General features: G+C 39.1%; 1 long non-coding RNA gene across 1 annotated transcript; it reads right to left on the bottom strand.

Moving 5' to 3' along the window:
- Positions 1 to 15,932: 15,932 nt before the first annotated feature.
- Positions 15,933 to 30,665, bottom strand: LOC118501004. Its single transcript, XR_004903577.1, has 3 exons — positions 30,653 to 30,665; positions 16,373 to 16,378; positions 15,933 to 16,170 (listed from the first exon to the last, which is right to left on the bottom strand). It is a non-coding gene; the product is annotated as an uncharacterized LOC118501004 (long non-coding RNA).
- Positions 30,666 to 72,089: the final 41,424 nt, after the last annotated feature.

Here is a 72,089-nt window from a genome sequence, read left to right as displayed (position 1 = left end):
TGGGCAATGGCTGTTGTCTTCTGGCTAATCTCTGTATTTCTTTGCATGATAAAGACTGCCACTCAAGTGGGTGGCCTGTCAGATAGGATTAGACATTGTGGGATGCAGTTAAAAGATTGTCATTCTGCAGGATATTTTTCAGAACCTCATTTATATAATTCTCTTTTATTAAAAAATAATAAAATGATTTGTCACAGCAGATTCTGCCCCAACTGATCTGATTCAACCTTTATGTATTTTGTTGAGAATTTTTGCCTTTAGGTCCATCAGTAATATTGGCCTGTTAGCTCTCGTTTTTGTGTGTCTTTGGTTTTGGCTTCAGAATAATGCTGGCTTCATTGAATGAGTTTGGAAGTTTTTCTTCCTCTGCAATTTTTTGGACCAGTTTGAGAAAGATAGGTATTTGTTTTTAACTATTAGGTAGAATTCACCTGTGAAGCCAACTGGTCCCGAGCTTCTGTTTGTTGGGGGTTTTTTGATGATTGCTTCAATTTTATTGCTAGTAACTAGTCTATTTAGATTTTCTGATTCTCTCTGGTTTAGTCTTGGAAAGTTGCATGTTTCTAGAAATGTATCCATTTTTTCTAGATTGTCCAATTTGTTGGGATATAATTGTTCAGACTATTCTTTTATGATCCTTTGTATTTCTGTGGTGTTGGTTGTCTTTCCTCTTTCACTTCTGATTTTACTTGGGTTCTCTCTTTTTTTCTTGATGAATCTGGCATAAGAGTTCCATTCTTCATATTTGCATTTTTTGACATTGAAGATTGGAGATTGAGTATTGTGTTTGAGTCAAATAAAAAAATGTAATACTCAAGGCAATAAAACTAAAATGGGGAATTTGGTATCAATTCTTTTACAGAACATTTAGAGTCATCATGGAAGAATTAACTCAACTTGATTACTACATCCATCATGATTATTTCTGGATAGAGCTTTAGCTATATTAGGGATAATTTTAATGGAAAATTGGTACTTTCAGAATGGTGACATCTATGGAAACTAACTGTGCCATAATGTGCAAAGTACTTATAACCGTGTAGCATATTTTCTGATCATTTGACTTCCAAAATTTTACATTCTATTATTTAATTAATAGCCTTTATTACTTTCCACCTTCTTTACAAAGCATAGTGACTAGTATAATCAGATGTTCTATGAAATGTTATGTATTAAAAGTGAAATTCTATCATGGAGCAATTTTAATGTCATCCTTTAAACTTAGCAAACTTCTATAATGAAACCAATCAACTGCTCTTTTCTGCTATAAAATGAGATCCTCAAAATGAAACCTTTCAGTTTTGTGTAGCTAGTTCCTTTCAGCCTTTTTAATTTTAGTTATTTGGCTCAAAGTACCTAGAATTAATTTAAAATAATTTGTCAAAAACCTGTGAACCATTAAAGAATGAGATCAAGCAAACCTGTTTGAAGTTTCAGAAGTAAAATACACTTATACACAAACCAGAATGCAATCTGTTGTATTTCAAAAAGGAACATTTATATATCTTCTCTTCTTCTATAATACACATATTATAATAGGGAATAAAAACTTTGTACTACTCTGACTTACCGTGGAACAGAATTAAAATAAGATGTACCACCAAACTGATAAAAAGAACTCACATACTGACAGTTTCTTTGTAAGCATATTGCAAGTGCCAGCAGTTCCAGTTCCTGTTTGTACAAGAAATGGCCATGACCATGACTTTGGGCGATACAAATACCCAACTGCAGGAATCTGACAGGCACTGACCAGCTCCAGGATGCTGATGTTAAAGATCCTTATCAGGACTAGCAAGGACACTGCCTGCACATCCACAGCCTCTCCCCTATCTCTGTGTACTTTTTGTCCCTTCCCTCCCTATAAAAACCCCTGTCTGTACTAAAATGTTGAGATAGTCTTTGAGATGAAGACCTTCATCTTCCAGGTTCCCAGCACCTGAATAAAACCACTTTCCTTTACATTGGCACCTGCCTCTTGAATATTTGGCTTTCAAAGTGGAGGGTAGCCGGACCTGCGTTCAGTTACAGTATTATCTCTATTATTTGGTTTTCAGAGAGAGGGAAAGTGATCATTTATTGAGTACCTACATTATGACAGAGAACATTTCTTAAAGCACACCAGAAAAACTCTTTGAGGTAAGATTATCACACACACTTTACATATTAGGTAATAACATCTAAATGAGATTAAGTAAAAGCTAGGTTGGATCTGGGACAACTCCACATAATGAGATTAACAGGCTCTTTCTATAATTTGTAGTACTACCCGTGTTTAAACTGATTTAGAAAATACAAAGAGAGGATAAAAAACATGAAAAAAGGAGAAAGTAGTATTTAAAAAGGTCATATTTGAAAAAAAAACCCAGTAGAAATTCTAATATATATAGTCATTTAAATTAAAATGTGATGAGACACTACTGAAAAAAAAAAGATTGAATAGACCACAAGGAACTGATGCAAGTGCAGAATAGTAATGTAAATACATGGAAAATATAAAATGATTGTTAAAGAATATAGAAAATGGAGATTAAGAAGATAATGTACATTGAAGAGCAATTCCAGGAGAAGAAAATAGAATGGGAGAGAAAAAACATGGAAGGAGAGCTGTTAAAATTTTCTAGAATTATGAATCTTCAGCTTCATGAATTAAAATGATTCACAAACAGAAGAATCTCAAAAGCAATCAGAGTAAAAGCCTCAGGTTACCTGGAAAATGACAACTAGATTGTCATAGAAAGTCTCAATCAAAGAGATAACAAAAGCAGATAGAACACAATAGAATTATATTCTTAGTGTTCTAAGAGAACTCTGGCAACATTTGACTTTATAACCAGCTAAACTATTATTTAAGAATAAAGGTAGAAAAGATATTTTCAGGTTTTACTGAACCAATAGACATTGCTAGAGAAACCTTAAAAAGAAGGAAACTGACCCCAAAAGGAAGGTTTGAGATAAAAGAATGGTCATTGAATAAAACACAGTGGTCCTTTGAACAATATGGATTTGAACTGCAGATTTTTTTTCAATGAATACACAGTTGGTCCTTTGACTCTCCAGATTTTGTATCTTCAGATTCAACCAACTGTGGTTCAAAAACAGTATTTCAGATCTATAGTTGGGAACCCACATATGTGGAGGGCCCACTACGTGTATTGTTCCATGCTGTTTTATATAAGGGAATTGGGTACATGTGAATTTTGGTATTTGTAGAGGATCCTGGAATAAATACCCTGCATGTGGACACCCAAAGATGACATATTAAGTTTTGAGGTAGTCAAAGTTTTATGTGGATTATCAACTCTGGGGTCTTGGTAGGTACACGTAACCCCCACATTGTTCAAGCATCAACTATAGGTACAGATATAAAATAATCTATGTCTGTGTATATTATTTTATGATAATATATATGTACACAGAAAAGGTAAACAACTCAGGTGCATCTAAACTAACAATGATTTTATAAAACATTTTTGGGCAAAAAAGTCAAAATGAAATGAAAAGGCTAGACAATAGCATATCTTTGTATTGTTTGAGATGAAAACAGAACTATAGAAGTATTTGTTTCTACCTGTTTATTTGTTCACTGATTAATTCATTCAACAATTATAGATGTCTCACCAATTATGTTCCAGATATTCTTCAGGCACTTTTCACAGCACAAAACAGAAAAAGAAATCAGTCAGAATTTTCATGTGATTACAGAGCATATTTTAGTGAGTAGAGTCAAAAAATAAATTTAATTAAAAAGTAGCATATATAGAATATTTATTAGTGATAAGTCCTCCAGGAGAGAAAAAGAATGTGGTTGTAAGTACAAGAAGTTCACTATTAAAACAATTTTAATAGTGTGACCGGGCTAGGTGTCAATGAAGAGGTGACATCTGAGCAAATACTGAAGGAAGCAGAGAGTAAGGCATGCAGATATTTAGGAGAGCTGTCATCTGCCCTGTGTCTTAAAGGGATTGTGCTACTGCAGGAGGGCAAAGCTGAAGTGAGGGAAATAACCTAACTACTGTAGTAATGCAAAACAGTGCTGATGATGACTTGGATGTAGCAATGCAGCTGATAAGAACTGTCTTGATTCTGGCTATATTTTGAAGATAGATTTGAAGATAGAGGCAATAGGATTTCCAGATAGAGAGATAGAGTTGAGTCAATAACTGCACGTTCCTTAGCCTGAGCAATGAAAAGAATGGAATTACCAGTGTCCGAGAGAGGAACACAGGGAAGCAGATTTGTATGTGTGTGAAGGGAAAGTGTGGACTGGGAAGGGGAGGATTAGGACCTCGGTTTGATTGATTCCATGCTGCATGTTCTCAAAGAGAAAAATTTTAATGAATCAAATGAAACTGATTTAAAAAATTGATATAGTATTCTAAATATTTCAGGTTGGGATTACTTTTTCCAAGCTATATTATTGAATACAATAAATATGACAAGAAAGAAAGGGTGGGAGGAAAAAAGGAAGAGGTTAGAGGGAAAGAGAAGAGAATCTCTTGTTCCACAAGCTTCTTCCCTGAGCTCCTGAGGTGGTGACAGGGCTGGGTGGGGTCCCTGCCCATAAGTCTGAGCCTGAGATTTGTGAGGATTGTCGTTGGAAAAATTGGATTCTGATCACCCCACATCCTCCATTTTTTCCCTAATCCATGGCAGTGGTAGCTGTTTTCTACAATTATTTTTGCATTGTTCCATTTTAATTCTTCCAAAATCCATGTAAGCAGTACCCTGTACTAATATCAATTTTTAAAAAATTAGCTAGAATGATTTCTATTTTTGTAATTGGGCTTTAACTGATACACTCCAAATGTGTGATACAAAATGATCACACTTTTATAAAACAACCATACTTCTTTTCATAGTTCTTAAAATTACTCTTTAATTTTCCTTCATTTGCCATTCATCAATGAACAGTTTACATAAAAGCCATATTGCTTTCTATCCCAATTGTATAATAGTTGTTGGAATATTTGGGTCATGACAGAGCAATTATTTTGGGACATAGGTAAAAATTTAAATTGAGCTTTTACTTTTTTTTTTTGTGCAAATTTTGGCATATGAACTGTTTTAACCGAGGACGTGGCTCACATTTTCCTAAGGATGCTTTCCTTTGTATTTTTGAACAGTTCTCAGGAGTTGAAATGATATGTAGATTTTTTGTGGGGGAAGGCATCTCTCCCTGCTGTGAAGCTGAGTGACTGTTTTATGTCTTTGAAGATAATTAAAAGTCCCTTTATTTAACCAAGTTTGACTTTCTTTTGTATGCAAGCTTGAGAAGAAGAGTTCTTAAAGTTTCTGTGAACCTACATTCTCCCTTAATATGCCCCATTAAATCCTGACAATGAGGGAATTGTTTATATTGAAAAAGTGAATTTCTGTTGGTAGTAGATAAGTAAGTTAATTATATAAATTACATTTTTGGGATCTTGTGCAAAGATGGCACCAAACAAACAAAATCTTACAGTCTTATGGGAAAATAGCTAGGCCCAAAAATAATTTTTAAAAAAGACAGAAAGAAAGGAAAGAAGAAAAAAAATGGCTGGACCTGAACAAGAGACAAAAATTATAGTAGATTTCCAAGTTAATTATAGACAGGATGTCATTTAAAACTAATGGTAGTGCTCTTACCTGATTATAACATCCTTTTATTATTCAGGATAATCCTCTATTTAACATCATAAAAATTGGGCAAGACTAAAAGAATTAATCTAATAAATTCTATATTTTCTCTTTATGCCAACAAATTTATTTTTTGTGGCTTTCAGTGGAATTAACCCAACTAATTAAAATATATCATCATATAGATTCAGAAAAAAAATTCCTAGATTTTACTAGAGTTTTAATTTCATACATTTTGTACCATTTGGGAGGAGGAATTATGATTCTATTTTCAATAAAACTCTATGGCCTTAATCATCTTAACTATAGGAAAGATGGTCTCATTTTCACAGTCCTTATCCCTTGTTCACAAAGATAGATCCTCAAGAACCCTAGGCATGGAAAACTACTTGGTGATAAGGATTCAATCCAGGCACATTAGTTATAGCAGGCATCATATCCATCAATCATTCACACCATTTTTCCTTGCAAACCAAACCTGATTTTTATATGTTTCAGCCAGTAAAATTGTACAATGAAAAAAGGTATTTGGGCCAAAACTTACAAGGATGTGAGCCCTAGAGACAAGGCAGTAATTTGTGAGCATGAATAGGGTAAACCTGAGGGAAGAAATCAAACATGTGGAGATTCATGGATGGAAGCATAATATGCTGGAGGAACCCTGGGCTTTGATGGTGTTGCACAGCCATTTCACCAACCCTGCAATTTCTCTACCTCCAGAGCTCTGAATGTATGAGATAACTAATGGCTAGTATTTAAATTGCTTTTCATTGGATCTTCTGTGTTTTAACCTACTTTTATAGATTTTGTAATTGATGATTTAGTGTCCATTGATTACAGGACCTAAATTAGGTTTCTGGGCCTGATTCTAATATGTGTGTGTGTGTGTAGGCTCTTTACACCAACAAGCAATTCTCAGAATACCTGTTGGTGTCCTATAATTCACCTCAATTCTGAAACTATCTACCTGGGCATAGCATCAGATTCTACTGGTTAATTGTTCAGGTCTACAAGACTGCTATTGTTCCCTGCTGTTGTTACAGGGTGCAGCCAAGAGGGGGGCTCCAAATAGGCATTTGAAATGGGGTCCAGAACTTAAGGTGTCCAGGAGATTTTAAGATGTCTCCATCCCCCACCCCAGGGTGTGGGTTGGGGGAAGGGACAAATGGAGCAGGGCCATTGAGAGCTGTTTTGCATAGCAACAGCCTTGCAGCTAACCTCTGGGTTGGTCATTTAACATATCTATAGCCTTTGGCTGGTTGCATAGATAGGTTAAGTAGCTGTGATCAGCTCTAAGCCAGGGGAATGGAAGTAACTTCCCCACCCAAATGTAACTGGGGAGGGGGGCAGGTCCCCTGAATTACAGCGCCTGCGTGGGAGCTCAGAGAGGATTGGCTCCAGGACCTGGGGCCACGCCTGCCCAGACTCATGATGGCAGCCCAGTAAAGCTGGAAGGATACGAGTTCTGGCATGTGAAGCCGAGTGTGGGAGGAGTTGAAAATGGGGCTGCAGAGGAAGATTGGCTGCGGGGATTTAAAACCCAGATTTGGCGGCCATTGAGAAGGAGAACCATGCACAGCCCTAAGGAGGAGAACCATGCACAGCCCTGGGAGGAGGAGAAACCACGCGGACTTGACGGAGTGGAGACCCCTGCAGCCCTGAGAGAGGGAGAACCACGCGGCAGCCCTGGAGGAGAGAACCACGTGGCCTGGCAGAGTGGGGACCCCCATAGCTTTAGAAGGGAGAACCACCACCTCGTTTTAGCAGAGATCCTGGCGACTCAGCCGAGGGTGCAGGGAATCCAGGGAGGTCTCCCAGTCGAGATCGAGTACTAACTGGGAAGAACCAGAGGACTACCTAAGCCATGGACTTCTATTTCCTTTCTTGAGATACAGTACTCTGGACTGGGCAAAGGGGGAAGGAAGGAAGGACTGTGTGTTTGTGGGTGTTTTAAGGGACTTTGGGATTTTGGTAAAGACATTAGGTCACTACTTTAAGTTAGTATACCATTAAATAAACGTTTCCTTTCCTTTTCATGAATCTCTGGCATTGAGAGACGTCTTTCCTCTGGCGGAGGACATAACAGACCCGGGGCCTTCTTTCAATAATAGTATATCATCCCAGGCCCCCCTTGTTGTGTGTTCTGTAACACTGTCATTTGACATGTCTGTTGCAAGTCTAGTTTGTCACCTGTACTTCTGACCCACTGGTTATAGATTAGTTTCCTACAACACCTTCTTGGGGACCCATTGATTTGCTAGACAGCTCACAAAACTCAGAGACACATGTTACTCATAACTCAGGAACAACTAGATGGAAAAAGAGAGTCAGTGCAAGGCATGGTGAAAGGAACCGAGCTGCCATGCCCTCCCCAGGCGCACCATGGTCCCAGCACCTCCATGTGTTCACCACCCAAGAAACTCTTCAACACCACTGTTTTTTTTTTTTTTTTATGGAGGCTTCATTACCTAGGCATGATTACTAAATCATTGACCATTGGTGATTGATTCAATCCCCAGCCCCTCTCACTTATCCAGAGGTCAGGGGGTGGGACTGACATTTCCAACCCTCATATCACTTTGTTGGTTGGCTCCCTTGACAACCAGCCCCTATCCTTAAGAGTTTTCCCCAAAAGTCACTTCATTAACACAACCGACACCTTGAGCACTCTCAGCACCCAGCAAATTCCCAAGGGTTTTGGTAGCTGTGAGCCAGGAACTTGCTTTCCTGGATGTGGACTTCAGCCCCTCTCAGGCCAATTGGGACACACTAGAAAGTGACACTTTACAGCAGAGGTCATTCAGGACCACCAGGAGTTTATAGTTTGTTTTTTTTTATCCTAAGAAAATACAGGGAGAAATATGTCCAGTTGCCATACACTGCATAGAAAAGATTTAAAGCCAGCAGTGCTATTGTACATGGTGCCTTAAAAAGGTGACAATGACCAAATACACAAATGAAGTAAGGATAAGAGCTATGCATCTATGTAGGAAGAGCATTCCAGGTAGAGGAATTAGCAATATGCAAAGACCTGAGCACGTTGGTTTGGCTGGAGTCGTGCAATGAGGGGGCAGGTGAGAGAAAATGAGATTTAAGAGTATGGCTGACTGGTGTAAGGATGAAATGATACAGTATGCATTCAGCATGTGACTTGTGGGTAGCAAACAGTATTTCTCCATTCCTTTTTATTGCAATTCAGACCACACAATCTAGGTACATTTTCTGCACAGAGTGACTATGTCCTAGATACTCACTTGTCTTAGATGCAACCTTTTATGACATTTTTCTCCTGTCACTCATATGATAATTACCACAGCCACAGTTAATAGCTGGACTTTGAATCACACCAATGACATTTATGAAACTTAACATATTTTGCCATGTGTAATGTGCACTTTTTTGCTCAAATTTTTGAAGGAAAAATAATGATGCGCATTATATGTGGTTATAATTATCGCATACCATGTGTATAATAATCCCGTAAATAATGCACTCAAAAACATGGGTGCACATTATATATGGCAAAATACGGTATTGTGAAAAATGAAAAGCCCTTATGAAGGCTGTCAAATTTTCTAATGACTTCTCTTGTTTATTGATTACAGAGGTGTATGTATGTTGATATCCCTAAACCAATACCATATTATATCTAAAATTATTGGCTACAACAAATGTGAAATATGGAAAGACATGCAAGACATGTTAAGTGAAAAGAACAGGTTGCAGAACCATATGTAGAATGCCCATTATTTTGAAAACAGTGTGTGTTTATGCATGCATGAAAGGATGCTAAAATGGGCTTGGAGTTTTAGCGGAGTTCTCCTAGATGAGAGGAATAGGTGTTGATTGTTAAATACCACTGTTGAAGTGCTTGACCATCAGTGTGGAATATCCAATGGAGTGGCAAAAAATAATAATCCCTTTTAGGATTAGCTTATTTCCCATATCAATTCCAGTCTATGTAATATACTCTTAGAAAGCTAAGAGGTCTTTATAGCAGCCAGAATGTGACTATTTTGGGAGAGTCTTGTAAGTGTACTTAGTGATTTCTGTGTCCTATTGGGAAGGAGTGAGGGATAGGCCATTTTGATCCTGAAGTCAGCTAAAGAGCTCTTTAAGAGAATCATTTAGAGAACCTGGCTTGTGTCCCCTGGGATTTCGATACTAGGGCGGGCATGCAACTCCTGCCTGAAGTGATCTGTGGCAGCAGAGAAAGAGGGAGACCTGTACCTATGCAGCTTGGTGGGAAATGGATGTTTGCATAAATGGACCCCCAGAAGGAAGCAGGAGGAGTGGCGTCTCCAAAGGCACACCACCCACCAGCAACACTTGAAGGGACAGGAGGCCCCACAGAAAGGTGGATCATTTGAAAATTAAAGAGAAAATGTCATCTCCATTGAGGAAGCTGCAGTAAGAGGATCTCTGAACAACTCTAAAATGCCTAGACATAAAACAAGCTTCCAGCTGACCAATTCTGAGGGCCTCAATACAGATGTATCCATGTCAATCAAGTAGGGCTTTTCCTGACCCTAACTTCTCCCTTGCCTACTCCCCTTTTGGAGAAGCCCAAGGAGTCCTACTGGAAAAGGGGAGGAATAGAGGAAGAAGATGGGAAAATACTGAAGAGGCCACTAGGCCCCTTAGCTTATGCCTTATTGTATGTTTCTCAACCAGCAGCAGTAAGGAAAGAGAAAGTTTAATGGTGAGAAAGACTATTAATAGAGATTGGGTTTAACAGTATCCTGTTAAAGGATGCCTTTAAAAAGGTAAAATCAAGACTCTCACACAAATGTAAAATGAAACTGTGTCCAAAATTACATTGAATTTATAAATAATGAGGAAAATAGAAATGTAACTGATGCAAGTTTTAAGAGTATATATGGGGTCCATCCAGAAAAAATTCGGCCATTGTTAATATAATGAGAACAGTTTGCAGTACATTGATGTAACCTGGCAGCCAGGGAGGGTGGACTGGAATCCTCATGCATGAACAATGACAACTTCACTATAATAGTCAGTGGTAGCGATAGTTGCCATTGAGTGAGCATATACACTATGTGGCCATCACATTCAAAATGACTGAGCAAACAGAGCAAATAATCTGCAACCAATTTTGCATTAAGCTTGAATGTTCCTCTATTCAGATGGTCACAGGAAACTATTCAGATGAGTCAGAAGGCCATAGCTATGGGCAACTGGTGAGTAGCAGCTTCAGCACAATATTACCAGCTCATACATCACATCTTATGCAGAGTGTTTTGGCAAAATATCAAATCACCCAGGTAACTCAGCACCCTCTACAGCCCAGATTTGGCACTCTACAACTTCAGGCTTTTCCTAAGACTAATATCACCTTTGAAAGGGAAGAGATTTTAGACTGTCAGTGTTGTATCAGAAAAATACAACAGGGCATCTGATGGCAACTGGGAGGACCCAAGGTGCCTACCCCTGAAGGGGACTGCAATGTCATTGTCCTATACACAGTGTTTCTTGTATCTTGTATCTTCTTCAGTAAATGTCTCTATTTCATATTTCATGGCTGGATACCTTCTGGACAGGCCTTGTATAACGAAAGCTTCAGTCTAAAGCATCAGTCTTCATCAGGGGTAAATGAATACAATGAGGGTCAGATGAGTGCAAAGGACAATGAGTATAGTAAAAATTCAAGGGAAGGAGCCCTGGCTGGTGTGGCTCAGTGGATTGAGCACTGGACTGCAAAGCAAAGGGTTTCTGGTTCGAATTCCAGTCAGGGCACACGCCTTGGTTGTAGGCCAGGTCCCCAGTAGGGGGTGTGTGAGAGGCAAACACACATTGATGTTTCTCCCCCTCTCTTTCTCCCACCTTTCCCCTCTGTCTAAAAATAAATAAACAAAATCTTTTTAAAAAGTCAGGGGAAGGAAACAGTACTTGCAGGAAGACTGATCTGGTCAGACTCTGGAGTACAGAAACATATTAGGAATAAAGAATGAACTCAAGATAAGCAGAGGGAAGACAAGGAGTGGTTCTTAGGCAACAGAATCAGTAAAAATAGAGACTTGATAACCACATTTCCTGAGACTAAAGAGTCATTGAACTGAGTTGGGCTGTAGATTTTTGGAGTAATGTGAGATAATATTAAAAATATTATCGAGAAATATGACACCTGCTTTGCTCAGCACTTTATTCCTAGTCCTTGGCTAGAATGCCTGACATTTAGTATGTGATTAATATTTTTTGCATGAATGATTGTTTACATTATTCTGAAGTGAAAAGGTCATGAAGCTTTGGATCAGCAAAAAAAAAAAAAAAAAAAAAAAAAAAAACCAACAAAAACCCCAGAATAATATTTTAGAAATATTAGTAGAGAAGTGGTAGAGGCGTTGGAGGAAGAAATATCAGGTATCAAATACTAAGAGCTTGAAATGAGGCTGGGGGTTAGAAATGTAAACAAAGCAGTGAGTGTGAACTCTTGTACAAAGGTAGGATCTGTGGGCAGGATGTGTATACATGGTGAGGGCCAAGGGAATGGAGGGAGGAAAAAATATTAAAGGGTAACTCCGTATTTTCAGGTTATAACAAGGAATCTATAGATGTAGAGAGCAATATTCCCATTAAGTTTTCTAGTGTTTGGACAGGGAAGACCTTTTTTTTTTGTAGGCACACAAATAAAATTTGTAAAATCATTGAAGGCAAACTGAAAATTTTTATAGTTTTCCTTCCTTTTTGTACACTAGTGCCAATTTTATTTTGACCCCTTTCCCTCTATTTGAATAGGGCCTTCTGTTCTCTTAAGGAGCTTCTCTCTATAATCTGGAAAAAGACTGTGTCCTAGTCTAGGTTCTTCCAAAATGCAGAGCCGGAAACAAAAACTTTCATGATGGTTCTTTATTTTAGGAAGTGACCCTGAAGAACAGGGGTAGAGGAAGAGTGAAATAGCATGGAAGTCCCATGTAAAAAGATGTGTTACCACCTGGTCCCTGCTGCAGACAACAGAAGCTTGATCTTGCTAGGGACTTTTTGAGTTATCTAGAGCAGGGGTCCCCAACCCCCAGTACTGGTCTGTGGCCTGTTAAGGAACTGGACCACCCAGCAGGAGGTGAGTGGCAGGCAAGCAAATAAAGCTTCTTCTGTATTTACAGCCTCTCCCCATTGCTTGCATTATGTCTGAGCTCCGCCTCCTGTCAGATAAGCAGCGGCTGAGAATTGAATGCCTGTTGACCTGAGTTGGAGCTGAGGTGGTGTTGCTAGCCCTGGGGAGTGGCTGCAAATAGAGACTATCATTAGCAGAGAGGTTTGACTGTACAGAGGCCATAATAAATCAGTTGCTGGTGGACTCATATCAAAAATCTATCAGTGAGTGGCAAGTGACAAGCTGATCTGGTGGCAGGCTTGATATTGGCAAGTGAGTTGATGTACTTCAATTGTACAGCTGCATCTGGTGGCAGGCTTTAAGTCAGAATCCGACACTTATTTTAGTCCACGCATGCCCCACCCATTATTTTATTTACCCCTTCTGTCTGCACCTCCTTCCTGCACTGCACACTTGTCTTAGTCACAGTTTTGATAAACCCATGTGCTAACCCTAATCAAAAATGAGTAAAAATCAAACATCGCTGGAGAGCTTCTTTAAAAAGGGGAAAGACCCAGTGATGAGATAGCAGAAGACTCTAAGGCTGCCAACAAAAAGAAAGGTGCATTTAATAGAAAATACCAAGAGTCTTACTTAAATTATGGGTTCATTGCAACAGACAAAGTAGCTGCATTCAAAGCCAAACTGGAATTATGGGGGCGGCCAGTGAGCATTGGGATTTTTGACATGTTTCAAACATTAGCAGATTTTCAAAGAGACTGAGCCAGGGCCTTCTTTCTCCCAGCTGGTGCATGATCACCTATCTCAGCTTTCAGGAGAGTTTGCAGATTATTTCCCAACCACAAAAGATCCCCAAACTGGAAAGGAATGTATCTGTGGCCCATTGGTGAATGAGCCAGATGAATCAACTTTGTCCATGCTAAAAGAGGATCATCAGCTTGAAATCACAAATGGTGGCCTTAAAAGTATGTTTGAGGCAACTTCAAAGCTCCATAGTCCTGGACTAAAGACAAAGCAGAATATCTTGAGATTGCCACAAAAGCACTGAAAAACCTGCTTCCATTTCCAACATCCTATCTTTGTGAAGGAGGATTTTCTGCAGCAATAACAACCAAAATGAGATTACAGAGTGGACTGGACGTAAGCAACACTCCAGGTGTCACTGTGTCTCCTTGCCCCCAGGTGAGACAGTCTAGTTGCAGGAAAACAAGCTCAGGGTGCTCACTGATTCTGTATCATGGTGAGTTATGTAATTATTTCATTATATATTACAATGTAATAATAATGGAAATAAAGTACACAATAAATGTAATGCACTTGAATTATCCTGAAACCTTCTGCTCCACACTGCACTGGTACGTGGAAAAATTGTCTTCCATAAAACTGGTTCTTGGCGCCAACAAGGTTGGGGATTGATGGTCTAGAGCACACTTTTGAATGCCTGCCTGAGAGACAGAAGAAGAAAGTATTTACCCATGGGTTCTTTTTCCCCACCATCAGGGGTTGTCCCATAGTGTGTTAACTTCTCACTGAGGTTTGCGTATCAGAATAGCTGAGAGGCATCCTGCAAGTAGTAGAAGTGATAGATTTAAAGAAGCTCTGGGACAAAAAGCATGAATTATAATTATGTGACACAGTTGAGGTAATCAGATGACATCTACCTACAGCTGAGTGCTAAGTGCCATAGCAACAACGTCTGGAGTGAAAAGGGAGGTCAAACGAATGTGAGCTAGGCAAAAGACATGTCTGTTACAGTTCACACCTTGAATGCATGCCCCAATTCAACAGGTTACCCTAGTTAAGTCTACCTCATCATACAGCCTTCAAAGTGAGGGGTGGTGACAACATCTAGATAAGGCTTTTAATGCAAAAATTAGAATAACCTGTAGATATCAGTCAGATTATCCTTAGGCATCCCAAGAACTCGCTTGGTGGGTCCATGAGCAGAGAATCCACGTTACAGGGGTGAAAGCAATGCATGAGTTAACCATTATGGGCACCCTTTTTATCAAGGCTGATCTAGCTACAGCGCCTCCTCAGAGGCCAGCTGTCAGCCTCAGATATCAGTGCTGATTGATTTGTACTATTTCTCAGGAAGACTAACCAGCCCTGAGGTGGCAGGTTTATTATGTCAGACCTTTTCCACTTGGGAGGAAACAACAATTTATTGCTACCAGAATTGGTGCTTAGTCTGGATATAATGTCTTCTTCCTTGCCTATAGATTTGCCAACATGGCCACACTATATGGGCTTATAAAATTCCATAATATTTGGCACATATTTGGTAGTAGCTCAGTTTTTGGTGATTCTGCCTAGGCTGTGAAACTGCTTCTGATTTATTATTTTGGCAGGTGGGTGGGGTACGATTTAAGGGACTTCCTCATGGCACTTGCTACCATAGTGTTTCTTATTTTTATTTCAGGGAATCAATGTGAAACTTCTATTAGCTGCTAAGTACACTCATTCTAATTTTGCATCCAGGGACTGGGGAAGTGACTACTGGTGGCTTCGTGAACCATGATCCACTGTGAGATGGACATGGGCCATTTGGCCTCCATAGTCACCTGATAGAACCAAAGGGCATGATTGCAGTTCTGGTCCCAGATCTCAGTAATAACTCAGACCCTGCTGTTCATCAGCCTTAAAATGGCCTGTGTATTGCACCTCCTCAGGATATAGTTACTCTGGTAAGTATCTGCAAGTCCCTTTGGGGCAGAAATGGGGGGATGTTTATTGTACATACTTGATTTGGCTCCAGACTCGCTCCTCCTTTAAACAATGGGCTCTGGATGAGAATTGATTAGATATAGGATGTAAGTGAGAGGTCTTGACTCTTTACTGTAGTGGCTGACCTCAGCCTTGTTTTTATCTGATTATACAAATGCACTCTAGTCAGCTTCCCATCTTTTTTATACTAGGAACACCATGGTGTGTCATTGCTACCATGGCACCTCTGTTTACGGACTATTGGAGATGAGTTAATAGTCACTTCCATAAATTGCTTTTCACTCATGACTAACTCTGATGTTCATTCATTCAGCTGACAATATTGATGGAGCATGGAGCAGGTGCCAGTCACTATTCTAGACACTGGGGGTGGAGTCAGGAGTCGAAGAACAAAATCCCATCCTTGTGGAGTCTACATTCTGGTGCTCTTTCATATCGCCCAACAATCACTACATGCCTAGAATGTGTTAGTGTGACTAACTTGGTGATAAAAATAACTATATTAAATGTTTTTTATAGTATAAAATTTTTTATATTTGGAATTAGCCAGCTGGACTCAGCTTAGATAATCCCAATTTTGTTGGCAGCATCCAAAGCACCCCAGTCGGGGGCCAGTGGAACATATGCCTTCCTCTCTCCATCAGGTCTGCTCAAGGTGTTGACCTTGGCCAAGTCAATGTCATAGAGCTTTTTCACAACCTGTTTGATCTGGTGCTTGTTGGCCTTGACTTCCACAATGAACACAAATGTATTGTCTTCCATTTTCTCCATGGTTGACTCAATAGTCAGGGGAACCTGATGATGGCATAGCGTTCAAGCTTATTTCTTCTGGGGGTGCTCTTAGGATATTTGGCTACCTTTGGAGCTACAGTGTCTTGGGCCATTGGAGGGTGGGTGACATGTGGATCTTCTTTGGGGGACCTTCTTTTTTGTGTGGCTGTGGATGCCTTTCAGCACTGTTTTCTCCATCTCCAAAGTCATTGTTTTGGCTTTGGCTTTGGGAGGGGCAGGGGTTTTTTTCTTCACTTTGGGTACCATCTTTGTGGAAAACATTTTAAATGCTTTTTAAATATCAAACAGAGTGACTATGAACACAATTTAAAAATAATAAAGAATTGCTGTTATGCTACAAAGTTGTAAGTTGTATTTAACTTACCTTCTTCAGATTTTTCATTTTTCTTTTCTTTCAGACATTGGAACCATAAGTTTATGGTACCTAAAATGCACAGATGTTGGAAAGCCTAGATCAGATCAATAGTATTTTGTAGTATATGTGGTATTATGTTGTTAAAGCAAAAAGATATTTTTAATCGGAGCTCTGGGGGTTGAGCGGTGGCAGCAGGATCTATGTTGAAGAATCTATAAACCACAGCTTCAGGGTCTTGCTTGAAAGAGCATGTTCGTTTGACCAAGATATTTTAGGTCAGAAAATTTGCATCTATAACATGTTAAATGAAATTAATGTGTCATGAGCACAGTTATAGATTTAATGTTATCAAAAATAAGTTACATATATGCCACACCACAGCAATGGTGCTTAACCTGGAGAATGAACAGAATTAACTAAGACTTCAACAAACAAACACTAAAAAGCCAGAATCTGGGTTTCAACTCAGAGTCTCTGATGTTCTATAGATCTGAGGTGGGGGTCACGACATCTGTATTTGTTAATGTCCTATGGGTGACTCTGATGCACAACTAGCATTTACAAACAGTGTGCACAATGTACAGGAAGGCAGATTCTGTTTCTGTGAAAAGGGAGCATTGCTAACAACTATTACAGTTATCAAGCAGCAGCATGAGTAGGATATCAAATTCAAACAGAGTTAGTGTTAATAGTCAGATGTATGTTTTTGTAAATACTTCTGTGAGTCAAAGTAAAGTGTACTAAATAGTTCTTTTTCATTTTCATATATTGCCAACTCATGTGATACTGTTTTCATATATTGCCAACTGACATGATACGGTTTATAATATATCAGTATAAGTCTAAAATTTCCTCATGTTTTCTTATAAATTACTTAGTATCCAAGCTCTGTAGCAAAAGACAATATAATGGAGTGAGTTAAGATGCCTTGTAATTCCCCTCTTTACCACTTGCTGTATATTCTCGTTACTTTTTTTATTTGTGTGTCTCCACTTTTAAGACCAAGACATTCATTCTTCCCCTGCAAAGATGTTGACTGTGCACAGGTCACTTGTGAGTCACACTGAACAGCAGCCTGTAATTGAAGGGAGTGAACTTGCCCAAGTGTGTCACTTCCCAGGGTCAGCCTGCATCCAATGACTAGTCAGCATAGGAGTACAGAGGCCTGGCCTCTCACTCAATGCAAGACAACCCTGCAAGAGCTGCTCTGCTCAGGAGCTCACTGTGGCATCTGAAGAGGCCTCCGTTGTAATTACATTGCTGTTCAATTTCTCCCCTTGCCCAGTCCTGCTGCCCCCCAACCCCCACAAGTGCTGATTCCTAAGAAACTCCCCAGTAAACCTTCTGCAGGTAAATCTCTATCTCAAAGTCTCTAGGGGACCAGACATAGTAAGAGAAACAACTTCTCTGATTGGGGATGTGCAAGAAGGAAGGAGGTCTGCATGCACCTCTTAGCCATCTGAGAGCTTTTCTCATAGGTCTTGTCTTCAGAGAGTGTGTGCTTGGGCCAGCTCATTGCCTGGTCGCTGAAGGCACTCAGCCCTCCAGGGGACCAGCATTGTGTAGTGCTTGCTACCCGAGACAGGGCTGCTTGTTCCAGATTTCAAGTCATGTTCTTTGATCAGATTGATGTATATTAGTGATATTTTGAGCTCCATTGAATTGTTTCATCTATAATATCATTCTGAACTTAAGCATGATAAAACACTCATGTTACTTAATTGGGCTCCAGATAACATCTGCCTCATAGTGTTATCATAATAATTAAATGAGATGCATTTAAGTTGCTTAGCATAGCACCTGGTGCTTAATAATGCTTATAAAATGTTAATTCTACTTCAAAGAACATGATTTAATGCTGCATTTATTTTAAAATACATTCAATTTATTCAAATCCAGATCACTCTGAATAGTCTTTTGGAAGCATTAGGCTGGTATGAAAAATGAAGATCAAGAGGAAATTATGGATTAAATCTTGTTTTTTGATCAACAGCCACCAAACTAACCTATATCTACCACCTCAAAATCTAGTTGTTTGCCTATGATCTTCAAAGCTTGCAGAAAAAAAATTTTCTTTTTTCTCTATTTGTACATATGTTTATAAGCCTTTCTAGGCTCCAGAAGAATCATCCAAAAAAAAAAACAAAAAACCAGCTCTCCAAGTAATTGAATGAATGAATGAGATTCAAAGACTCAAAGATTCAAAGACATTTATTGAGTAGTAAAGCTCACACTATTTAATCCTTCCAGGAAGAGAACTCCTGTGCTATAATCATTTCCTAATAGCATCACTACATTTCCTTTTTCTAGAGGACTTTATTAGGACAATGCATATCTTGACACAATTTAAAAACAATTGTGTGCAAGGTAGAGTAATGAGTTACATTCATTTCCAGTGAGCATCCTTCTGCCTGAAATTAAATAATAGGAATGATGCCAAGACTGAACTGTGAGGAGGACTGTTTTTAAGACTCATCCATGTGGAGAAATATGGGTCAGTACAAGACCATGAAGTGATTTGGGCTTTGGAATCATGCAGGCCTTAGGTGAAATCAAACACTGTCTGTATGATTGTTATTAGTTTTTTCAGTCCTTGAAGATTATTGTATAAATTAAATAAAATAATAAAAATATTTAGTACAGTGAATTGCTTGGCACCGAGTACTCTCCCAATGAAAGATGACAATTGTAGTAATAGTAACATGAGCAATGGTGGCACGAATGATAGCTGTAAGTTTATCTGCAAAATAAAACTCGATTGTGGCAGATCCCATTCAATTCCTGGAACCTTTGTTTTCCTTAACAGAACCATCACTTGTGTTTACATTCAGTATCACTTTATATTAGTTTCAGGTGTACAACATAGTAGTTAGACATTTATGTAATTTATGAAGTGATCCCCCCAATAAGTTTAGTACCCACCTGGCACCATGCATAGTTATTACAATATAATTGACTCTATTCCCTGTGCTGTACTTCATAGCCCCCCTCATTTGGTACCAGTAGTAGACACCTCTAGATCTCAGAGAAGCTAGCCTTCCCACCCTACTAGCTCAACATAATCAATTATAACTGGTTTAAATAAAACATTGACAGGGTTTGGATACTGGGTGAAAGAAGGCAAAGGGATTAAGCAAAAAAAAAATCTATCTATCTATCTATCTGTCATCTATCTATCACCTATGACACATAGACACAGACAACAGTATGGTGACAGCCAGAGGGAAAGAAGGGTGGGGAGAGGTGGAAGTGGACATAGGGGCTATAAATGGGGATGGAAAGAGATTTGAGTGGTGAACACATGATAGAATATGCAGATGATGTTTTATTGAGCTGTGCACTTGAAACCTGTATGGTTTTATTAACCAATGTCACCCCCCAAAAATTAAATAAAAAAGTAGACATTAAAATCTCATTCCTCTTGACCTCTTTTGCCTGTTGACTCTGTTTCAGACTCTCTTGCATGGGATGAAGTTATGACAGGAGGTTTCCTGAGGAGCTTTTGGGAAATGCTTTTCATTTCTGATAGAAGATTAGGTACATATCTCTTGTCACTATGGCTTCAGCCCCTTCCTTCCTTCCTTCCTTCCTTCCTTCCTTCCTTCCTCCCTTCCTCCCTTCCTCCCTTTCTTCCCTCCTCCTTCCCTCTCTCCCTCCCTCCCTTCCTTCTTTCTTTCCATCTGGCTGTGCGATGCTCAAAATTATAGAAGCCATGGTGTGGCTTTGAGGTGGGAGCCATAGGAAGAGAGGCCAGCTTGCAGAGGATGCCAGAGCAGAAAAACAGAAAAAGCAGGGCCTCCCGAGGGTATGTGAAGTAACCATCTTTAATTGCCTAAGCCATTGCTGGTTGAATATTCTACTATTTGAAGTCATGGTTGATACAAAGCTGACATTAGCATGGTACTTGGTTGACACATTTCATCATCTGTTGGCCAAAATGACTATGATATGTAGAAAAATTAGATCAAGACAATTTTCATAGGAAGTTGTAATCACCATTGGTGAATGGTCCTCTTTGTTATGGTGATGTTTGAATAATTATTTCTGCCAGCTCAGTCTTGAGCTAGAAAAGTAGGAGCTCAGCTGTGTACTGGAGTTTTCCAGAAGTACTCTGTGCCTTTGGAGATCATGTGTACTCTACTAAATAGCTTTGACTCTGCAGGTTATGTCTGCCTGGATTGAGAGAGGGCTCTGTGGAGAGCTGATCCTCATTTACGCTGGCCATAGGAATAGAAGGTGCTGGAGTTCAATGCATCATCTCCCTTCCTTGCTTCTGCTCTTTGGTTTAATATCCACTGAGACTGGCTGGACGAGTGACGAGTGCTCCTGCACTACTGGGGCTGTCTTACAGGAGGTGGTCTGGAACCCAAGCATTGCTGTCACAGGAGTTTACCTACTTGTCCTTAGAGGGCAGGGCCAGCCAGCTGCAATAGGAGCTCTCTCTCAATGAGCCCTGTCTTTCCTCCATCCCTGTTTCTTCAGCTTAATCTCCTGGGGAAGCAGCGAGCAGTGGGCTAAGGTTCACAGAGCATTGATGAAATAATGGTGAGTTTACAGCACTCCCCTGCTTATGAAGACTGCAAGTCATTGCATTGCTACCAGCTAATTGGGGAAACTGTTAGAAGAGTTGATGTGGTTCACCACAGTAAATTATGGCCCAGGCAGGGGCATTACTTAGCTAGTGAAAGTTGTGCCAGACAAAAGCATATCAGAAGTTTATAAAAATCAACACATGATTTGGAAATAATTGGTAGATTCATGAACACTGTTGTTCACTTAGAAAATAGCTTACTTTCAGCTTAAAAGGAAATATATGTTTAAATTTTTGAGTTACACATTTATTTGTATGTTTGCTATATTTCCATCATGGTTGGTACTTATTTAAAATATCACTTGTGCTTGAAACCAAGTATTTCTGACTGAAGAATTCTGATGGAAAGAAAGAAGAATTTTTTAATCCCAGCAGTTGGCAAAAATAGTTTACTTTTCAATGGAATTTTTAGTTCTGGCAACAGATAGAAAAAAGCCAAATACTACTGACGTGGGTGAACTTCTGCATCTTTTGAAAATCTTGGCACCACTCTCTTTGCTGTGGCCTATGTCAGGTTTATTTGAACTTGTCTCTTGCTCAATCCAAAGTGAACAGGAAGACAGAAAACCACATTTTTTATTAAATGCGAAGCCCAGACATTGGTGCAATTCAACAGTGGAAAAAGCAGCCAGGAAAATGTCGCAGGTTTCACTCACCCTTCAAGGAAAGACTTTCCATCAAAGTGTATCCTTGGTAAGTAACTCTTGCCTTGCTGTGGATGCCAAGAGAAACACAGCTCAGATTTCACGTGTTGGGAAAATGTTGAGGGCAGATACCTGGATCTCTACCATCACTCCAGACACCTTCACAAAGTCAACTTTGTGACATTGTCTCTTTGAGATTTGCTCAATTAAGCACTTTGTGATTAGCTTAGACAGGCTATTAATTATTCAAATTGAAGAGAAATACAAAAATGATAAAATAAATATAGTTACATTTCTTTATGGCCATTCCTTACAGAGAAACCATGGGTTTTCATTCTGCAGTCAGTCAGGTCCTTGTGATTCTTCATGGTGTCTCAGTGTGCACTGCATAAGGGAAATTCCAGTAGGCAGGTCTGAAAGCCTTTTCTCCCTTGTCAGACATTGACTCTATGCTTTTATATGTTTATATATTGAGGTTCCACAGAAGACGAAGCAATATTTTACTTAATACTCATGCACATAATTTACATTCAGTAAAATACATCTATTTGAAGTGTGCAATTTGTGGCTTTTTACAAATATGTACACCTATATAACCACCCCACACCCAGGCATGATAGAGAATATTTCCATTGCTCTCAAAACTTCCTTCATACTCCTTTGCAGTCAATCCTCACCACCACTGGCTTCAGCAAACACAGTTTATTTTTAATCACTGCAGATGAGATTTATGTTATTGTTAGTTATTCTAGTGGGTATGTGGAGCTGTCTTATTATAGTTTTAATTTGTATTTCCCTGATTACTAATGATGTTGAGCATTTTTATGGGCTTAGTGGCTGTTGGTATATCAAGCCACATGAAAGGCCTTTTCAAATCTTTTGTCCATTCTTTTTTATGGAGTAGCTTGTTTTCTTAATATGGAGTAGTAAGAGTTCTCTGAATATTTTGGTTTAAGTCTCTTGTTAGATATATGTATTGTAAATATTTCTCCAGCTTGGGGTTGATGTTTTATGTTCTGAAAACATTCATTTCTATCGTTTCATAAACCATATATATATATATATATATATATATATATAATGGTTTATTTCTTTAAAGATATATATACCTATATATCTTTAAAGAAATCTACTTTATCTTTTCTTTTTCTTTTCTGGTTAATGCATTTTATTTCTTGGAAAATTTTTTCCTGCCCCAAAGTAGTAAGATTTTTTCATATGTTTTTTTCTGTAAGTGTTATAATAGAGCTTTTATTTTTAGGTCAATGACATATTTCAAGTTAATTTTTGGATATTATGTCAGCTAAAGGTCAAGATTTCCTGCCCTTCCCTGCCCCGCAAAAAGATATCCAGTTCTCTAGCACCACCCTTAACTATGTATGCCTGAGTCTATTTTTTGGGATTCTTTATTTTTTTCTTTAATCTAGATACCTTTTTTGGGTTTTATTTTTTACCAGTCTCACACTCTCTTGATTATTACAGCTTTACATTAAGTTTTGAAATTAAGGTGTATGGTTCTTGTTATATAACTTTGTTATTTTTCAAAATTAGTTTGCTTAGTCTACGTTCTTTTTATTTTCATACAGATTTTAGAACTGGCATGTCAATGTCTACAAAAAGCTTAGTGGGAGGCTTATTGGGATTATATCATACCTATAAATAGTTCTTTTATTTAGTTACATGTTTGTCATTTTGATCACTATTTCTTTTTATATATTTCAGTTTTTATCTGGTATTATTTTCTTTTGCTGGAAAATTTTCTTTGATTATTTTTTTATAGTGCTGATATGCTGACAATACATTTTCTTGGCTTCCTTTTGTCTATCAGTCTTTATTTCACCTGATTTTGCTTGCTGTAATAATACATACATATAGCTCATATACCATATAATTGTATCGTAGTTTGCAGTTTTTTCTGAAGTGATGTCCACCATTCTTATTGGTGCTCTCCTTTATCTAATGTTACTTTTTCTAAGGCTGCTTTGAAGCTATTTTTTTAAATCAGTGGTTTATTTTCTTTGGTGTGCATTGACAACTTTGCGACTATGTGTTTACAGTTTTAACCAAATATTGAAAATTTTCAGGCATTATTACCTCAAGTAAGTTACTTGCTAATCAGTTTCACTTTGTAAAGGCTAATTGTTAGTCTTTGTTATGGCAGGTTTAGAGGGAGGATGGTTTATTCCAAAGACACTTTAGTCATAATGCTGAGATGTGAGCTCTCTGGAGTCTTCCCTATGTGCCCCATGTGTTCAGTGAGGACTCCACTCTGGCTGTTGGAAACTCAAATGTCATACCACTCTGTCAATCCTGGTACTCTTTCCTTCTCAGGCTATTGTTCTTTGTCCAGCATCATGGACGATCAGCCTAAGCATGTCTGCTAGCATTAAGCCAGATTTTCTAGGTGATTTTTACAAAGCTCTTTGAAGGTCTTGCTTTGTAAAGTTCTGTCTTTTCTGGCACTCTGTTCCAGCCACCTCCTTCCCCCAGCTCTGATTTCTGTCTCTTCAGTTCAGTGAGAATGCAGAGATCTTTCTGAATTTCTCTTCCCTGATCCATGGACCAGAAAGTGCCACTAGGCAGAAAACCTAGATGATTCTAGGATTCATCTATTTTCCATTATCTACATGTTCACAGTCCTGCCCTTCTTGTTTTACAAATTAGAATATGTATTTTGTCTGATTTTCCAGCTGCTTATGGCAAGAGGGCAAGTTCTGGACCAGTAACTCCATAATGGATAGAAACAAACATCTCTAACCGTTAAAGAGCAATTTCCAGCTGAAATTATCTGGAAACCACTCCCATTATCCATTTCTAAACTGTATATACATAAATACTAGATGGAATTACATAAACAAACAAAATTATATAGAGAAAATATTATTTTCTTAAAGAGATAGTTTGAGTTAGAAACAAATCACTGTCATATATCCAGGTGTTCAAGAAAGTAACTTTTGAACCTGTTCCACTTTTGTATCAGCATATCACAGTCCTGGAGATACAGAACAGACCTGGGAGGGAATGATACACTATTACCAAATGGACCCCCATCTTGTGCTCTGGGGGGGTCCCCTACCCCGTGCTAGGTTTGCCTTGCCTGCCATCAGGAAAAGATGTCTCTCAATGTCAGAGATTGGTGAAAAGGAAAGGAATTATTTATTTAAAAAGTTATATAGACTTAGAGTAAGGACTTAATGTCTTCATTAAAATACTAATGTCCTTTAGAATACCCACAAATGCACACAGGTCTTCCTTCTCCCTCTGCCCAGTCTGGGGTACTGTATCTCAGGAAAAGAAGTAGAAGTCTGTGGCTCAGGTAGCCCCTTGGTTCCTGGCACCATCAGCTGTGTCACTGCCACGCTCTTCAGTTAATCCAAAACTATGTGGCCCCTTTTCATGGCCCACCAGCAAGAGTTCTTTCACCCCTTTCTTCCCAGCAAGGTCTCTCCTGCTTCCTAAGCCACATGGTAAAAGGGAGCACCCCAAAGCCATGTGGTTCCCACCATCCAGCATGGCTGCTGCTCCTAGGTTTAAATCCCAGTGCCAATCTTCCTCTGCAGCCCCATTTCTGACTCCTCCCACAATCAGTTATACCTGCCAGCATTCCCATATTTTTCCAGCCTGTCTTGGCTGCCATATTAAGTCCAGGCAGGTGGGGCCCCATGACATTGAGCCAATCATCTCCAAGCTTTCCTGCAGGCACTGTAACCACAGGGAGTTGCCTCGAAGTTACATTCTGGGTGGAAGTCACTCCCATCCATCCCCCTGGCTCAATGCTCTGACCACAGCTATTTAACATATCCATGAAACCAGTTAAAACTTATAGATATGTTAAATGACTATGCCTCAGGTTTATCTGCAAAACTGTTGCTGTGCAAAATAACTCTCAATTGCCCTACTCCATGTGTCCTATCCCCCAGTTCAGACCTGCAGAAGGGTGAGGACATCCCATGTTTTTAAAAATATTTCCTGGACACCCTGAGTCCTGGATCCCATTACAAATCCCTATTTGAGGTCCTCCTGGCTGTACCTGTTACACTGGTTCTATCACTTTATACTTGTGTAATCTGGAACAAAAAGACTTGGAGGTAACAACCATCCAGAAATAGACACAAACGTGTGTATGGGGAGTAGGGGTTGAGTGCTGAAAAAGGTATTGTAAATATGAAACCAGAAAAGTTAGTGTTGGTGCTGCCTGTCACTACCAGAACCAATAAATAGAGACAAGGATTGAATCTTTATGGGCACTTCATTTAGATGCTGGCGACTTGAGAAAATGGCGGGTTGTAGACCCTCAAAACCACCTTAACGCCTCATCTCAAGCTGACCTTTTTATAAGGGGAAGAAAGGGCAAGTAAGGGGTTTGGAAAAATGTTTAATTGGATAAGACTTGCAGCTGAGATTTTCTTAGTACTTCTGTATCTGTTGATCAACTATTCTTTATTTGGGTTCTTTCTCTGGAACACAGTGGCTCAGATACCATCTGGATTCTTTGCAGACGCCCTGGGGCACAAAGTTGAATTGTTTGTGGACCTCCTGGAGTCACTAGGTCACACATTCCAATTCCTTGAACAACAGCTTTCCATTTGCATTAATCACTTAAGCCTATCAACTATAGCTAAGGCTTTAACTCTTAAAGAGTTCCCCTATTAAATCTGGAAGTGCCTGGAATTCCAGTGTAGAATTAGTTACATAATTATTCTAGGAACCACAGTTGGGGTATCTTGAGAATAAAATCCACTAATGAATTTCCTTCTGGACTCTTTGTTCTATAATTTTAAGTGACTGCTGTCAGTTGGAAACTCATTTGATGACGTATTTGACCTTTAGTAAACTTTGATGTACTCACTAATGTATTGTAAGAATTACTGGTAATGCATCCTGACAATAGATTAACGCATCATAATAATCCACTGGAGTAGAGCTTTTTATACTACATTCCTAGTGAGGAGTCTCTAGGGAACAATCGGTCCTAAAGATTATTCCATTTAATTATTCTGGAAAGTGCAATGATGCCATGGACTGTTCTTCACCTTTGAACGCAGGGCAATTTGGAGATAGGCCTAGCATGGAGATATTGATATCTATGGCCCCTAGAAAGAGGCTGTCTTGTTCTGTGTATCTTATTGCAATAGGAAAAAGCCCATTTTGGAGTTGCCTAACTTTGGATGTTCTCAAGAATTAATTTGAATGGGTTTTGTTGATGTAAAAAAAAATCCGTATCTGTAGAGAATTTGTATAAGATGAACTTTTTAAAAAAATTTTGAGTTAAACTGATGGCATGTTGGGAAGCAAGATATCAAATGCTCCTGAGAATAAGTTTTTCTCAGCTTCTTTTATGCTTTTGATGTTCAGGAGGTAATGTACTTGGAGGTGGGAGAAAGCAAGGTAGGGATTAGATTACAAAATAGTTCACAAGATTATTTGCTATCTTTAGAGTTAGTACCTCCTTCGAGGGTAATTTCTTCAGGTATTTCAAAGGTGTGTTATCCCAGATGCACAGGAACAATGGACAGGGCTGGGTTAAAGGCTTTCTTTCACTGAAGAAGTTATAGACCTGGGGCATGACTACCCACGAGTTGCCCAGTTAGGCATTTATCATCAGATCACCCTGGGAAATTACTTTGCATGGAACCTCTTTTTCATCTACAGTTCTGTTCCTAGGAATAGATTTTGAGCATATAACAGTGGTGTTGTCAAGCATTTTTTTTTTTTTAATGAAGCCTGGCCAAGCAACTACCTATATCAGATGTGGTACAGAATATTGGTTTTATTTTACTTCTTAGGTGGTATAGGATGGAGAAGTAGGGCTGACAAAATAATTCATGAGTGAAGACTAGGGTAATTAACAGGTTTCTTTTTGTGAATTATTTCAGATAAGGTGGTAGCTGTTACCTAAAAGGCTGTTTTGAGGAAGATTCTGAGGCAATAGCCTGGCTCTGCAGGAAAATATGCTGTGATCAGTTAATGGTGACTGCTCTGAGTCTGGGAGGAAAGGGCAAAGTGGAAGCACGTGTTTGTTTGTTTGTTTCTTCATTTTTTTGCATCCTCCCAAGTAGAAATTAAGGTTCCTATAAATTTTATTATGAGAAAAAAGGACGAAGTCAAGCAGGCACATGAATACAGGGTCATATTGCTGGACTGTGCTAACTGTCGGCTCTAAAAGTTAGATATGAGCCTGGATAAGGGTGGTGGCATGCATGTGCATTGGTGAGGGAAGATTATTTGTTAATAGTTTATTGTTTGTACTATTACCATTGTCTCATTTTTCTCCCCTTCACCCTCTCCATATAGCCCAACCCCACTTCCATAAATTGGTCTCCTCACCATTGTCCATGTCCATGGGTCCCTCATACATGCTCTTTAACTACTCCTTTCATCTTCCTTCAATCAGTCCCCACCTCCCCGCTTCCCTCCTACAACTGTCACTCTGTTCCATGATTCTGTGCCTCTGGCATTGGTAAGAGAAGATTAGAGAGAGTGTGAATGGCTTTATTGAATAGAAAAATCAAAGTGAAGTTTTAGGTTTTCTTGGAGGTGATTTTTTTTTATATGTGCACAGTAAAGCTTTTTTGGTTATTTTAAAAACTAATTTTTAATTTATTGCACTTATACATTCAGAAACTTTATTTTTTTGCCTTTCCTCGAAATTCTTGGTTCTTCCTACCCCATTTACAAGTCAAGCAAATTTTGATAATTGTTGATCAGTTTGGTTTTATTTATAAACTTGGTCTATTAAGCTTCCTGAAATATTTGAAATTTAATTTTTACTATTTATTTTTTAAACAGTTCAAATGTATAACTAACAACCAAAACCTTCCAAAATACTTTAATAATTCCAAAAAAACCTAACAGATTACATACAGTAAATCTGAAACTGTTTATTGAGATTAAATACTATCATACTTTTCCAACAGAAGTCAAGACGCTAAGACCACTCCATGAATGCAAGGCTAATCTATTAGATCTTTTCACGTGTCAAATTATTTTAAACAGACATAATTTAAATATAAAATATGGACTTTCAAGTACAAGTTCTTAGCTAATCATTCAGTAACTTCTTTGGTTTAAAAGCAGATAAATATGGAATTAAAACAAAAATTCCCTCATTGAACCCTACCTGTTACATGGGATATCAAGGTATGCAGCAGAAGATATGGTTATATCAGGATTCACAAGGGGATGAGCAGCTCTAGGTGACAATGAAACACTTTCCAAATCCAACTTTTGTGCCAATGTTGGGCTATGACTATTAAAATTGGGGAAGTTTCCTGGAACTCCTCACTTTTTTTTAAACCAAGGTAAAATTCACATCACATAGAATTAACCATTTTAAAGTGTACAAAATCAGTGGCATTTAGCACGTTCACAAGGTTACACAATCACTATCCCTACCTCATACCAAAACATTTCATCTCCTGGGAAGGCACTCTGGTACCCATTAGCTGTCACTCCTCAGCCACTCCCCCAGCCCCTAGGATTCACTTCCTGCTTTCTGTCTCTAACTCTGAATATTTCATATAAATTAAATTATATGACATGTAGCCTTTTGTGTCTGCCTTTCTTTAATTAGCATAATATAGTTGAGTTTCCTCCATGTTATGATATGTCTCAATACTTCATTTCTTTTTATGGCCGAGTAACACTTCATTGTACAGATATGTTCATTCATCATCCAGTGAACGTCTGGGTTATTTTCACTTCTTGGCTACTATGAATAGTGCTGTTATGAACATTCATGTGCAAGTTTTTGTTTAAATACCTGTTTTCTACTCCTCACTTTTGAGAAGCTAAGTAACTTACCTAAGTTTAACAGTTAATACTGAATTTGAGATATGAACCAGGACTTCACAGTCCAAAACCCATGTTCTTTCCAGTAGAGAACAATATTTCCCGAGGGCAAAGGAGGCAGGCAATTAGTCCTCTTTCTTGCAAGAGGATGAGAAAGCTGCCTTTTCTCTTGCATAGAAGAATCCAATGGGATTTGATTATTCCTCACATTCTAAAATAGTCCATGATTAGAAAAGGATTGAAAAGTCTTAGAGAAGAAAAGGGTATGATTGATTATAACTTATCTCTTTATTTACAGATGGGCACTGTTTCTATTCCCTTTCAACTTACCTCAGGGGGCTTCTGCCTTATAAACATTATTGGTTAATGTGACAATTGGTTTTAGCTTAGAAATTATCTGGAGGAAATAGGCTCCAAGAGCTAACAAGGCTGGGTGCTCTGTTGGTGTCCTTTTGTAGACGATTCCCTCTAGTGGTTTGAAATTGTTGTCACTGGGTTGACAGAATCTCTGTCTTCAAGAAAACGTAAGCAAGAGAGAACCAGGATATTTATTATTGATAATAACCAAAATAACAAAAACAATAATTCTGGAGGTTTCTGGCTGTCATCACACAAAGAAAAACAGAGTGAGCTTTTAAAATATTTATGAGATCAAGTAACATCCTGGCTTCATATTCTAACTAGAATAAACTCCAAACTTTTATCCTATGCCTTATAAAACCCCCAAAGGACCGAAGCCTGCCTGTTGCTCCAAACTTTTCCTCAGATGTAAACCCCAATGGGGCGTGAGTTCTCTGCCTTTGCCAGTAGTTTTTCTTGAGCACCTGGAATAATGCCTAGCAAATGGTTGGTGCTCAGACAAGGTATGTGAATAACTTGTTAAAAACAACAATGCACTAAATTTGAAGATCTAATTGGCTTTATGAAACAGTTCATGAATCAGGCAGCATCCCATCCAGCAACTAGAAGAATGCTCCAGGGTTGTACTACATGGAAGATTTTTGTAGGAAGAAGGGTGGGGCAAGGGAGCTATTCACAAAAGAAAACATTATTTTTAGACCAACCTATCTTCTTTTGGCAGGAAGGGAATCCAAGGGTTTTTATCATGCGGATTGCCTCTTCTTTCTATGGGGGGAAGGAGAGGGCCCAGGTGACACATTTCCTTACTGGTGCTTGACCAGAAAATTCCAGACTGATTAAGATTCTAGTTCTAGGAAAGGTTGAAACAGCAGTTAGGTCAGGTTTTCATTCTAGGTTTGAGATCATGGGCTTTAGCATAAGTGACGCCATTTTTGGCCTCTGGTTTTCTCTTTAACAAACCGAATAAATGTCTTCTCATTTTACTTTCCTTCTACAACACCTGTAATAGACCTCCCTAGTCTCTTCCTTCAGTATCTTGATCACATCAAATTCCTTACTGATGGGCAGCAGGAAAAGACTGAATATCCTTAAGCCTTTACAGCAATATTGGAGACCAAAGTCAGAGACAGTTTGGTTAAATGCAGAGAGCCCAAACTTTTGAGTTAGAACCAGATTTGAGTTTTAGCTCAACCATGCACTAGTAAACTGATTAAACCCTAGGAAACTAATTAAACTCCTGTGAACTGTATCCTTGTCTAAAATGCATGAAAAATAATGCATGCCTTGCAGGCTTGTGGAATAGTGAAGTATAGACCAAGGTAAAGGTCCCCTGATATATGGTGATGTGTGAAAGTTTTGACAAAAGGTAAGAGATGGGGCAGGGGATACATTCTAGTAAGAGGGGATAGGATGTGAAATGGTTCTGATGTAGGAGAGAGACTATGGCCTGTTTGAAAAACTGAAAGGTGGTGGCACATGATCTGACCCAAGGAGCAAGGTGGGCACTAATGGGACATGATGCTGGGAAGGCACGAAAGGTGAAACATGCAAGGACCTAGAGCAATGAGAAACTATAAAATGGTTTTAGGCAAGGAATAACATGATTCCATTTGCATTTTGCTTTTGACTTGTAGCATACAGAAGATTTCATGGTTCATAAACTGCTGAGTTCGATTTTGAACTCCAATCTACTTGACTTCAGAATTTGGCTTTCTCCTGTATACTCTACCATTCCCAATACAAGTTAACTTACCTGGGCATGCATTTGCCCTTTAATAAGGATCTTTAATGCCTAGTTCACTAGGTGTCTGGCTTTGGGGGAATATTTAACCTGGCTACCTGTCATTTCTCACATCTCTAGGACTGCTGTGAGAATTAAATTGAGTTGTAAATGTTTGGCACTGTTAGTGGCAATGTGGGCTGTTGGTTCTTGACTTTGTGCAGGAAAGATTTCACAGTACGAGTCCAGCTGATTTGGAGAGTACATTGATTAAAGCTGGGGACAGTGAAACAAAGGAAGGGCTTAAGGCAGAAGAGGCAAGATCATAGCAACAGGAGTGAGCCTAGGTGGAGCTGCCTTGACCTTTGAAAACATGAGGAAGAGTCAAGCCTAGGCATGACTGCCTAGGCCCTTTTGAAAGAAAGTCATCAAAACAGAAGAAATGAGCCAGCTGGGTTGCATGAACTCAGGGAGTTAGTTACAGAGGCAAGAAAAAGGGCCGCTGGGGTCAAGTTCAAGGGTTATCCCAGGATGAGCTGCTTCCCTGGTTGTAAGTCTTTTGGGAATGTTTAGAGCTTAGGAGAAAGAAAAGCAAAGATATGTGTCTGAGGAAATAAGGGGGAAGGTTCAGGTATGTGAGAGAGAAAGAGAAAGACAGAGAGAGAGAGAGAGAGAGAGAGAGAGAGAAAGAGAGAAAGAGAGAGAGAGAGAGAGAGAGAGAGAGAAGGGGAAGGAGAAGGAGGAGGAGGGGAAGGAGAAGGAGAAGGAGGTAAAGGAGAAGGGAAGAGAACTGGGTCCTTTGCCTTAGGGTTTTTATGTTTTCTAAAGGCAGTAATTTGTAATTTTAGGGGAGGTCTCAGGGGACGATCTCAATAGAATATTCATCAGCTTTCTGGTCATTAGTCATTGTATCTGGTCCTGATGTCAGCCATAATGTCACTTTGGTTTTGCTGCTTTTCCTGGCCTGGAGTTGAAACACAGCTGAGGCCTAGATGTTATCTCTAGTTTGACCAAAACTCTTTCTCTCTGTTCAACAGACCTGAGGCTTTGTTTCTAAGATTACTTGATGTGATCACAATCTCATTGTCTTAATTCTTGAGGGAGTGGTGTGCAAGGGAAAAGGAGGCAGGCGAAGCAGGCTGCTGGATGAGGCTAGTTTGAATCAGCTATTCGCCTCCACTTCCCCATTCCACTTGTCAAAGAATTTCCCTAGTTTCTTATTATCCTGCCTCAGCACGAGGTACATACTCCATCACTATAAGCTAAACAGTAGCTTAAGGGTGGGGGTCGGGATAAATAGAAGATGCCTTAGGAAGCTTATAAGAGGCCTATTTTCTGAGCAGTACACCTTCCTGTGTCTCTCAGTTGAATCTACCAAGCAAGCTGCTCTTATGGGGCAGAAAGATAAGAGATACCTGTCCTAATCTTACCTCTACTCAACTTAATCTCCTCAGACTAGTTATTTATCTCTGATTCTAAGTTTTTCCATCTGTAATAGGGATTGGAGATTTTAGTATGAGTCTCTCTTGGGGATGTTGTGAGGTCAAAATGAGCTAAAAGAGCTTAGAGCTCTTTGAAAGAAAATGACAATATAAATTTAAAGAAGCTGGTGTGATTTTTAATGTTGTGGTTGAAAAGTAATGCATTTGCACCATGAATTTGCCTTAGTAATTTGCTCTGTAATGGCAACATGAAATGGCCCTGAAGAAGTCTAGACATGGCTGTCCTCCCTGGTACTAGCAAAACTGGAGAAATATCAATTAAGATAAATACCCCAAGGCAAAAAAGCTATTAGCTTCTGGAGCTAGGAAGAATCTAAATATCTTGCTCAGAACTCAGAATAGCCATGCATAAATTTTCTCCACGGCATCCAGTGACTCAGCGACTAGAATGAGCTGCATTCATTTTATAAAAGGAGTGGCTGAAGCACAGAAAGGTTAAATGACTTGCCTAAGGTGACACAGTAAGTCAGCAGCCTTTAGAATTCATGATTTCCTCATTTAGAGTCCTGAATCAGAATTTACTAGACTTGATTGATATCCCAGCTTGATTTGGAAATTCAATGGGCCTTTCTATCAAACTGTGTCACAAACCATCATGGCAGAATAATTCTGAGATTTCTTCCCACACAGTCTGTCAGTCACAGCCGTTTATGTGCTGCGCTTGATATGGTTGCTATGTTAATGATATGCAAGTACTTGCGTTAGACCAAGGCCAGTTTAAAACTAAGTTGTGAAAGAGTCCAAGTTTGCTTTGCTGCTCAGGAATCCAATGCCACAGGCACTCCTAGCCTCCTTATATCAAGTTCTGTTGTAGTTATTTACCTCCTCCCCCCTACCAATTTACATGAAATGTTATCTGCTCTTTGTCCCTGTTGCAGTGCCTATGAAAGATGAATTCTTCTTAATATGTTAATGGAGGCAGTAGGCACTTAGTTGAATTGTCACAAGAATTTCCAGGTTCCCAGATTTTTTTATACCTAAGGATCATTTTATTTTTACTTTTATATCCTCACAGATTCACTGTTCTAAAAGCTTTTGCTATCAAGCCAACTGCATATATTAAGCAATAATTAATTTGTTTTCCCATTTTTAATTAACCAGGGACTTAAATAGCTGCCAGATAAAGCTCCTGATCAGCATGAGATATTAACAGTGTGACCAATCTGAGATGATTATATCCAGTGGAGAGAAAGAAAATTTCTAGCTTTGCCATATGCAAATGGAGAACTTCAATTAAGTTTTAAACGTATCAGAAATTTGCTCTTGAAAATCTACTTTCCTCTATTTTAAAAATACCTTCAATTTTTGGAAAGACAGGCTCCAAACCACAGACATAATTCAAGTCATAGCTCTCGGGTTAAATTTTAGTAGTTCAGAAAGGCCAGCAGGATAATTTTGGGATTTTTTTTTTGAGACCTTTAGAATTACTTTCAGGTCAGCATGTTAGCTGAATGTTCAAGAAGCATTTCTGCCATAATGCACAAATATTTGCTGGTACTTGCTAAGTGCCAGGAATTAATGGGTTTCAGATAGATGAGTTTCTGCCCTTTGCCTCTGTGAAATGACAATGTAGATAGAGCAGGCTTTAAGCATTCCTGATTTAAGAATTGCTTTTGGTTTCTAATCTCTATCATGAAATAAATGTGGTACAAAATACATGACCAAAGGCAATGAGGAAAATGAGTTTGCATGTAGAAAAGTTTAGTCATTATTTATCAGGAAACAATCACTGGGCCTTTCCTCCTAAAACTCTTTTGTTATGCTTTGAAAAAGGCTTAGTTTCATCCTTGGCTAGGATTTCATTTAGCATTGCTATGAGAAATGTTTATGTGATTTTTTTTTAACTTGGCAGTTAATTTGGGGGGAAAGCAATCTATTTTATCTCAAGGTTGATATATAGAAAATGAAATGCTATCATATTCCCCACACGGATTTATCCTTCTAAATTCCCTGTTTTTTTTTTTTCTTTTCTCTATATTCCCAAGCGCTCAGGATCTCTCCCAATTCAGCGGCTTACTAGACTTTCAGAATTACTTTCAGATACATCATATCACACCGTGACTCAGAAATACCTTTTCTGGTAAGTAAAGACAAGGCTTTCCAGCCTGACATAGGAGACCCAGCATAATTAAACTTGACCTCCTGCCTTTAAACTCTTAGTCAACATTCAAGGATCAATTTAAATGCAGTTTCTTCAAGAAAACTTACCTGCTGGCTCTAGCTTGATAATATTGCTTTTTCCTGTGAACCTGGCTTATAGCATTTAAACTTCTCTCATATGCTGCCTTAAGTCATAGCTATCTATTCATTTTCTCTTTCCCACTACAACATGGTTGACTCCTTTAAGTGAGGGCCTTTTTACAAATCTATATTCACAAAGGGCCCAGATTGCTTGCATTGAATGAGTGAATTCAATCCTCAGTTCTCTGTATTGGGGAACTGAAGTACATATTTTTCTTAGTGCTCAGCATATTGTGAGCCACCGACTTGAACCATAAGACATTGGGAAGAATGATCTGATTTTGCTGGAAAGGAAGATGGGGCTAATGAGGGCATTTAAATTTTTTTTGTTTTGTTTAATAAAAATCTCGCCAAAAACAGTGGGAAGGAGAGAGAAAAGTCTCCATGGCAACCTCCAACGCTGTACCTCTGAAGATTCAGTTTATATGTTTAAAAAATATGCCTTCACTTATTCTTCCCATGGAGATTGGGACTTAGTTAACTGCTAGAAAGTTTTATGGAGGAGGTTTTAATGATGTCTGTCAGTTTGAGAGAAGGTAAAGAGGAGAGAATGATTAATAAAGCTGGTGGAATGCGTGTGGACCAAACTACTGCACTTCTTGATTTACCCAAATAAATGTGTATGACTGGTGATGGAGGTGAAGGTGGGGTGGGGCTCATACCTATAGGCTGACCTATTGCCATGTTCTGTTCACATTGCCCACCTCATTGCACTGTTAGCTTAAGAGAAAATGAATTGTAGTAAGCTGCAGTTAAATTGATTATCAAAAGTAACTATTTTGGAGTGAAGAAAAAGTATAAATTCAGTAAAAACTAGCAGAAGAGAGGCAGAGTCTATGAGGCATAAAACTTGAAGTCAAAGTTAGTTAAAAATCTTATGTGCTCTGGCACATGCTAAGAGCTCAGAAATTGTTAGATGATGTCGATGATGGTGATAGTGATGATGATGGTGGACACAGTGATGAGACGATTTCCTTCTGTGAGTAGCACTATCTTATGCATCTAAGATGTGAAAAGTGAGTTCTTACACAGGCATTCACCCCAAAGAGATTGCAATTCAACCTGGGATAGATAGCAGTCATGTATCATGAGTTAAATAGAAATAAAGTTCAAATTTCTTAAAACAGCATCAAGGCCACTGAATTCATCTCCTACTACCTCTCTCCTGCTCATTGCCTGCTACTACTCCCAACGCTGCTGATACCAACACACAGCCATACCCAGTTGCTTTCCACCTTCTGGGCCCACCAGGCACCAAACCCTCATTCGTTCTCCCTTTACCTCTTCCCCTTGGCATATCCTTCCTCTCTTCAGCTGCCTGTGACCCATTCTTTAGGCCCTAGCTTCTTCGGAACTGACCCTAAATCTCTTGTGTGTCCCAGGACACTTGTATATATCTCCATTAAGAAGCTTTTCTCTCCACCCATATTTCTGATACATGTGCCAGACACTGAGCTAGGGACTGGGATGCAAAGCCCAGGGAATCATGATATCTGTCCTCTGGGACTTTTTGTTTTTGTTTTTACCATTTTGCTTGCCCTCAAGAGACTGTTACGTTTCTTTAATCCCTTTTTTTCTTACCCTAAAGGCAAAGTCCAGGGTCTGATACATAATAGGTAATAAAGGTTGATAGGTTAACATTATGAGACACATTTAATGCAGAGCACTTAAGCTAAAAGATGCTGTCACGGTAGGAAGAAAGGAAAATTCTTATTATTTAAGTAAGTTAGGTGGTAAGAAGTGGAAGTTAGGTAGACAGAGACACTGACTCAGACAAGGCTGTGTTCCTTTTGAATGAATGAACGCTAGAAAACTTCTTTCTCACAAAAAGTGGGCATACCACATCTGTGTTGCCCCATTTAGTCTAATCTGTATGTTGGAAAGAAGAGGGGCACAAGCCAGCGGCTGCAGAGACACACTGCATGTATTTTAATGTGTCTTAATGTATTTCAAAGCCAGTTAATTTTTGTTTTAGAATATTGTTTTTATAACCATGTGGAAATTATTCCTCCATTTGTATAGACCATCTAGGAATGAATAGAATAAAAAGACACCATTTTTATGACCAATTAGTGGTTGGATTGCACTTTAAACCAGGGTAAGCTTATTAGGTGGAGAGATATGTCCCAAGGACATGGCCAGTATTTGAAACACCAGATGTTTCCCTGTGGGAGATGTCCCCTCCAGGGAGGAGTATGTTAGGATGGTCAGTGAAACTTTCTCATGCAGGCTGTGAAAGAGTTCACAAAGAGAAGAAAGTGTAGAGAATAAAGTCTTTATTCACTCTCAAAGAAAGGAGAGGGGAATGGTATGGAGAGATACATCAGCCTTGAGGGGTGAGGCTTTGAGTTTTTAATGGATTATAATTGGATTAAAAAAGGGTGGGGGGTGGCCCTTGGTGCTGTTGGGCTGCAGTTTGTTCCAGTGTTGCAGCCTGTGGCTGCAGGGAGCAGTTAGTCACATTCTGTTCTTGCTTTCCAGTAATTTCCAGTCCTGAGAACAAGCTCAGAAGAGTAAATCACAGACCTCTAAGCAAATGGTACCTCAATAGCAAATGGTGCTGACCTTTATCCTTTCATTATATGTCTTTGATATTTTTCACTCTTGTGTGATGCTTATTTATTTCTTTTTTTTAATTTAGTAACTGCCAGCTTTTATTTTAATTTCTTAAAATTTTACTTATTTACTCTTAGAGAGAAGGGAAAGGGGTAAGAAAGAGAGGGAGAGCTACATTGATCGGTTGGCTCTCATATGCCCCCAACTGGGGATCTGGCCTTCAGCCCAGGCATGTGCCCTGACTAGGAATCCAACCAATGATGTTTCAACTTGCACACCAGTGCTCAATCCACTAAGCCACATAAGCTAGCTGCTTGTTTATTTCTTCTTTGTTCATTTGTACAAAACATTTATTGAGGCTGCAGGCCATATAAGTCACCATAGCTGGCTCTGGGGCTGGAGTGGGGCTAGATCAAATTTGTACAAAGGTACTTACTGTAGATCATCAGAATTTCTAAAAGAACATAATAGTGGGACTTCTGGCCAAGATGAAGGTGTAGGTAGACACTCTGTGCCTCTTCACACAACCAAAAGAAGGACAACAATAATTTAAAAAACAAAAAACAACTAGAACTGCCAGAAAATCGAACTGTATGGAAGTCCGACAACCAAGGAGTTAAAGAAGACACTTTCATCCAGACCAGTAAGAGGGGCAGAGACAGGCAGCCAGGCAGAGAGGATGCAGCAAGTTGGAGTCTGGAGGACCAGGACGGGCAAGGTGGCAGCTGGCAGACCCAGTGAGGTGGTGGCTGTTGGAGGAACTGTCCCACATTTGCGTGTGGATAAACTAGGAGGAACAACTGGGGAGCAAAATGGACTGTGCAACCCAGGGCTCCAATGCAGGGAAATAAAGCTTCAAACCACCGATTGAAAACACCTGTGGGGGTTGAGGAGGCAATGGGACAAACTCCTAGCCTCACAGGAGAGTTCGCTGGAGAGACCCACAGGGTCCTAGAACATACACAAGCCCACCCACCTGAGAATCAGCACCAGACAGGCCCGATTTGATTGTGGGTAGCTGGGGAAGTGACTGAAATCTGTCAGAGAGAAGATCAAGTGCCATTGTTCCCTCTCAGACCCCTTCCCCACATATAGCATCACAACGCAGCGACATGGGTTACCCAGCTCTGGTGAACACCTAAGGCTCAGCCCCTTATTACGTAACAGGCACACTGAGATATTAAAAAAAAAAATAGTCCAAATGAAAGAACAGATCAAAGCTCCAGAAAAAATACAACTAAGTGACAAAGAAATAGCCAACCTATTACATGTACAGTTCAAAACACTGATAATCAGGATGCTCACAGAACTGGTTGAGTTTGGTTGCAAATTAGATGAAAAAAATGAAGGCTATGCTAAGTGAAATAAAGGAAAATACACAGGGAAATAATAGTAATGGGGAGGAAGCTGGGACTCAAATGAATAGTGTGGTCCAGAGGAAGACAGAAGTATTCAACCAGAAAAGAATGAAGAAACAAGAATTTAAAAAAATGAGGAGAGGCATAGGAACCTCCAGGACATTTTTAAATGTTCCAACATCTGAATTTTAGGGGTACCAGAAGGAGAAGAGGAAGAGCAAGAAATGGAAAACTTATTTGGACAAATAATGAATGAGAAATTCCCCAATCTGGCAAAGGAAATAGACTTCCAGGAAGTCCAGGAAGCTCAGAAACTCCCAAAGAAGTTGGACCCAAGGAGGAACACCCCAAAGCACATCATAATTACATTAGCCAAGATTAAACATAAGGAGTGAATCTTAGAAGCAGCAAGAGAAAAGGAGATAGTTACCTACAAAGGAGTTCCCATCAGACTGTCAGCTGATTTCTCAAAAGAGAATTACAGGCAAGAAAGGGCTGCAAAGAAGTATTTGAAGTCATGAAAGGCAAGGACCTCCATCCAAGATTACTCTATTCAGCAAAGCTTTCATTTAGAATGGAAGGGCAGATAAAGTGCTTCTCAGATAAAGTTAAGTTAAAGAAGTTCATCATCACCAAGCTCTTATTATATGAAATGTTAAAAGGATTTATCTAAGAAAAAGAAGATAAAAATATGAACAGTAAAATGATAGCAAATTCACAGTTATTAACAACCCCACTTAAGACAAAAACAAAAGTAAACTAAGCAAACAACTATAACAGGAACAGAACCACAGGGATTACCTGGAGGGTTATCAACAGGGGAGTTGGAGGGGGAGAGAGGGGGGAAAAGGTACAGAGAATAAGTAGCATAATTGGTAGGTAGAAAATAGAAAGGGGGAGGGTAAGAATAGTATAGGAAATGTAGAAGCCAAAGAACTTATATGTATGACCTATGGACATGAACTAAAGCAGAGGAATGTGGGTAGGAGAAAGTGTGCAGGGCAGAGGAGAGGGAAAGGGTGGAAATGGGACAACTGTAATAGCATAATCAATAAAATATATATATATATATATATATATTTTAAAGAAAATAGACAGGGGGAGGTTAAGAATAGTGTAGGAAGTGGGTAAGCCACAGAACTTACATGAACAACCCATGGACATGAACTAAAGTGTGGGGGGAAATGCTGGTGGGAGGGGGGTGCAGAGTGGAAGGGAATAAAGTGGAAAAATGGGACAACTGTAATAGCATAATCAATAACATATACTTAGAAAATAAAAGAACATAGTAGTGGATGTAGGTCTAGTCCTACAGCGAACTCTCTGCCACAAAAATCTATTCCCCACCTGTCTTTTTCCAACCCTCAAAGCAGTTTTATAGCAAAGAGGTGACCAATTTTGAATTTGAGTGATTGGATGCATTTATTGTTCCACAAGATTCTGTGTGAAAACAGCATTCTGTTGATTAGAGTTGTGAGAAACTCTTCTCAGCCAGGAGGAAAAATAATGACATCCTCTATGTTCTCTCTCCTTTCTCTCCCTCTCTCTTACCTCCTCCCCTTTCCAGCTCCTCCCCGTTCTCTGTTACCACTACTAGAGAGAAGAACAACGAATCATTTTTCTTTCTCCCTATGCCACCAGCACTGGAGTCTGTCATTTGCTATCAACAAAACTCATTCACTTTATCTTTAAGGAAGCTTAACTGTCTCGCCTGAGTGGGAAACTCCAGGAAGTTGTTGGAAGCAAAGGCACTGTGCTCCTCTCTCCAGGGCTGATACCAATGTCCCAGCTCCAAGTTGTTGCTAATGGAAATGTAGATTGGCATACCTCACTTTCTCAAAATCAAGAAAGAGTGAGGCTATGTAGCCCACAAGTAACGCAATTGTAACAGGTGTCTAACTGCCTCATGGACACATGCTGGAAAAAAAAAAAAAACATTTCTCCCCACCAAATTATTTGATTGTGAAGATTTTGGTAATGACCACAGTTAACAAAAATAGTATTAGTAGGGCCAAGGAGCTGAGATTGATGACGTTGATTTTTTTTTTTTTTGCAGTAGACTAATTTAAGCTCTAAATACAACTATTTCTTTTTTAAAAAATGTCTTTCATGTACTATTTTTACTAAAGGTCATGGTATTTGCTCCCCAGAAGGGCTGATGAACTTTCATGAAGGAACTGAAGTTCATGGACATTAGTTAAGTTGCCCACAGTTATTGAGTGAGAACGTAGTAGAGCTGGGACTCTGCCCCACACCTTTGTATTTGAAGACCAGTGTTTTTTCATAACCTGTCCAGGTGTGTTGATTTCCTAGTTTAATACTGCTTCTGACTTGCTATTATTGGGTTAAAATTTTTTCAGCAGTGCTCCTTAGAATTGGGAGGGGTATCTAATATGACCAATTAAAAACGAAGCATGATTGAAGTCCATGTAGCAGGGACACGCTGGTTTGATCATGGAGAGAACAGACCCAGGATTTTTTTCTCGGTAACACTGTTTCTAAAATGAGGTGTGATGAGTTTTGCAGGTGACTATGAAATAATCATTCCCTTCATTGTGTGTTTTTCAAACCATTTTATTTTATTAATGGTTGTGCTTTTAAATGTTGAGATTTTATATCATGTTGTAAGGTTTTTTATCACATTTTAAAAACCCATTTCACATTGGTCTTTCTCATGTGCATGGGTTTTAGGTGATATCTAAAGTTGTCTCCCAGGGCAAAGCAAAATGGAAGGGACTGTCATTTTTAAATTGATCCTAGCCATTATCAGTAGAACAGTGTTCCGTGGTAAGACTGTGGCCGGATTAAATTGACAGGCAGTGGTCTAATCCAATTGAAACAGGAAAACATTTTTTATCATTTATATTCAAGATACTATGCTTGCTTGGTTTTAACGAGCTAATAGAAAAAAAAAGGTGGGGAGCTTGAAAATTCAATCAAAGAGAGAGGTATACAAATAATTAATGAAAATATAAGGCTGAATGAAATACATATTACCCTACAGGTAAATATTGCTATGAGGGCAAAGGTGAAAAAGCAATTGAATTTGACAGGGAGGCCTGGGGAAGGTTTCCCAGACATTTGAGCTGGGCTTTTATGGGTGAATTGGATTTCTTCTATGTAGGAGTATGTGGGGTCTGTAAGCTGAGGAAGTATCAAGAGCAGTAAAAGGAAGAGGGATATGAAAGTGTGTTTAGGAAACCACAAGTGGTTAAGAAAGTTTGAAATATGGCTGGAGAAGTGCAATAAAAGCAAGGTGTATCGGGGCATGAAAGAGGGCAGCAGCAGCAGCAGTGGTATTTAGATGCACAGGTTTGCCAGATTTAGTAAATGAAAACACAGAATGGCTAGTTAAATTAGAATTTCAGCTGAACAAGTAATATTTTATAGATATGTGTCACAAGTATTAGCTGGAGCATACACATACTAAAATTATTCGCTCATCTAAAATTCAGACTTAACTGGGCATCCTGTATTTTATCTGATAACACTGTGGGTAGAGGGGAACTAAAGGAGGGGCAGGTAGAGGGTAAGGAAAAGACACAAGAGTGACAATACAACATGGCATTTGGTGAGTTGGGGTTCTCATCTGGTCTTCATCCTCTCATCTTTCTCTAAATATGTAACAATAGGAATGGAGAAACCTGATAACTCAGGGGAAGCCAGGGCTATTTTACATGATCAAATTCTAAGAACAAAATAAAAATATGACATCCTTTGTATTGCATTTGAATGCCACCAGAGAACAGTTACTGCAAAAGAGGCACTAAGTAATCAAGTGGACAAAATGACTTGGCCAGTTGACATCTGCCAGCATCTGTCCCTGATCACCGCAGGCATCCCAGGGTTTATACACTGGATTATGAATGAAGTAAATATGCTGGCAAAGTCACAAGCTATGTACAGAGCCAAAGCCAGATGCTCCTTTTCATCAGGGTGTTATTTATGTGTTTCTAGAGGGAAGAATATATGGATTAAAGAACTGAGGGATAGAAGTAGAGGTGGCTGGGCTCTTGGTCACTCCCAGTGACCCATCAAGGTATAATTTCTATTTCCTGTCCCCACAACTTTAGGCTTGGTGGGTCTAGAGCAGGGGGTTGGCAAACCAGGGCAATGGACCAAATCTCTGTTTTCATAGTCTGATGAGCTGAGAATAGATTTTACATTTTTAAAAGGTTATGTATAAAAAAAGGAATACTGACAGAGACAGAATAATATGTATGAGGCCTTAAGAGCCTAAAATATTTACTGTTTGACTCTTTACTGAAAAAAGATTCTGATCCCTGCTGTGGAGATCCTAGGTCCCAGGAAGGAAGGATACTTCTTCCAGGAGATCCAGTAAGAGTTCCACTAAATTTAAAGCTACAACTGCTACCAGGTTTCTTGGGATCCTCTGTGCTTGTAGGTTAACAGGCAAAGAATAAGGTTATGGGCAGGGGTGACCAACTTTGATCATCACAAGGAGAAAGAGTTATTGCTGCATATTTTTGGCAATTGGTTCATGTATTAAGGCATTTCTTGTTAGTCTTATGCATAGTTTTAACTAGATCTTCAGGTGTAACAACCAAGTTCTGATGAACACTTAGAACCCACATAGATGAAAGCCATTCTGCCAGGCTAGCCAGCAGTCCAGTGGAAATGCTAGATGAGCTCACGGGGAACCTAGAATGGGTAGTGAAGGAGGGTGTGATGGGTATCAGTTACAGCCACAGGACCAACAGTGGCAGCACTAATCCTCTTTCATGAAGTTGTGACCATGCCGAATCCCAGACAAATATTATCTGGATGGACTGAAGTTCATGTGGATAGAGTGATACTAAAGGTGAAATGTGGTGGATGCTTTTAGTGTTTCACCCAGATATCTTTTACCAGACCAATGGACCTACCTGATAGTGGCTGCTGATGGCTCGGAGCTGCCCATTTCTTTTGAGCATTGCACTTGGTTACACAGGAGGAGCTACCTAATGTAGGAAGCAGTCTTTTGGCAATGACTGATGACATGCGGAAACAAAAGGCATTCCTCTTGCTGCAAAGGGGAACTGACTCTGTAGGGCTCTTCATTCTCCAGAGCTCCCTGTGGCACTGGACTAAAGCTATAGTCTCTAGCCAAAGCAGAGCTCACATTCTTGCTTTGTTTTATATTGTTTCCTCTTATCTTATACTGTTTAATTGTTATCATTCTCTTGAGAGGACTCTCTTAATAAACCAATTTCACACAAATTCTTATTTTCAGTTCTGCTTCCAGGAGACCTGAACTAAGGCAAAGTAATACATGGTCTGATCATTGCAGGACTTGTTAATCTCATTTCCTATTACTTTTTCTCTTACATATTTGATTCCAGTAGTAATGGTCTCCTTGCTGTTTTTTGATATGCTAAGCACCTGTCATTTTCAAGGTCTTTATCTCATTTCATTTTATTTTTTATTATTGATGAGAGAGAGAGAGAGGTACAAGCATGCATTGGTTGCTTCTTGTGTGTTCTGTGGCTGAGTATTGAATCTGCAAACTTGGTGGATCAGGATGATGCTGCAACCACCTTAGCTACCTCTCCTGGGTTTCAGGGTCTTTGTATTTACTCTTCCCTATGCCCGAAACTCTATTTTCTCAAGAGTGACTAAGCTCACTCTCTTATTTCATGCACATTTCTAATCAAATGTCACCTACTTAGACAAGCCCTCTCTGAGTATGATTCTATCTAATGTAGTGCACCCTGCCCTTCTGTCTCCTTGTTCTTCATTATTTTTCATAGAGCCTATTGCTATCTGACATTGTATTGTACTTTTCTTTGCCTGTGTATTATCCATCTCCCTGACAAGAATATAAACATCAAAATGATAGGCAATTTTGTATTCCATTTGCTATCATATCCCCAGTGCTTATAACACTGCCTGGCAATTAGTAAGAATTAAATAAAGAATGTTCCTCTATGATAGTCACTCCACTTATTCATAAGTTGTGAATCTTAAATTCAAATCCAGATTTGTCTGGCTCCGGAAATCCTGCTTTTGGTTTTGATCCCTGTCACTGTGCATTCATTCTTCCCAGCTCTTCCATTTGTCATCTCAATCTAATTCACCTGACATCAGAATTCCAGGGAGGCTCACATTCCTGACATCCCCACGTATTTGTTAAGGTAATGCCATCTGCTGAAACAAAACATTGCAGCCGTTTAACACAATCAAACATTTTTTCCTCATATAAACCCCAATGGGGGCAGTGTTTGAGGAGGATAGGTTGGTGTTTTGTTTTTGTTGTTGTTTTGTTTTTTTTTTGTTTTTTCTATGTAATCATTCAGGGTCCTAAACTGATGGAGTTATGGCATCATTATATCATAGAATGTGAAAAGAATCATGTGGCATTTTTTTATTGGCCAGGTCTAGAAGTCGTACACATTACCTCCACTGGCATTGAACAACCAGTCCTCAGCCACGTTGCCCTACAGTGAAGCAGAGCGGGTTGAAAAATGGATTGTCTAATCTACCAGCCCTTTCCAATGGAAGGGAGCACGAGTCTCTGGTGGGAACGAATCACATCTATCACATGCTCTCCCTCCTGCTACCAGTGTACACTGCTTCCCAAACCAGAGCACACTGTCCCTTCCCATGGGGAAAAATCCATTGTTCTATTTACTGACTGAATCTAGATCACCCCACGTCCCTCACTATTTGACTAACCTCGATCCAGAGAAGAGAAGTAGTTGCGAGAGCTCTTTGGTCTTTAGGGTTTTGTAGAGGAGCAAAGAGCATCTTGTTCCCACATTTTACCCACCCAGACTAATTTTCTCTTTTGTAGTCATTATTTCCTTAAGCTTGAGACTCTAGCATTACTTGGTAATAATTTTTTATTCTCACAAGAGCAGATGGCACTAAAAATTCTAACCAGTGTCTTACTAAGCAAGGTATTCAGTATAAATTTACCTCTCCCAATAAATACTCTATGATTTTGATACTTGTTAGTCATTGCTTAAAGTATGTTTGTTTAGAAATATTTCTTGTTTGTCCCTTGGCTATTTTACTGTACATTAATTAGAGAGCACTGTGGCCCTCATATCTCACAGAAGACAAAGGAAGCCATTATTTGGTTGGAACACATAGCCTGCAGTTCATAGGGGCAGTAGCCATGGTTTCTGGGTTGTAGCCTTCAGGCACCCTCCCATTGCCAAGTGAGTGAGCACCATATCTAGGATTGAAGAGACCACTGAATAATGCAATTTCCTTTTCCATACTGATAGCAGTGCGAGTAATAGTCTATACTTAACCTTATATTTGCTGGTGAATAAAACGAATGTGAAATCCTGTGACTAAAGGTATGATCTGATTTATCTTAGGTTGGGAGGCATTGGAAGAGAAGTAAATAGATAGAAGAGAGATAGGTAGAAAGATAGTTAGATAGATTTCTGTTTATTCTGTTGGTCATTATAGTAGATTATTACATCAATAATACCCAATTAACTACACCCACCAATAAACATGCCCTTGGATAGTCCCTTCCTAAATTGACTCTGGGCTTGATCCTATGGCTTGTTTTTGGTCAGTGGGACAGCAGCACACATGACACAAACAATATTACATGCCATGCCCTTGAGTCTCAATGCCAGAGAAATGAGCACTGAACTCAGAACCAGATCAAGCAGATAGAGTTTATTGAAAAGAGCTTGTGTACAAGGGAGTGGACCAGAAAAGAAAAGTTGAGCTCCCTGAGGGGTTTTTGTGGATGGCTTATGTAGGGGCCTTGGGGTGGGAGTAGGGCTTGGGAATGAGGAGGTCAGTTGTCCCACGATCGTAACCTGGCAGTGACTGATCCTGTGGTTGTCACAAGATGTTTTCCATAGTCAATGCACTACCTGAAAGGCCTGTAAAATAATGCTTGTGCAAATATTCTAGTTACAATTTAACTGACAAAACAACTATTTTGCAGAATATAATGTTAAGAGAGGATGTTATCATCATACATTCTTTCCTTTAAGAATGTAGTTAGGTTTCAATGACAGAATTTAATTGAAAGCTAGGAGTCAGCTGGGACTCTAAAATGGAGTTCTTTGGGTCATAATGGAATACAAATGTTACTCCTGTACCATCTCATAACCTATTAGGTGCTGGAATGTTCAGGCTCACCCTTTAGAATGCTTTATCCTTATGTTTGAAGCCTAGGTTATCCTGCTGGAGACCATGTAGATGCAGGGGTGTTCAACCCATGGCCCACAGGCTGCATGCAGCCCGGGATGGCTATGAATGTGGCCCAACACAAAACTGTAAATTTATGTAAAACCTTTTTTTGCTTGGTAGTTTTCATTAGTGTTTTTGTTTTTCATGCGTGGCCCAAGATGACTTGTCTTCTTCCAGTCTGGCCCAGAGACACCAAAAGGTTGGACACCCCTGATGGTTTACCAAGGTTCTCTGGCTGGCAGCCCTAGATAAGCAACAGCTATGTGGCTGAGGCCCCAGAGGACCATCCAGCTGCAGCTGAGCTGCAGGGTGATTGCAGCTTCATGAGGGACTCCTGGGGAGGCCAAACACTGCCCAGCTGAACCCAGCCCAAACTGTAGAATCTTGAGCAAATAAATGGTTGTTACTTTGTGATTTGGATTTTGGGGAATTTGTTACATAGTAACAGATAACTGATGGAACTGTAGCATACTCATTTGGAAAATACATGTTCCAAATGTGGTAAGTCTCAAGATTTCTATTGCAACAGCCCTAACTCCAGCCAGTGTCACGTGTCATTGGCTTCTCTGTATAGGCTAACTTGGGAAGGCTTCAGGGACCTCTGGCTTCCAGGTATGTCCCTTTACCACTCTCTTTCCTTGGTTTCCCGAGGGATCTTCTGTCTCTATTTTCATTCCACCTTTTTGTTCCCCATGTTGTATGTGCTGTTAATCCAGTGGTATTTCTCAAGCCTCTTCCAACTGTGGTGATCATTCACAATCGCAGGAGTCCCTGGGTAAATGCTTCTAGATCAGTTTTTTTTTTTCTTAAAATGGGAAAGTTGGGATATATTTATATTCTTAGTCATTCTCAGTGAGGTTTTTTTTTTGAGGTTTAATTTTCATCTTTAACCTATCTAGTAATTTTTCTACCTAAAAAAAATCTCTGTATTGCTTTTTCTTGAAGCCTATCCAGTTAAACTTTAATCTCATGGACATAATGTTCCATATGTTAAAAATGGAAAAAGAATGAGCTCCAGAGCTTCTGGGCATAATTTTGAGCTGTGGTTTTTCAATATTCTAACTTTGTAACCATAACGCATTTTGCTAGCATATCTGAACCTCAGGTTTTCAATTTATATAATGATAGTTTGTTTTGTAAGTTTATTGGTAGGATGCAATAATGAAAACATGAAGTTCCTCATACAGTTCCTATAAGACAAGACAGGCCATACATGAATGGTCATCATTATCATCATCATCATCATCATCAAGATTAATAATAATAATAATTTATAAGTAGTGGACTCTGTCTAAAGTGCATTTTTCCTGCTAGGTCTGATCTCATTGATCTATACATTTTGAAAAATTGGTAATTTATTTGCCTGGTGCTTTATGGGAATTGAGTGATATCAGAGGACAAATAATAACAGCCACTAATTATTAAGGACTCATCACATAATGGGCACCGTTCTAAATGTTTTACTGGTGTTAACTTGTTGAATATGCACAAGAACCCTCTTAGAGAACATTATTTTTGTTCTTATTTTATAGTAGGAGAAACTAGACATAAATAGTTCAAGTAACTTGCTGAAGGCAGTCCAGCTGACAGGTACAGAATCAGAATTGACCCAAGGGGCTGCAGTTAGAAACCTGTTCCCACAAACAGTCTGCAGCTGTGCATTCCTAACCCTTCAGGACTCATTTAGATAAGTAAACACGGAATTCTTGGGTGAAGTCAGTTTATTCTTGGTCCTGTATACAGACTTCCATTTATCATTTACCTTGGTTTTACTCTGATTTAATTCAATAGATAAGCACCTTTTCCTCTATATCCATGAATAAATCTTCCTCTGTAGAGACTGAAATCCATCCCTGCCTCCCTCTCTCTCCCATGACAGGAAGAAGCACCCAGAGAGACAGAAAGGACTCTGTCCTTTTCCACTTGGTACGTCTACTTGACATAGATATGTATGTAAAATGATAGAATTGAGAGTACCTTAGAGATCATCCTCTAATCCTCTTCCTAAGCATGCAAAGAAATAAAGGCCAAGGATGATTTTCTTAATTAATTGTCATTCACTCTTTCTCTCAGCAAGGGCTGAGGCCACCTAAGACCCAGTTTATACTCTGCACAAAAACAAATTGCTCCCAGGTTGCTGCAAGGAACCTCCGCCTAGGAAGTGAGGGCAGCAGGGACCACACAATCCAATTCTAGGTGTGGTGTCAGGTTGCCAGGATTTAAAAACGCTGGTGTCCCATTTTTAAAGTAAAGGGACTCCTGAATCCTTCCTGGAGCACTCTGGTTGCTTTCCTCTAAGATGTTTTAAGGATTTTGAGTCATATCTTATTTCTAACAAAAAATTTTTGCTGAAATCTTAGTTTTTTTTTTATCAACTCATCTTACTCTCCAGGCAAAAGAAACTCAATCTGAGCTATTTAATATATTTATATTGAATTATTATAAATGTATGCCATTTTGGTTAGCTCATACTGTACTTGAAATTGCTTCTCAGAAGGAGGAAGTGAGCATTTAAAACTATGGATTTTAGAAGGAAAAAAATTGTTTTAAACCGTTCACCACAGGTTAGGTTATTTCAGAACTCGTGGAATCCAGTTGCGTATCATTTCTACAGTTAATTGAACTACTCCATAGAGGAGTTTCCACTTTATATTCTGAAATAATGGTAGGGACAAAAATGTTACAGACATACTGCTTTTTTATTTTTCTCTACTATAGCAGTGGTTTTCTACCAGTATGCCAGAAGAATTTTTAAAACATGCAATACTTGACTAAATTAGTCTGGGGCACTGACCTCTTTTCCCTTAGATTGTCAAATTAAAAAAAAAAATAACAACAGTTAACATAGCAATTACCATTTGGTGTGAATGAATCAAAATTAAACCTATTTTTTTTGTCAGATCAGCAAAAAGTATATTTTCTGGTGTGCCACAGAATTTTAGTAATTAGTTTATGTGTGCCATGAGATGAAAATAGTTGAAAATTGCTGCTCTATACAAAACATTTATTTTCCTATAATTTTAATTAATTTTTTTTGAAGATCCATGATCCTTGACTATAACACAGTTGCAGGAATTCCATGGGATCATTTAGTGCTACTGAGCCATTCTTACTGTGTGAGAGCTTACTATATGCTGGGATTGTGCTAGGTGTTTGAGATACAAACATGAGATCATGGAAGAAGGTTAGAGTGATGGGAATTAAAGGATTTGGATCATCTATAAGGGCTAGACATTGTGTTGGGCATTTTAGGCATGCAGTCTCATTGGACTTTTCTCACATATGGGGAATGTATTTTTTCTCACTTTTCAGACATAAAAACTGAGGCTCAAACATATTACTAAAGCTAAGATCATTCAGCTTAATAAATATGGTAGGGCAACAATAAAATTTTATGTAATGCTTATTAGTTTATGTGTCTATATTCTAAAATAGAATCATAAACCAATGATCTGTGAACTCAGGGAAAAACAACTTGTTCTCTCTTGTGTGTTGTCCCAAGGCACTATTGTAGTTGGGCTTCAGGAGCTGTGTGAGAAAGAGGTGGGAGTACAGGACTTTCTAGCTAAAGGCATGAAATGAACACGTTCTCGCAGGGGTGGAAGTGCACGAAACGGGGAGTAGTGAGGCGTTTCCAGAACACAGCTTGTGTTGCAAGATGGGGGTGGCAGAGCAGAGTGGGTGTCGTAGGTGCTGTTAATGCACCAACCCATATTCTCAAGTTTCACCTCTGTGTTCACCTGAAGCTGCTGTGGACAGTTTCCCAGTTTACACACCTGGGTCTCTCTGCTTCTCTGCCTGGGGACTTTTCACTGGCAGCAGGGACATTTGCTCAGTTGGAGATGGGTACAACTTGGAAGAGTGGAAGAGTTAACAACTCCAGGAGCAGCCTTCAACCAGCAGGAGATGGGGGTCAATGGTTAAGGGTTTAGTCCCTTGGTGGGGAAATCCTGAGGCACAATCCCCACCATTTTCATAGGAGTGCTCCAGTACATCTGAACTCAGCTGCCTGAATTTTTAATGCACATTTTATGGCCTTTTTCTCATTTTTCTGTCCTTATTAAGAAATGATAACAAATGTATTCAGGAGAGAGGTGATTTTTTTTTCTAAAACTAGGGGTGATACTGAAATTTCTTTCTGGTTAAATCAGAGGGCCCAGGAGATGTCCCTGTGATGAACTCTGTGACTCTTGAAAGTTTTAACCAAGTAGAGATTTTTTTTTCCCCTCTAGGGCATTGTCCAGTATCCAGCAGAGAGAAACTGAACAACTTTTCTTAGAAGCTTCTTATAGTTACCTACCTTTGTGCTTCCCAATTCTAAGTTCACTTAAGCAAAGCCACCATTATGCACAAAGTTCCATTTAACTCATGATATTTTACAATGAATTTACTTATTTTTAAGTGAGAAATAGAAAGAATGCTGTTGAAACTAGACACCTAAGCAATTGTCTCCTGCGAAGTCAATTGGAGTTGAGAATGGTATCAGTCATTTAATTTATTTATATATCTAATTAATACTTATTTATGATACATATACATATATACATATATATCAGAATATCAACCTTTTTTAATAATAGCTACTTTGTTTTGAGAACCTTTTATGAATTAGGTTCTGCATTAAGGTTGTCACATAAATGATCTCAGCTAATCTTGCAGTGATTTTGCAAGGTATATATCACTATTATATTTTATAAAAAAGGAAACCAAGGCTCAGAGAAGTAAGGTAAGTTTCCTCAGTCAGAAAGTGGCACTGTTTATGTCAGGATTAACTTGCCAACCCAAGTTCTTTTAGAAACCTATATTATCTCCCCCTCTTTTTTTATTAGGAGACCATAACTGACTATTTGATGGCTGAGTCAACATGGGAGGCATTGCCACCCCTTTTGTACTGATGACAAAAGAGCACCCCAGACTTTAAAGTGATTGGTCCCTGCAACCCTGGAAGCTGAATAGCGAAACTTTAGAGATGTCTTGAAGGTAGGTTGTAGAAATTATATATTTGTAAGATAGCTTGAGCAATTAACAAAGAAAGAGAGGGCAGTGGTTAAAAGCAATGATGAATTGTCATATTTATCAAAATATTTTGTGAAGTTAAAATAAGAAGGCATCTTTTCCTCTTCACCCAAGAAATTCTCTACCAGAAAGATAGTTTTCAATAGAAATATGGCAAATGCTGGTATTGAAATATGGATTAATGAAACAGAGAAGTGAAACATAAATGCTTTTATAGGCTTGATGACCATCTTCTTGCTGATCTGAAACTGGAGAGAGCTTTGTTTGTATTCACTTGTCTGGTTTACCTCTAACTTTGCTTCACTGGATAGGTTTTTTTGGTGTGATTGTAAACTTTAAGTCATCATCAACAATCTCACCTCCCCTGTCAGTGCAGTAAGCCCCAGTGGTTTTCACTGCCATAGGCTGTGTGACCTGGGATCATTTTCCATAGGGCTCCAAGGCAAGTTGATAAGATACTTGCCAAAGCCATGGCAGACTAGATGTAAGAAATCCTCATGGAAATCCTGAAACACAGCTCCAAGTCTCTTCCTAATTGGCCCCAGGCTCTACCACAGTAGCTTCCCAGATCTCGTATCACTTTGGTACAGTGACTGAACACTGCTTCAAATGGATCCCAATCTGGATTATTTTCTTCTGGCCCTTTCTGTTAACAATGAACAATTTATTCAGTACTTGGATTTAAAAGAAAGTTAATGTCATTTCATCTGGACCAGAGATATGCAGTAGAAATATAATGTGAGCCATGTATGTAATTTTCAGCTTTCTACTAAAGACATATTTTAAAAAGTAAATTAAAAGTAAAATTAATTTTAAGTTTTAAATGTAACCCCCCAAAGTCTCACATAATATATAACCAACGTAAAAATAATTCATGAGACATTTTATATTCTTTGCACCCAGTTTGTATAAGTTGGTGTGTATTTGCACTTAAAGCACATCCCAACTTGAACTCATGACATTTAAAATGGTCACAGGTCACATGTGGCTAGTGGCTACCATGTTGGGTAGTGCAGGCCTGGACTTCACAATGATAGGCATAAAAATAAGTTTTTGTACCCCTGGCTGGCATAGCTCAGTGAATTGAGGGTGGGCTGCGAACCAAAGTGTCACAGGTTTGATTCCCAGTCAGGGCACATGCCTGGGTTGCAGGCCATAGCCCCCAGCAACCGCACATTGATGTTTCTCTCTTTCTCCCTCCCTTCCCTCTCTAAAGATAAATAAATAAAATCTTTAAAAAAAAGAGTAGCAACACATTTGAAATAACAAAAAATAAAAAATAATTAAAAAAATAAGGTTTCGTATGATGAAAACTTTCATTAAAGACACTATCATGAAAATTGCCATAAAAGCAATTAAGAAACCAGTCAATTAAATATTTGTTAATGTATACTACATGTTGTGTTAGGTGCTGGGGGTGTGGAGAAAGTAAGGTTATTAGAAAGAAGTATATAACACAGGTTTCCCATCATTCCATCTCTAATGAGCCTAAACACCCCTAAAAGGCTGCACTGGGGGAGAGGTAGGTAAGGCAAAGTAAACTAAGATTACAGAGGAATTTGTTTAAGTTCTTATGTTTCTATCCAATGGGAGAGCTACTTTTTATAGCCAGGGCACAAATGAAGTCACTCTCCAACTGCACTTCCCCTTCCTCCCCCTCCCAATAACTAAATAGTATCCCTCCCAGAGGGGCAGGATGCCCCCAGCACATTACTCACTCAGGGAGAGATCTGGGCACCTAGCCCTAGACAAAGAGAAAATTTGATCATTGCAGCTAAATCTGAACTTTGAAATTGTTGATGGAGAATAAAAGACACTGCTGTAATTTCAGTGATGGCCTTAATATAAGAGAGTGACATCCCTGTGCAGCTTGTCATGGGGTAAGAACAACATGAGGGCAAAGCAAGCAATTCAGTAACAGTGGGAGGACCACTTGCAAGATGAGACCCCTGTGGCTAAAGGGTTTACTTTTCAATAGCCCTTTTTTGACAAGAGCCTGGGATTATAAAACAGGGCCTCCCTGCTTACATTTTATGTTACAGTATATAGTAAAATCCTTCTGAGGTCTGGTTTCAGAATGCCCTTTTACTTTGTCCTCTACTACAGTTCTTATTTATTTGGCTCTTCTCAATAGTCAGAGCTCCTTCAGGGCAAGGTCTGTATATTTTATCACTTTTATATCAACAATGCCTGGCGCATAGTAAATGTTCAATAAACATTTATTGAATTACTGAATAATTTTTTCCTCTCCTCTCCTCCCCCCTCCTCCCCTCCCCTCCCCTCCCCTCCCCTCTCCTGCCCTTTCCTTCCCTTTCCTTTTTTTCTTTCCTTTTTTCTTTCATATTTATAAAGTCATAACTTAAAAAATCTCTCTGGATGGTGTTATAGAGAGACACAGATAGGCCTTACCTGACAACGAAAGTCAGGATTCTCATCCCCAGGACCACGTTAGCAGAGCCTGGCACAGAAAGCTGCTTAACAAGTCCTGCTTCTTTCTGGTGGGCTATGAATGACAGTAGTCAAGATAGAATAGCAAAATATGTTCGTAGAAAAAAAATAAGTATCAACGCAAGGCCATATGAATGAAGTGCCAAATGGATGGAACAGATAGATTTACATGAGTTCAAAGGCACAAGAGATGGATGTGGGCATTGGTGGCCAGGGGTGAAAGGTGAACTTGACTCAAGAGAATGGGCGGAGTATGTGCAATCATCAGACAGGAGTTATCAGGTAGAAAACTAGAACATTTTGCTTGTTGTTTTTTTTAAAGATTTTATGTATTATTTTCAGAGAGAAGGGAAGGGAGGGAGAAAGAGAAGGAGAGAAGCATTAATGTGTGGGAGAAACATCAGTTGGTTGTCTCTCACACACCTACAACTGGGGACCTGGCCCTCAACCCAGGGATGTGCCCTGGTAGGGAATCAAACCAGTGACCCTTTGGTTCGCAGACCAGTGCTCAATCCATTGAGCTACACCAGTGAGGGCTTCCTGCTGTTTTTATTTGTGGACTAGATGTCTACTTTAGGGAGCCCACATGGCTCTTTCACAGTGCAGATAGCTTCCGTCTGGTCTTAATGGTGCTGAAAGAATTGGGCTTCAGACTCTAGCTCAGGTTCTCCTCCCAGGCATTTTTCTATTGTTTAGAGGATATGGGGAAACGCACCAGTTCTCTGTACTCCCGAAGGAACCTTGGGTATTGTTGTAATTCAATAAGGGTTATTACTGAAAGGAGCGATAAAACGGTAGGAGTGATAAAACGGAATGATAGTCCCGTACAGAGAGGTAGAAGTGAAACTGCCCAGAAACGGTATAGCTTTTGATCCATTTATCAGAGCAATTTTAGATTCAAGAAGTCAGGGACCACCCCCCCCCCCCCCCCCCGCCGCACCTGCCCCAAAAAAGTCAGAGAAGGTTAATCACTACCCAGAATTCTTTAATAAATAATACATCATTTAAAATGAAATGTGGAAGTCTTGTTTCTTGCTTGCTTTTCTTTTGTTTGACAATTCACTAGAGTCCAAACCCTATCAATCCATTCTAATGAGTTCTTGATTTATATGTTCAATTAGCCCCTGGTGTCATATTGCAGTGGATTTGGGGGATAGTAGTATGTATGGAAATGTGCAAAGAAGGAAGGAAAACACCTTCCTTGGTCTAAAAAGGAATCTCTACTGTTTGAAGGATCTATTTTTTCCCTTTGCTTTCTTCCCTCCTTCTCTCCCTCCTTCTCTTCCTTTCTTCCTTCATTGTTCCCCATTGTTCTTTGTTTTGTTTTGGTTCCTTTACCTGTTAGAAGATGGCGATACTGCTCAATCATAGTAGAGAATTTAGTGTCTTTTTAAATATTTTTAACTAGTCTTTAAAAACAGATTCAGATGTTCTTAATATATCATGTAAAATGTCATTTATCTAAAAATGCAAAAATCCCCAAGCAATTAAGTGTTCTATGCAGTGTATTAGAACTCATATTATGCCCCAAAATATCTGTATTCTACCTAGTTATGATGCTTTGAAATTTCACTTTGTGAAATTGACAAAAATCCATTAACATCTCGGTGTCTAGGTTTCCGCATATGTACGTAGGGAATGTCTTGAGAACCAAATGCATCTATGTCTGCAAAAGTGCTCTAAAATGTATGGTATACCTATATCCAAGGAAGTTAATAGTCATATAAGATCTAGATTTGAATTTGTGGGAAAATGTCTTCTATTCTCTCCCATTTATTTACTACTGTTTAGTTTAAGAATCAGTGTATTTGTTCAGAAGTTAAAGTGCTTTGTATAACCAAGTCTGCTTCTTAAATTTTTGTTATATAATCAGCAGATTTGGAAATTTCATAGAGATATAAATCAGTAATTTCTAATTATGTGGCTCAGGTGATTGGTTTGCGCAGTTCTTGTTTCAATACACACTGACTTCAGAAAATTTTGACTTACGTATAAGGAAGAAGAAAATGAATTGCCTATAATCCTATACTACTCTTAACCAGTATTAACATTCTAGTATATATTTCTTTGGTAAATATACACACACATACACACACATATATACACACATGCATATATAGATAGGTATGTATTTATATAGTATATAAATATGTGTTACATGTAATATATGTTATATGTAATATATGTTACATGTAAGCATATATAAATATATTTATATAATACACAAATATGTTAGACATTGCATATTTGCATATATAAATGTTTGCATACATATTAATGTAAATTTAAATAATCAATATTAATCATTTCATCTACTCCTCTTACTAATTTTACTTATATATATGTAGTACATCTATGTTTTCTAGTTTTATGTTATAAAACAGACTGTGATGAACATTCCTATTGCTAAATTTTATAGGTAATAATTTTTATGCAATATGCTATTTTCTCAGCCCTATGTAAATCACATTTTTAACTGTGTTGTTTTCACATCATACAGATGGAACCAAATGAAAGCACATCCTGGCAGCCCTAGACATAGTCACATAAAAAGTCCTGAGCCCTCCTCCATCCCTGTCTGTTCTTTGATTTCACTCTGCTTGCTTTTACTACCCTCAGATCCTCTTGGCTTTATCTGTCATTCCTGATCCCCAATTTAGCTCTTGGTCTTGACAACAGATCTGGCTTCTTTTCTCCAATTTTAAACCTTGGCACGCTCTTCTGGATGCAGTTTACACTCCCCATCTGGCTTCATTCCCTCCTGACCATTCTGGGAAACTGTGAAGCCCAATCAAGTCTCAGTTTGGCTGCCCTGTTGTCTGGCTGCAATTTAAATGCATGGCAGCAATAGAACAGTTTAGAGCTGGAGGTTATGGTCAAATTATGGAAGTCTTGAGTGCCAAAGTAAAGAGTTGAAAATCTTTTCTCTAGACACTGTGGCCCCAATAAAGGTTTTACATAGAGTGTGCTTTAGAGAAATTAACTTGGCATTTGTGTGTAAAATAAAACAGAGGGAAAGATTAGAGACTAGATACTGTCAGAGTGAGCCAGGTAATGGGCACTCTGGGTCTGTAATAAGAAAGAAATAGAGAGAGGAAGGGGGAATGTGACAGATTAAAAAAATTGGTGTTGCTTGTAAACCACATGAACATTATTATTAGTAATAATATCAACAATATTTAAAAGATCTTACTATGTTCAGGTATCACACTATGTATTTTACAAACGTTATTAGCTCAGTTAGTTCTTTCAACAGTCTGAAGTGGATGCACTCATTTTCCTAATTTTACAAATGAAGAAACAGAGGATTAGAAAAGTTAAGGAACATGCCTGGGATCACACAGCTAAGTGGCCTTCCAGTCTAGATTTCTCATATTTCAGTGCCTATGCTCCTGACAGAGTTAACCTGGAAGATATTAACAGAAATAAGGAATGCAGTACAGGATTGCTCTGTTGTTTGTAAATAAAAAGAGGAGGAATTTCTTAGGAGAAAGCATTCTTTTAAACTGTAACTGTAGCTTCAATGGCTGCTTCTGATTTTCAGAATAGAATACTTTTTATTCTATAATGAGTTGGAGTAATGGCCCACCCTTTCCCTCTTTTCTCCAAATCCCTCACAGTTTCCTATTGCTGTTTACATGGAATTGAGCATTTTGCATTGTTGGAGCTTTGCCTAAATTGCGATTGCAGAATTAGCCTCCTGCAGTTTTAACTCTGGGGTTGTGAAATGGGATCTCATGATATAGTTATAGTCACCCAGTTGACACTGATACTTTTCAGTTGCTGGTTTTTCCCGTACAAATAAAGCTGCTGCCAAAGATATGTATTAGTTCCTGGTATAAAGCATCTCACTGCATTTAATCCAATACAATGCATTAAGTAAAGTATCTAAGTGACATTAATTTTGTCACTAGAGGGTATGGTCATATAGGAGACCCTGGGATAGTCTGTTGGGTAAATACAAGGCCTATTCTTGTATTGTAAATGTAATACAAAGAATTCCTTCTCCCTAAGGTTCACTTCCATTATAGCTACATATATGCTGTGAACTTTTTCAGCTAGCTGTATCAAAAGTAAATAAATAACTAGCACAAAGATTAAATTACTATAGTAAAGCTTTTTTTTTAATCTCTTGTGGTTAAGAAATAAAATACATTATACCCAATTATTCATCATCCCTGGAGTCTGCTCTATAAATAACTGGGGAGGTGTGTAAGCTAAAGCAGTGAGACAAGAAAAGGGAATAAAAGATTGCAACAGAAGAAATAAAGCTGTTTTTGTTCACACGATTGTCTCTGTAGAGAATCCCGAGGAATGACAAACTATAAAACAACAACTAAAACTACTGGATTTAGTAAGCAATTACAGTAAGGCTACCGGATATAAAGTTAACATGCAAAAGTCAATGCTTTCTCATACACCAGAAATGAGCAATTGGAACTTGAATTAAAAGCACAATGCCATGTTCATTAACACCAGAAAAGAAAATTCTCAAGCATAAAACTAATAAAATAAGTAAAGGATCTATCTGAGGAAAACTAGAACACTGGCGAGAGGAACTAAGAATGGCTGCATAAATGGAGAGGTATTCTATGTTCATGGATAGGAAGATTATTAAGACCTTAATTGTCCTCAACTTGATATCTAGATTCAACGCAGCCCCAACCCAAATCCTAGCACATTATTTTGTGGATACAAACTTATTCTAAAGAAATAATTTATATGTCTATGAAAGACAAAAAGTCTCAAATGACTAACAAAGTGGTGAAGAAAAAGACACAGCTGGAGGTTTGGCTTGACCTGACTTTAAAACTTGTTATAAAGCCGTAGTGATGAAGGCAGGGTAATTATACTGAAATAATGACTAGTGTGTCATTGGAACAGAATAGAGGGTCCAGAAATATACTCCCACAAATATACTTAACTGATCTCTGACAAATGCAGGGAAATTCAGTGCAGAAAGGACAGCCTTTTTGGCAAATGGTGCTGGAACAAGTGTATGGCCACGTGTAAATGAGTCTAGACACACACCTTATACCCTTCACACAGATTAAAATGCATCATAGATCTAAATGTAGAATGCCAAAGCATAAAATTTTGAGGAAATAATGTAGTAGGAAATCTAGGTGATCTCCTGTTTGGCAATAAAGTTTTACACACGACACAAAAAGCACAGTCCCTGAGAGAAAATTGACATTGGACTTCATTAAAAATAAAACTGCTGTTTGCAAAAGATGATGCAAAGAGAATGAAAAGACATACCACAGTCTGGGAGAAAATATTTGCAAAACATGTACCTGATAAAGGATTTCTATTCAAAACATACAAAGAACTCTTTTTTTGTAATTAAATTTTGTTGTTGATTTTTATAAGCTGTAAAGGTATTGTGGTCATTTTATAAAAGTCTCTGTCCTTTAGATACTGAAATAGAGATAAATATTTTTAGAAAAATAATGTAAATATACCAAAGAACACTTTTTCTTTTTTTCTTTTTTTATTAAAATACAGTTGGCATAAAATATTATATTAGTTTCAGGTGTACAGCATAATGGTTTGATATATATACCTTGGGATGTGATTGCCATATTAAGTCTAGTAATCATCTGTCATCAATACAAAATTATCACACTACTTTTTGTTGGTTTAAAGTTTTCTTATTGTATATATTTCCATTATCATTTAGTCCCCTTATACCCACCACCCGTGATCACCACATACTTGTCCATGTCCATGAGTCCTTTTTTTCTTTTTGCTCAATCCCTCCACCCCCTAACCTCCTCCCACCCCCTCAGCTGTCATCCTGCTCTCTGTCTATGAGTGTCTCCCCATGTTCCCTGTTAGTTCAGTTTGTTCATTAGATTCCACACAGGAGTGAAATCACATGGTATTTGTCATTCTCTGACTGGCTTATTTCACTTGGCATAATGTCATCCAGATCCTTGCTCACTGTCACAAGGGGTAAAATTAAAAAAAAAAAGTTATAAAATGGGCAAAAGATCTGAAAGCCACCTCACCAAAGAAGATAGAGAGATGACAGATAAGCCTGTGAAAAGATGCTCAACATCACTTATTATTAAGGAATTTTGAATTAAAACAATGGGATAACACAACATGCCTCTTAGAATGACTAAAAATCTAAAAACCTAACCCCAGATGCTGACAAGGATGTGGAGCAATGGGAACCCTCATTCTATGTTGGAAGGAATGGAAAATGGTATAGCTACTTAGGAAGAATTTGGCAGTTTCTCACAAAGTGAAACAGTCTCATCACATGATGTAGCAATTTCATTCCTAGACATTTACCCAAATGAGTTGAAACTTACATTCACACAAAAGCCTGCACACAAGTGTTTATAGCAGCTTTGTTCTTCATTTCTAAAAGTTGGAAGCAACCAAGATGTCCTTTAGTAAGTGAAAGGAGAAATAAACTGTGCTACATCCAGACAATGGAATACTATACAGTGATAAAAAATGAGTTTTCAAGCCACAGAAAGACATGGAGAAAACTTAAATACATATTACTGAGTGAAAGAAGCCAGTATGAAAAGTCTATACACTATATGATTCTAACTATATGAAATTCTGGAAAAGGCAAAATTACAGAGAGAATAAAAAAGCATTAATTTGGTGAGGGGAGAGAGGATAAATGAGTGAAGCACAGAGGATTTTTAGGATGATGAAACTATTCTGCATGGTACTCTACAGTGGGTACATGCCAACACCCATTTGTCCAGACATACAGAACTATTAAATTCTGAATATTCACTATGGAATTTAATTAATTGTATGTACATAGCAATGTATCAATATTGGTTCATCAACTTAAGAAATGTGCCACAGTCATGCAGGATGTTAGTAAGAGAAACTGCTGGAGGGAAAGGGAGTATTTGGATACTCTCTGTAATATCTACTCAATTTCTCTCTAAACCTCACCTAAAACAATAAAGTCTATAAATTAAAAAAAAAAAAACGTTTCTTAATAACACCACTGACATCATAAGAAGCATCTTTATATGTAGGGAAACTGTTAAGCTCATGGTAGCAGATACAAGTTTTACAAAATTGTATTTCTTGCTTACATCTCAAATTTTACCATTGGCAACAAATACTGTCAGTTGCTTCCCTTGAAGTGGCAGGCTCATTTCATTCATTTTTAAAAAACATCTTGGAGAACACCCAAGTCCAAACAATCATACTTTATCTGCTCTTTCAAGTAAAAAATGGTGACCTAACAGAAAAGCAGCTAGTGGGGCTCATAGCTCAAACAACACATTGTACCTTTCCTCTCGACAAACGTTATACTTTAGTAAGCAGCAAAAATGCTTTATGTATTCTGACCATTTCATCATGCAAAATATTAACAAATTATTATTTTTTACTGTTCAAGTAAAGGTATTCTTTGTGGAACTGACTTTTTGAATGCCAGTGTCATGAGTACTAGTGAAGCTATTGCCTGGATTTGGGCTAAGATACCAGCAGTCCTACCACCCCTCCATTTCTTTGGTACCAACATGACAGATGTCAGCCCGTGGAAAAGAAAAGTCGCACTTCAGTATTATTAGAGTTCTGACCTCATAGGCCTTCTGAATGGGCCTCGGGATCTGAGAAGTGTTGGCTTAGATTGTGGCCCTGGGAATCCTTTATATTTTTTCAGTTTTATAAAGTGTATTTAACGATATTTCAGCACAAGCCTTTTTTGTTTTCAGCAGAGGTTTGGTCTGAATTATTTTTTTTTCATCTGACTGACACATTTTGATAGTATTTTGTTCCTTACCTTTTATTTTATCTTTTTAGTTCTTTACATCTTGCATGTATTTTTATGTTCTGTGCTTAGAATTCTAACTGAGGTCACAAAGATCCTGTCTGGCTGAACTTAAAATGTGAAATCCTGAGGGTATAAATTAGGGATGCTCTGGAGGACATTGGATTTGCTTCCTGCCTGGAGCCCGCTAGCCCTGCCCTTTGGGGGCCATTTTCTTCCCTTTGAGGATCCTGGCTTACTGCAGGCGTGAGCACCGTTACCGGCAGCTGCTCTGGAAAACTTCAGCCTTCTCTTTGGCTTTATTGAGCAAAACTCAAGTTTCAGTTTACGGATTCTTTTCTTTGTTTTATTTCTTTACTTCCTCGTGAAGCAGCTGCATTAAGCATGTTTATTTTTCTCTATTCAGGGATCTATTCATATCTTATGAATGGGAGGCAGTAGAGTTTGGAAAAAAGACCCTGCACTGGGCTATGGTTTTTCATAGTGGCCCCCACCCCCACCCCGCCCTGGCCATACTACTGGCAACCAAGGTCTTTACTGTTTGCACAGCACTGACTCCTCCCTAGAATTGTATTTTTTTAATTTACCCCTTTGCTTATCTATCTCATCACAACATATCCTCCAGAAGGGGGGGATTTTTTTTTCTTGCTCTTGTTTGTATTCCTGTGAGTAGAGAACAGCCCGTAGCAGAGCAGGCTCCCAAGAAGTGTGTATTGTATGAATTAACAACTGAAGTTCAAAATCGCACCTACTGGAGTTAATCAGTAAGGCTCCTGCTCGGCTGAGGCTGGAAACTGACTGCCTCCTAAAACCAGATGCTTGACTCTGTTTTCCCCCAGAGCCTTCTGTATTTATCTCTATATACTTCTGGAGACACTTCAACTGACAGCACTGAGTCCAGTCAATGACTTTGCTTATGAATGAGACAAGTGTATCCCAGAGAGTGAAAATGGTTTGCCCTGGGTCACAGTGTCCGGTTTCTGGGTGGAACTTGAACCACAGTGCCTATTCACGTGTCAGATGTAAATCTTCCCTTCTCCTCACTCTGAGGTGTCAGGGGGATTCCCTAACTGATTAGCATTAACTTGAAAGGAGAAACATAAACAGGGTGCACAAACTGGGGGTGCCTTTGGAGGCTGAGGGGATTTCCAAGTCAAGGTATAAGTCAAACAGAACAAAGAAATTGTAAGAGCTGGTTCTGAAACCATTTTCAAAATTATACCTTTATGACCTCTGAGAAGGCTTGTTCTTACTTATAAACTCTGGTCAGAGAATTCGAGCTAGGTAGGAGACTATTGCATCTTGCTGAAAATGACCACCACCTCTCCAATTTGCAAAACACAGCATTTGAACAAATAACAACCTTTTGGTGTTTGATTCTAGTGTATATATATATATCCACCTCTCATTTCTCCTATTAAAACCTCTGATAAATGTGACTCATTTTTTATCGATGTCAGATGATCAGCATCAAGCTTTAGTATCATTTGTGTGCCTTTGAAATACTTCTCTGAATTTTCCATATCTTGTCAAATCCAACACTTTATTTTAAGGATAGATCTTTCTTACCAGACTTGTACAGTTAAACTATATAACAAGTTGGTTTCCAAGCATTCCATTTATTTTTTTAACAATTGCTATAAAAATGCTTATGTGTTAGGGCACTCATCAAACAAACCTACATTTTGACACCCACATCAATATCAAAAGAGACCATTTAATGAGCAGTGTTCTTATTGAGAAAAATGAAGAACTCTTGAATGGTAGAATAATCTAGATTGTACACCAAGTGAAATGTTACCTCAGGAGAGGGAGGGAGACGTGAGAACCTGGAGGGCTTTGGGACCCGCCTGCTGTGCGGATGGAGGCAAGTGTTCCTGCTGCCGAGGTCTTCCTAGGGTTCCCTCCCTGCTTCTCTAATGTACTGGGGCACAGGGCACAAAGTCAAAACAAAAAGGGTCCTTGGTTGGGGGAGATGAATTTAGCTAGCCTCTTCCCCCATGACTCATGCAGCTGGCTGTGAGGTGGAAGGAGTCCTTTTTAAGATGGGGAGGAGACTGGCAGAGGCAAGAGGAAAGCTCTGGAAGGCTGTGCAGAAATTAAGTCTTTAAATGGTGCGTAACAAGGTATCTACGTGCATTAGCTGGAGTCTGGGTCTTACTGGAAAGCACAGGTTTGCAGAGAAGTGATATTTGGAGAGATGGGTACTTAAAATAGATTGTAGCTCACCTATAAGCATGGGATGACAAGATTTTCTGGGATGTGTCTATGTTCATCATTTTTGAGCCTGGGAAGATATCTAGAACCAGACCTGTAACCTAATAGATGCTCAATAAACAGCAGCTGTGATTATTGTCATGGATCACTTGGTGTGTCACTGTACTTTGGAGGTGTCATGGCAAAATACTGTGAGCATCACCTTAAGATTCCAGAGGGCACATGCATCCCAAATGCCTCCTCCTAATTGGTTATAGACAAGTCATTTAACCTTTCTGACTCCAATTTTGTAATCTGGACAAGGAGGGTAATTCCTATTTTACTCATCTACGTATTACCCTGGATTAAATGAAGGAAAGTAAGATACTGAATGTAATGTTTTGTTAAGAGAAAAGTACAAAGGTGGATGGTGATGATGATAATGATGATGATGATATCGCTAGCTAACTCTGAAATTTTATTTATCTTTCATGTAACTAAAGAAATTTCACTTGTTATATGATATATTCTCTTTAAAAAATCCCCATAAAATAAACACTTCACAGCTAAGTAAATTGAAGCTCAGAGATGGTACTCAAGGCTGAGTTTGACAAGCAAGTGGTAGGGTTGGGTTTTGAACTTAGGTCTGTGCTTTTTTCATTATGCAATGCTGCCTTTCATTATTATTATTAGCAAATATTTATTGAGCCTTTACTCTAAGCCAAGCACTACTCAATGAGCTCTGTATGTTTAATGTGTTCTTCATCTAATCCTTACAACACAACCCTGAGGGAGAAATTAAATATTGTTACCATCACTTTATGGTTCGGGAAATAATACCATCATCATTGCTATTAGATTCATTGTGCAAGAGGCTAGCTCCAGCCCTGGGAAAGCTTTCTCCTAACTGGGTCACAGAGGGTTCCAGCTGCCCACCCACTACCAGCCCCACAGGGATCCAGGAGATGCTATTTCTGTCTCCTGCCCATCCCACAGAGCCTGGCACCCAGCTCCCCGAGGGAGGACTGCTCTTTGGAATTCTTGGCACTGTCTCCTTTCTCCTCCTCCTCATACACTGCTCATCTCCCCCAGTAACGCCTGCATTCAGTTTGTCTTCTAACTCAGGAACAAGCTAGCATGGCCTTTGGCTTTGGAGTCACCAACTGAAATCTGGCCAATGCCCCTGGCATCTCATGCTTCAAAAAGGGGACTGGAAGTGAATTACCAGTGGCAGGATCCTCACCTGCAGCCAGCCCTCTGGGAAGATTTGTTAGAAGGATTTCTTTACCTACAGAGGCCATATTTTCTACGTAGTTGGGTTTGCTGTGTATCTGTGGGGTATTTCCTTCCCCTCTCTGCATCCCCTCTGGGTTGGGGAGCTGGTAACCTAGGAGATGACAGGTTGTGGGGGAAGAGGCTTTGGTTGTGCCCAGTTGCCAGAGTGATTGTCAGCCTGGTGGGCTGACTCCGAGGTGGTAGGTGTGTGTGAGGTTCCTGTGAGCACGTGTGCCCATGCGTGGAGTGCTGGCACGGGGGTGTGGGCGTGATTGCAGTGTGAGTGATGCACAGTGAGGGTAACTGTCAGGCAGCTTGGATTTTTTCCCTCTCTATTTCTCCCCAGTTTATAGTAGGCAAAGAAATCCTCCTCTGCATCAGCAAGGTGATATTTTTGAAAAGTTTCCAAGGGAATGAAATTCTGTGCTATCTCAATTCCTCAGTGTTACTGATTCTCCAAGGCTTAGTGACTAACATTTCTTAATGAGGGGTCCTTCAGTCACAGTGAAGCTCGGGAAGTCAGCCTTGCCTATTTTTCACCATGAAAGGAATGCAAGGCAGATGCATCTTTGGGAAAAGTCTCCTGTAGAGTCAGCCTTAGTTTTTGCACCCAATGTCCACTTCTTACCCAAACCCTTTGATAGTACTAGATCCACCTTTGCTTTCAGGAAAATATCTTACCCTTATTGTCAATATAGGGGTTTGGGTAGGACTGACCCCACAACTGTTTAGGGGTGGGCTTATAATCCCAAGTATATGTATCATGTAACTACTACCATGGTTAGTTCAGGGATGAGTCTGAGACTTAACACCAAACGAGGGTGAGACTGAAAATTAACCTATTGAAGAACACAGAAAAATTTTTATTGGTCTTGGAAATAAAAGATACAATTTTAAGGTTTTTGGCAATAGTCTTACAGGGCAATCTTAAGAAAACTAAGTTAATACTAAAGGAGTTAGGAAAAGGAGAGGGACAGAATCTAAGTGATGTCATTGGAGTTCCTGCTATTCTTGAGGCAGGTTCTAGGTCTAAACTTTTTCATCCTGTGGACTGATACACTCCTTTTGCACTGCAGTTAATTTGGATTGGGTTTTCTGCCACAAAAAAGCGGTTCTCTTCAACTGGGAGAGATTTTGCAACTAGAAGACATTTGGCAATGTCTGGAGAGAGTTTTGGTTGTCACACTTGGAAGAAGGATGCTATTGGTACCTCACAGATAGAGAGGGCAGGGATGCTGCAAAACATGCCACATCGCAAAGGATGGACCCTCACAACAAAGAATTATCCAACCCAAAATATCAATAGGGCAGATGCTGACAAACCCTGCCAAATATAAAGCTGTAAAAGTCTGCTAATAGCAGCAAGGTTGTCTTTCTCCCTTCTGTTTTCCAAGGACAGTTCATCTTATTGAGGATAAACCTTGGGTTAGAGACCCAGGGGAGACCCTGAGGCCTCTTTGATGCCCTAGGAGTGATGCTGTGGGCAGAAACAGTTCTAACTTAGCCCTAGTGGCTTTGGCTTCCATATGAAAATCGAAAATAATGCCCTGGGCTTCCATGTATCTGGGCTGATGATCCCATTTCAGACTCAGGGTAAGAAATTCTGCAAATCTGATTCTTCATCCCTTGTTCACTTAGTACATTTGACCTTTGTGCTAGGTGTAAAGCTAAGCACTTTACAAAAGTTTCTAATGGGCTGGCTTTTTCTTTTCTTAAATCATAGGAAGAAGGAAATTGAGGAAATGTCCTCAGCGGGTTTCCACCTGGGTTAAGGGATCTAAAAGTACATATTCCTTAAAGCCCCCAGGTCTACAAAGAGGCTTTTTAGACTTTTCTGGTTAGCGATTTGGTCCTCTACCTGTTGTTTACCTCTTGAGTCTGTCCCTGAAGCAAATGCATATTGAATTCTGGCAGTTATCAGTATTTATAAAGAAAAAGTAGATGGAGTAATATTTTTAAAGCAGGTTAGATTGGTAGCGTGTGGTTTAGGGGATAAGGGCTAAGCTGTTATAAACTATTTTTATGCAAAGTAGACTTTTTATGCCCTTGATCCTATTGTATTAATCTCTCTTGTAGGCGAGACTCCTGTCTCTTCTCTGTACCTGTGACTTGTTACCTCTACTTTCAAAAACAGTCCAGTCTAAGAGCATTTAGTACCATTTGGTGTCGTGCAAATTTCATACTGTTTGGTGTTATTGTGAGCTCCAAAGGAGGGCTCAGTGTCTGTGTGTGCACGCATGTGCATGCATGTGCCTGAGTTGAGGGCGTGACTTTAGCCTGCCATCACCTCAGTCGACGCTACCCCACATTTTTAGTGTTGGTGAAAGATGTTTTTTAATTTTATGCAAAATGTTATGTGTCATTGTACCCTCAAGTAACAATGGCTCCACTCCTACCAGATTGTCTCCTCCACCTTTCAGAGTTTGCCCTGCTTGGCTGTCATTGTCCATGGCACTCAGTTACTTTTGAAACACAGAGGGAAGAGGTGATTCTCAGGTTCCGGGTCCTATCATTGGAAGGGTAAGGGAAATGGTGGTAGTCTTATAGTTAACCTGTTGCTAATTCTTTTATAGAGTATCAGAATTGATCATTTTACCACCACAATCATCTTTCTTTATTATTCTGTTTTACAGGTAAGGCAACTGAAGCAGAGAACACAGTTAAGTTACTTCTCTAAGTCATACACCTAGTAAATGAGAAAGGCTATATTCAAATCCAATTCAATCTGACACTAAAGTGTGATAAACCACCTTCTATCTCATTATTGGGGATGAGGGACTTTACTAAGAATTGACTTCCCCATATTATTTGGCGAGCAGCTTAGTACTTCCTACTTGTAAGACTCATTGAAATAATTGAGAAAGAGATTGAATACACCAAAGTCAAAACCTTAGGTATTAAATTTGCTTTCTGTGTAACTGATTTATTGAATGAGCTGGGCTCAGTAGGGTGCAATCAGGAAGCAACTGCATTCTTTTTCACATCTGCCCCTTTATAATTATTCTGTGGATTTAATACTACTCTGAATTATTTATCTTTTGTGAATAACAAATTACTCCAAAACTTAGCAGCTTAAAAATGATAAACATTTATTATCTCTCACGGTTTCTGGAAGGACTCTGAGAATGGCTTAGCCATTAGCCATGTGGTTCTGTCTCAGGGACTCTAAGGAGGCTGCACTCGAAATGTCAGACAAGGCTTTAGTGATCTGAAGGCTTGCCTGGGGCTGGCCCTCGCACTTCAGGATGGGTCACTAATATAGCTCTTGGTGGAGGCTGTCAGTTCTTTATGACATGGACCCCAATGAGCGGTTTGAGTGTCCTCATGGCATGACAACTGGCTTTCTCTAGAGTGACTGATTCAAGAAAGAAAGCCCAGAGGAAGCAGCATTGTCTTTTATGACTTAGTCATACATTGTCACTTCCGTCATATTCTATTCCTTAGAAGGGAACTAAACTCTATTGCTTAAAAGGAGTATCCAAGATTTTTCGATACATTTTGAAACCACAGCACACTGCTTCCCTGAATGCAATCTCAGGCATAGCTCATGACTCTTCTGGTCATTCTCTGACAGTAAAACCCCGACCCAGTCTAGCAAAAACTCTTACTCTATTTCAGGCTTCTTACTCCCCCCAGCTTGGGTGTGTTCACTAAAGGAAAGGGGGTATTTGGTAGATTCTGCCTCTTTTCTTTATCTTTGTATCCTGTTCATTTATTGCTATTAGGGGACCCCTCTAGAGTCAAGCCCTGGTGAGTTGGGACAAAGAGTTTTAGAAGATGTAGTCTGGTTTTGTTGATGTCTGTGTTTAGTAGTCCAAAGCTGGGGGTTTCCTTATTGGGCCCTTTTTTGGGGGTCTTCAAGATTTCCCCTTATGGGAGCTTCTCCAATGACAGACACAGCTATGAAGGCGTATCTCCTTTGCATGGTCACTTATAACTCTCTTTTGAGCTTCTACCCCCCCGCCCCTTTTTTGCTATTATAGGCCACTCAAGCCATAGCCAAGTTATTAAAATGTTCTCTGAAAAGTCATTTCCTTTAGCTTTAGATGATGGAGAAATACTCCTCTCACTCCCACACTGAAACAAATGGTTGGTGGCTGAGAGCATCTACATTCAACACAGCAAGAAAACTGTTCCATCCTCTCCATCCATGCCTTAACCCTTCAACCCCAAGGTGCTTGATGGACGAAGGATTGAATATCCAATATCATCATCTTTTTATGTAACCTGATTATATGGCCTGCTGCTTATTGTATTCTCTTCAACTACTGAGGCCTCTGTACAATGTTAAAAGAATATAAAAATTATATTTCACATTCTATTATGTCTATATAGAATGACCAACAATCCTTCATGTCTTAGACTTTTAAACATTGGCTTAGATATGTATCACCTAGAAATGAGGCCAAAAAACTTATCTCCATGATCTACAGCAACAAAGCTTTGATTCCAAAACTCCTAACAAAATTGCTAATTTTGAGACTCAAATTTGATCATGGATGTGAATGTGGTTGGGAAAATATAAAATGCTGTACCCGTGTAATGTATCAAAAAAAAATCTCAGCTCCATTCTTACCACCACAGTAGTGCCCTGGCAGAGATAATTGGCCTTCTGAAGAGCCTTCCTGATTGACTCCTTGAAAAGCCTGGTTTAATCACAAGCTGTAGAATAATCACACATTTATTATTGATACAGCACTTTTCCTTCTGGCCTCCTTACGCTTGCCCTGACAGGACCGTTTACCTCACCTGCCATGCTAACTTTTCTGATGGAAATAACTTTTCAGGATGTAACAGAAAGGCAGTGGTAGATTCAAAATCCTGCCAATGGCTTGGAACTTCTCCACCATCCTTCTGAGAAATGGGATAAAATATATACTTTATGGACAGAGGTATGTATCTTTCTCTCTGTGCCAAAATATCTTAGTGCTCTGTTTGTGTGCCCATTATGGCATATTTATTGGTACATTTTTGGTATCCCTATATATGACTTAGCTTTCCTAATAGACCCTGTGCTTCTGTATTTGTGTCCCAATTCTGTACTCCTCTCCTCACCCCATTCCCTTGACCAAGATATAGAGTAACAGGTATATAGTTGGCTCTGTAATCATATATTAATTTGGGTAAATGAGTGAATGAGTGAACAATTAGAGGAACCATTGAAGATTTAAAGAATAGAATGTTCTCAGCCAGTCCACTTTATTAAACTCAATACCCATTTTTAGAGAATGAACTTTGTCCTCTTTTCCTCCTGATTAATGAAGAGCAGAGGCTGGGAATCCACCCAACTGAAACAAGGGCAATCAGCTGGCCCAAGCTGGCCCAAAAATATTGTTCTTGAAATTTGGATTTATGCAACAGTGATTCAGATCAATGATCTGGATGAATCTTTGCCAAGCAGTACTGATGAAGCTGGTTTACAGAGAGAAATATTAAGGATGATCACAGAAAGAATCAGAGACAGGGGTGGTTTGTCCTTTATGAGAATGATTATTTTGGTTCCCAATAGCTTTGTAGTCCCAGATAACTTTTTAATTCTCGGCTCTGGGCTCTGTACTTTCTACTCTTGAGTTCATGGATACTCTTTTCCAGGTCTTAACATGGGTGACTTCTTTCGTCCCATTGATTTCAGCTGGAATGTCATCGTGCAGCAGAAGTCTTCCCTTCAGAGTTTCTGCTGTCATATTCCTTATCTCTCATGACTCTGCTCTATTTTCCTCATAACATTTAGCACCACTAAATGGGTGCTAATGAGATTTACATGTTTGACTTGTATTTCATTTGTTTATTGTCAGATTCCCCTAGAATACACCACATGACAACAGATTCCTCATCTATTTGGCTCACCACTCTTTTTGTCAAAACTGTAGAATAGCGTTTCTACATTGGAGGTCTGAATCT

This window comes from Phyllostomus discolor, chromosome 6, assembly GCF_004126475.2.
Source record: "Phyllostomus discolor isolate MPI-MPIP mPhyDis1 chromosome 6, mPhyDis1.pri.v3, whole genome shotgun sequence".
Classification (NCBI taxonomy): domain Eukaryota; kingdom Metazoa; phylum Chordata; class Mammalia; order Chiroptera; family Phyllostomidae; genus Phyllostomus; species Phyllostomus discolor.
This window is presented reverse-complemented; position numbering and strand designations above follow the sequence as displayed.